Source organism: Pristiophorus japonicus, chromosome 3 (assembly GCF_044704955.1).
Source record: "Pristiophorus japonicus isolate sPriJap1 chromosome 3, sPriJap1.hap1, whole genome shotgun sequence".
Classification (NCBI taxonomy): domain Eukaryota; kingdom Metazoa; phylum Chordata; class Chondrichthyes; family Pristiophoridae; genus Pristiophorus; species Pristiophorus japonicus.
The window spans coordinates 196,084,876-196,156,964 of NC_091979.1; the positions used below are offsets into that span (position 1 = coordinate 196,084,876).

At 47.8% G+C, this 72,089-nt stretch overlaps 1 long non-coding RNA gene across 1 annotated transcript; it reads left to right on the top strand.

The window, feature by feature from the left end:
• Positions 1-26,147: 26,147 nt before the first annotated feature.
• On the top strand, positions 26,148-46,516 carry LOC139259433 (uncharacterized). The gene is made up of 3 exons (XR_011592568.1): positions 26,148-26,441; positions 39,372-39,596; positions 46,438-46,516. It is a non-coding gene; the product is annotated as an uncharacterized lncRNA (long non-coding RNA).
• Positions 46,517-72,089: the final 25,573 nt, after the last annotated feature.

The following is a 72,089-nucleotide window of genomic DNA, read 5'->3' on the forward strand; positions in this document are numbered from 1 at the left end:
GCTTCCTATGCGTAATCGGGTAGTGGTGCCATAAAAGGGCAGGGACACTTTCATTAGTGACCTCCACAGTAGCCACCCAGGCATTGTAATGATGAAAGCGATAGCCAGATCCCACGTGTGGTGGCCCGGTATCGATGCAGACTTAGAGTCCTGCGTGCACAAATGTAACACATGTTCACAGTTAAGCAATGCACCCAGGGAGGCGCCACTAAGCTCATGGTCCTGACCCTCCAAACCATGGTCCATTTCGACTATGCAGGCCCATTCTTGGGAAAACTGTTCCTTGTGGTTGTAGATGCGTACTCCAAATGGATTGAATGTGAGATAATGTCGGCAAGCATGTCCGCTGCTACAATTGAAAGCCTGCAGGCCACGTTTGCCACGCACGGCCTGCCTGATGTCCTGGTGACAATGGGCCGTGCTTCACCAGTGCCGAGTTCAAAGAGTTCATGACCCGCAATCAAACATGTCGCATCTGCCCCGTTTAAACCAGCGTCCAATGGTCAGGCAGAGCGAGCAGTGCAAACAATCAAGCAGAGCTTGAAAAGGGTAATTGAAGGCTCACTGCAGACTCGCCTATCCCGACTCCTCCTTAGTTACCGCACAAGACCCCACTCGCTCACTGGGGTTCCCCCTGCTGAACTGCTCATGAAAAGGGCACTTAAGACAAGGCTCTCGTTAGTCCACCCTGATCTACATGAACAGGTAGAGAGCAGGCGCCTTCAACAGAATCCATATCATGATCGCGCAAATGTGTCACGCGAAATCGAGATTAATGATCCTGTATTTGTGCTGAACTATGGACAAGGTCTCAAGTGGCTTCCCGCCACTGTCATGGCCAAAGAGGGGAGTAGAGTGTTTCTGGTCAAACTTTCAAATGGACCCACCTGCAAAAAATACTTGGACCAAACCAAACTCAGATTCACAGACTATTCAGAACAACCCACAATAGACTCTACCTTTTTCGACCCCCCCCCAACACACACACAAATGGCAACCGACCCAGCATCACCTACAGCAGCCCAGCAGGACTCACCACACCCAGCAGCCCTGCAAGGCCAGCTGCACAGCAGCCCAGCGAGAGCCCAACCAACGACTCACCAAAACCAGCATTTGCACCGAGACAATCAACCAGCGAAAGAAGGCCCCAGATCGACTCACATTGTAAATAGTTACACTATTGACTTTGGGGAGAGGGGGGAGTGTTGTTATATATATAAACCTGTAAATACCTTGTTTAATCACCAGAGGGCTCATCCCCTGGAGTCCCAAGGAATCCCATAATCCCTTGGGAGCACCTGTACATAAGGAGGCCTCAAAGGCTGGAGAGGCACTCTGGAGACCTGTAGTAAAGGACTACAGTCACACATTATTTTAAGCTTACAGTATCTGGTCAGATTCTTTATTCAAGACAATACACTTAGGACCTGGGCACATGAGGTGTCATCGACGGACGAGAGTGCTCAGACGTCGTCCCAGTTCCAGTGTATCTTTCACAGCCAGCTCCTGACGAACAGCGTGGGGCCATCGCCCGGTACCACCCAGAGTGGTAAATCGTACACCGCTCCATCGTAGGAGACCTTTGCGGTAGCACTGCCAATTACGGGAATCAGTTCCTTTGTGTACGTTCTAAGTTTGGTACGAATGGGAGTCAGGACTGGCCTTGAAGCCTTGTTGCACCACAACTTATCGAAAGTCTTTTTACTCATTATGGACTGGCTTGCGCCCGTGTCCAGCTCCATGGACACCGGGAGTGCATTTAATTCAACCTTCAGCATTATCGGGGGACACTTTGTGGTAAATGTGTGCACCCCATATACCTCTGCCTCCTCGGTCTGAGGCTCTGGTTCATCATGATCCACCGTGGATCTGTCCTCCTCTTCAACATGGTAGTTTGCAGGATTGGTAGGGTTTGCAGCTCCCCTGCACATACGTTGGAGGTGTCCCATTGTTCCACAGCTCTTGGAAATGTATCCTTTGAAGCAGCATGAATGGAATTGATGAATATCTCCGCAGCTCCAACAAGGTGTTAATTGCCTTGTATTCACCACCCTTGATGGCGGACTCTGAGTCACCTGCGGACATGTAGCTACAGGCGTGTAAGTCCTGCCGTGTACATTTCGATTCAAAAACAACATTACTTTGTTCACAGTACTTGCAGCAGCGCTCGTGTGCTGGGAAATTTGTTTGGTATTATCACTGGTGGCAATAAACGCCTGGGCTATCGCTATGGCTTTACTCAAGGTTGGGGCCTCTACAGTCAAACGTTTGCGAAGTATCACTTCATGGCCAATGCCAAGTACAAAGAAGTCCCTGAGCATGTGCTCCAAGTGTCCTTCAAATTCGCAATGTCCTGCAAGGTGCCTTAACTCGGCGACGTAGCTCGCCACTTCCTGGCCTTCAGACCTCTTGTACGTGTAGAACCGATACCTCGCCATCAGAACACTTTCCTTCAGGTTTAGATGCTCCCGGACCAGTGTGCACAACTCATCATACGACTTGTCTGTGGTTTTTGCTGGAGCAAGCAGGTTTTTCATGAGGCCATACGTTGGTGCCCCGCAAACGGTGAGGAGGATCGCCCTTCATTTGGCAGCGTTCCCTTCTCCTTCCAGCTCATTGGCCACAAAGTATTGGTCAAGTCACTCCACGAAGGTTTCCCAATCATCTCCCTCTGAAAATTTCCCCAAGATGCCCACAGTTCTCTGCATTGTTGCATTGAGGTATCTCGTCGCCAGTTGTTATGTCTTGGATAAGGAGTCAGACTAGATACTGCAAGCTCAAAGTAAGTGTGACTGTAGTCCTTTATTGCAGATGTCAGAGTGCCTCTCCAGCCTGTGAGGTCTCCTTATATACAGGTGCTCCCAAGGGATTATGGGATCCCTTGGGACTCCAGAGGATAAGCTCTCTGGTGGTTAGACATGGTAATTACAGGTTTAAATACATAACAGGGCGGTAGCATTAAATCTCGCTGACCTTCTGCCATAAAGTGTCACCATATTTAGCAATGACATGGCAACGTTCGATCCCTGCGATTCAGAAGGTCAAGGGTCATCATGACATGCACAGAAGAGGAGACAGAGAGAGAGAGAGAGAGCTGAGTGTGGTGTGGCTGCTTTGGGAGGATGGAGGGAGACTTTAGAGCTTCACAGCAAGTAGGGAAAGAAAAATTAGCTGTTACCAGCCACATATTTGCCCGAATTTGGCCTATAATGGAGGGAGAGGAGGAGGCATCACTGCACGCAGTGGAGACTGACGCTGGAGAGAGTAGTGAGGTGGGAGAAGAGCACATTGGAGGTCGCAAAAGAGCCAGGAGGTTCTCAGACGAGGCAAATGCCTCCCTCCTGCAGGAGGTCGAGTCACGCTGGGGTGATTTGACACAGGAAGGGCGTGGGAAGCCCACCCCAAAGGCCTACCAGAAGATATGGACCGAGATAGCTGTGGTGGTCTCGTCGGCGACCAACAAGGTTCATGAGGGCAACCAATGCTGCAAACGATGGAACGACCTTTTGGGATCTGCAAGAGTAAGTATTACATTTATTTACATGTACTTATGTATTTATATAATTTGATTTGTAACAGTCATGAGTGACTATCAGCAGATGTGAAGTCTTTCACTTTTACCGTGAATGTTTTACTGAAAGCCTGTGGTCACGGTGCGCGACTTTAGGTAAAGAATGATAATTTTCATAATAATCATGATTACATCTGTCGGTTATGTGTTGTATCAGTGTCAGTGACAGTAACTAGCAATGATATCACGCAATGATCTCATGCCATGTCGTCCTGTCACCTTTTACAGAAGAAGCTATCGACATAGACATAGACATAGACATAGAAAATAGGTACAGGAGTAGGCCATTCGGCCCCTCAAGCCTGCACCGCCATTCAATGAGTTAATGGCTGAACATGCGACTTCAGTACCCCATTCCTGCTTTCTCGCCATACCCCTTGATCCCCCTAGTAGTAAGGACTACATCTAACGTGACAGTCATCATCATCGTAGGCAGCCCCTCGGAATTGACGAAGACTTGCTTCCACTCTAAAAGTGAGTTCTCAGGTGACTGAACAGTCCAGTACAGGAATTACAGTCTCTGTCACAGGTGGGACAGACGGTGGTTGAAGGAAAGGGAGGGTGGGGAGTCTGGTTTGCCGCACGCTCCTTCCCCTGCCTGCGCTTGCTTTCTGCATGCCCTCGGCGACGAGACTCTAGGTGCTCAGTGCCCTCCCGGATGCTCTTCCTCCACTTTGGGCTGTCTTTGGGTAGGGACTCCCAGGTACCGGTGAGGATGTTGCACTTTAACAACGAAGCTTTGAGGGTGTCCTTGAAATGTTCCCTCTGCCCAGCTGGGGCTCGCTTGCCGTGTAGGAGTTCCGAGTAGAGCACTTGCTTTAGGGGTCTCGTATCGGGCATGCGGACAATGTGGCCTGCCCACTGAGCTGGTCGAGTGTGGTCAGTGCTTCGATGCTGGCATGAGCGAGAACACAGATGTTGGTGCGTCTGTCCTACCAGGGGATTTGCAGGATCTTGCGACCGAGTACTCACAGTGCATGGTCTGCCCCCAAGGCCTCCATAACCAGCAACTGTGAAGAGATGCTCGGTGACTCAACCAGGAAACACCAAGACAGGTTTGACAAGAACGACCAGGAGATCCAGGAACTAATAAGCCGCAAGTGCAAAGCATTTCTGAACCTGAAGCAGCAACACAATTCAGGAGCAGCAAAGCAGCTCTACAGGCAGCTGAAGGCCAAGGTCCAACAAAAAAACCCGCGACCAAAATAATAGATGGTGGGTGGAGAAAGCACAGGAGTGGGGTGACAGTCGGGGTGCAGCAATTGACCTCTCCGTCCAAGGGCTCTCGTATCCTGGTTCTGATTTTGATCGTGAGTTTGAAAACAATCTGGAAATAAAAATCTGGTACCAGTAACTGTTGGATTGTCTTTAAAAACCCAACTGGTTCACTAATCTCCTTTCGGGAAAGAAACCTGCCGCCCTTACCCGGTCTGGCCTATGCACGACTCCAGTCCCACATCGGCCAGACCTCAACTGCCCTGTGAAATGGCCTTGCTGCATCAAAAGGTTATGGGGAGCAGAGGCAAACAGGTGGGGGGTTATCAGTCCCCAGCGACATCACTGAGATGGAGGAGCGGGTGCTCGCACTTGTGTGGAAGCACCCCGGACAGCCACGGAAGCATCTGCAGACCCTGAAGTGATGCCACATGAGTAAAGCTTACACCATTGCGTAATGTAAAGTCAATAGATGCCACACTCACTCATATCCGAACAATCATATATGATAGATGGTTTCTAAAATTGTCATAGAAATAATGATGGCCTAATGAAAATCATTGGAATGTAAATGTGTTGATGGTCATGAAATGTGATGTCTGTGATGATTTTGAGAGCGGTGGTGCTTTTGTCGTGCATATGCTGAGTGTAGCGCTGGACTCACCTTGTGACCCTAGCACCCCCTTCTCCTCTAATAACCTCATTTGTGTTTTGCAGCTCAGCCAGCAGCACGGTCCCAGGCAAGGCCACCGAGGCCAAAAGGTGGGGGTGCGGGGCCCGACTCTCCAGACGATCCTACATCTGGTGCAGAGGAGCTACAATTCTCGCCCGTCGGTCTGCTGGGTCTGTTCTCTAGGGATGAGAGCACGGTCTTCGAGGAACCCGCATCACCACGCTCCAGAAGCCATTCCACCCCAAGGCCATCTAATGGTCCTCCGGTCATTCACGCCTCCACTCTGGAGGTACCGGCCTCAAGCACCTCGCCACAGGGCACCTCATTTGTCCCCAGGACGGCACTGACCCCGCAGAGGCCTCGTGGACGCGGCAGGTCTGTTCCATAAGTGCGACATGAAAGCGGAGAGATGGTATAGTTGTCCAGGAGGACAGTAGACATTGGTGACCAGCTCATCGAAGCATTGGGGGGCATATCCCGACAGCTGGTCTCCATGACTGATTATGTTCCGCGGATAGCGGAGGCCCTGGATGCGATAGCCAGGAACACTGCTGGCACAGGCCTCCCAGTGGTCCCGGAGCGCGGCACTCCACCCCTCTGTTCCGCATGACCACTGCAAATGACAGATGAGAGCAAGGACCAAGATCCTGCCTCTGCATCAGAGAATGTTGCCCCCTCGGCATCCCCTGCTCCCTTACCCGTGCAACCACCATATCTGCCTTCATCCCCCGCAGTGAGGCACTGCCAGAGGAGCTCCTCGGCCAGGTGCTGTGGAGTGAGGAGGGGAAGGGGTAGAGGTGGGGAGAAGAAGGGGGGGGAGGGGAAGGAAAGTAAGGTGCATGTCCGCAGGTGATGGCTGTGTTATATCTCTATCTGGGTGTATGCAATTTGTTGCAATGTATGGGGGCTGGGGACCACCCTCCTGCTTTGTCTTTGTATTCTGTGTTGCGGGACATGTTGAACATTTGATTGATGTCAATGGTGGAAAAAGTGGTGTGTGGGCGGGGGTTGGGTGTTATTGCCTGTGATACTTATGATTTCAGACCAATGTTGATATAAAACATTTTTTATTGAACATAACCTTGTTGCAGATTGTCTCAGATAGCTGGTCCGTTACACACTGGTGATTCCATAATATGAAAGGGTTAAATAAAACTTAACTTAAATCAACGTAAACTTTAACTGGCACCAAGATGATGGGTACCATTTATGTCTGAGCTGCACACACACAGCAGTGTGTCAGTGTTGTCACTCACATCAATGCTCTTTCAGGCAAATCGTTCGATATCAGCTCTTCATGTAAGAGTCCTGCAGCTATGTAGCCACCACAGTCTGGAGGGGGTCGTGGGCATGGTTGCATAGCCAGCCTGATTGTCTGGCCCTAGGTCAGCATCCAGCCCCTCGTTGTCCTCTTCCTCTCTCCTCTGAGGGACCAAGAATTGCCTTCTGGCAATTCTTGGCCCCTCCTGATAGCCAGGTTGTACAGCATCGAGCACACGACCACAAATTTATCTACTTGCTTGGAGTTGTATTATAGCTCCCCTCCAGAGAGGTCAAGACATCTGAAGCGCTGCTTAAGCACAGTTATTGTTTTCTGCACCACATTGCATGTGTCTCTGTGGCTCCAGTTGCATCGCTTCTCGGCCTCAGTGTAGGTGTCACACAGGGGAGGTGGCTAGGCCATATCGGTTATCACCAAGCATCCAGCATTGTCCTTGTTGCTGACTCTTAAAGATATCAGAGACAATGCTCTCATGCAGAATGCGAGGCTCATCGAAGGTGCCCAGACATTTGGCATTCACTGCCAGTATGATCTGGTTGTGGTCGACAACTAGTTGGACCTTCAGGGAGTTGTTCAGTATGCAATAAAGGTTCAAACTGAGTACTGTTTAACTAAGCAAGGTACAACCTTGGCTCTACTTTATTTAGGCCCAAAGTGCCAGACTCTCAAAATGGCTGGCCTTTTATACCTGAGCAGCACCATGTGCGTGCTGCTTAGTGGCCTCCAACAATGACGCCATCTGGTGGCTACAAACAGAATGTACATACATGACAACACCCCCGTCTGAGATCTTATCACAATCTTTCACAGATTGAGACAGTCCGGTGCTTTGTGCTTTGCGCTCCCGGGTTGACCGTCTCAGTTCGATTCCAGTTTTGGGTGAATGTACGGAGTCTGTTGTGGCTGATGGCTGTATGACTGACTTGTTGGGGGTGGCAGTGGCCATGTCAGGAATTGCAAGTCCATTTTTATTGAACAGGTCCGTGATGGAAATTCCGGGTTTACTGATGATCCTTGAGTCCTCTGAAGACTGCTGGTCGATTGGTCGGTCGTCAATGGTTTCTTCGTCCGACTGTTCTGGCTTGTCTGTGTGCCTCAGCTTTGTCTGATCCATGTGTTTCCTGCAAGTTTGCCCATTCTTGAGCGTAATAACGAATACTCTGTTGCCCTCCTTGGCCATGACCATACCAGCGATCCATTTGGGACCCTGACCATAGTTCAACACATATACAGGATCATTAACAGAAATCTCGAGTGACACAGTTGCGCGATCGTGGTACCCTTGTTGACTTTGTCTTCTGTTTTCAACGTGATTATTTAAATCCGGGTGTACCAGACATAGCTTGGTCTTAAGATCTCTTTTCATCATGAGTTCAGCAGGCGAGACCCCTGTGAGTGTGTGCGGTCTTGTCCTGTAACTCAGCAGTATGCAGGACAAGCAGGTCTGCAGTGACCCTTGGGTTACTCTCCTCATGCTTTGCTTGATAATTTGTACTGCACGTTCAGCTTGCCCGTTGGACACAGGCTTGAACGGTGCTGACCTTACATGTTTTACACCAGTAAGTTTCACAAACTCCTGAAACGCCTGACTGGTGAAGCACGACCCATTATCGCTCACCACTATATCAGGCAAACCATGTGCCGCGAACATGACATTGAGATTATCTATGGTTGCCGTGGACGTGCTGGATGACATGATTATGCATTCTATCCACTTCGAATAAGCATCTACCACTGCTAAAAACATCTTGCCCAGGAAGGGACCTGCAAAATCTACATGGATCCTGGACCAAAGTTTGGATGGCCACGACCACAGACTCAGCGGCGATTCCACTGGTGCTTTGCTGAGCTGCATGCAAGTGTTGCACAGATGCACGCATGCTTCCGGCTCAAAATCAATTCCTGGCCACCATACATAGGACCTGGCAATGGCCTTCATCATCACTATACCAGGATGTGCTGTGTAACTCTCGCACGAACTTCTCTCTCCCTTTCCTGGGCATTACAACACGATTGCTCCACAATACGCAACTTGCTTGAATAGACAGTTTGTACTTGTGACGAATGTAGGGTTGGGCCCCCTCGCACATTAGTTTAGGTATGGCAGACCAATCCCCTTTGAGGATGCAACCCTTTACCACCAATAAAATCGGGCCCTGGCTGGTCCAGGTCTTAACTTGTTGAGCCGTGACAGGGATTCCTTCACTCTCAAAAGCATCCATGATTAACATTAGATCCGCTGGTTGTGGCGTTTCCACCTCCGGTGTGGGCAACGGCAACCGGCTCAAACCATCGGCACAATTCTCTGTGCCAGGTCTGTGGCGAATGACATAATCATAGGCAGATAATGTCAGCGCCCACCTTTGGATGCGGGATGAAACGTTAGTATTGATACCTTTGCTTTCGGAAAGCAATGAAATGAGCGGCTTGTGATCAGTCTCTAATTCGAACCTCAGACCGAACAGATAGTGATGCATCTTTTTAACACCGTACACACACGCTAAAGCTTCTTTTTCGACCATGCTGTAGACAAACTTTTGGATGCATACGTGACAGTTTGAAATTTCCCCGACGCATTGGCTTGTTGGAGTACGCAACCAATTCCATATGACGATGTGTCACAGGCCAAAACTAAACTTTTACATGGGTCATAATGTACCAGCATTTTGTTCGAGCAAAGCAGATTGGTGGCTTTCTCGAAAGCTCTGTCTTGCGATGCGCCCCACACCCAGTTGTCCCATTTTCTCAATAGCATGTGCAGTGATTCGAGTAAGGTGCTCAATTTAGTTAGGAAGTTACCAAAGTAGTTGAGTAGACTCAGGAACGAATGCAGCTCCGTCTCATTCTGCGGTTTGGGTGCATTCTTGATGGCCTTGGTTTTCACGCCAGTGGATCTGATGCCATCAGCGGTGATTTTCCTCCCGAGGAATTTGACCTCCGGTGCCATGAAGACGCACTTCGAGCATTTCAGTCTGAGTGCCACTCTATCCAAACTCAGTAGCACCTCTTTCAGGTTGTTCAGATGTTCCTTGGAGTCACGACCGGTGATCAGGATGTCATCTTGGAACACGACAGTCTGGGAACGGACTTCAATAGGCTTTCCATATTCCTCTGGAATATTGCTGCAGCCGAGCGAATTCCGAAAGGGCACCTGTGGCAGATTAACAGTCCTTTGTGAGTGTTAATGCACGTAAGTCTCTTCGACGTCTCGACCAACTCCTGCGTCATATAAGCCGACATCCCTCTGGCTAGTGTTGCAAACAAGTCACCAGCCTTCGGTAATGGGAACTGATCTTGTTTCGAAACCTTGTTGATCGTAGCCTTGTAGTCACCACAGATCCTGACTGTGCCATCACTTTTCAGCACAGGAACAATGGGGCTGGCCCATTCATTAAATTCAACCGGTGATATGATCCCTTCACGCTGGAGTCCGTCCAGTTCAATTTCGACCTTCTCCCTCATCAAATACGGAACTGCCCGAGCTTTATGATGGACGAGTCTTGCATCTGAGTCCACGTGGATCTGCACCTTGGCTCCCGTGAAGTTGCCGATACCCGGTTTGAACAGCGAGTGGAACTTGCTCAATACTTGGGCACATGTATCTTCCGCCGATGACAATGCCTTTATGTTGTTCCAATCACATCTGATTTTCTACAACCAGCTCCTGCTGAGCAGCATTGGCCCATTGCCTGGAACAATCCACAGCGGTAATTCGTGAACCGCACCATTATATGACCGTTAATTTGTGCACTGCCAATCACCTTTATCAGTTCTTTGGTGTACGTGAGCAGCTTGGCATTAACAGGGCTCAGCCTGGGCCTCACAGTCTTAGTATCCCACAGCTTATTAAATGCCCTCTCGTTCATGATCGATTGACTCGCCCCCGTGTCCAGTTCCATCGATACCGGTATCCCGTTAAACTTCACATTATTAGTTTACTCTTGGTTATGAAGGAGTACAGTTCATACACTTCCTCCTCTGGTATCTCGGATTGCGTATCTGGATCCGCGCTAGTCTGACTCTCATCCTCCACGTGGTGTGTTGCAGCTCGCTTGCTCATCTGCGGACACTTGCGGTGGAGATGCCCCACTCTCAGACAGCATTTGCAACTATATTGCTTAAATCGGCACTGCTGGTGCCGGTGATTTCCCCCACAACACCAACACGGAGAAGTCAGATACATTCCCGCTAGCAGACTTTGGGCAGCCATAGCTTTGGCAAACGCAAGCAGATAGGCCCTGCCATGTGCCGCTCTGCCGAACGCCGAATCAATCGCAGTTACAGTACTTTCCGAGGTTCGGTTTTTCACCGCTATTTGCTTTAGACTAGAGTCCGTCGTCATACATGATTGAGCGATCTGGATGGCCCTTTTTAAATCCAACTCCTCCACTATCAGAAGTTTGCACAGGATCACCTTGTGGTTGATACCGATAACAAAGATGTCCCGCAGTATGTCTGCCAACACTGTCCCGAACTTGCAAGGTCCCGCTAGACATCTCAGGTCGGCAACAAATTCCACCGCGCTCTGGCCCTCCAATTGAACATGTGTATAAAACTTGTATCTCGAGATGATGATGCCGTTGTCTGGCTTTTGTGCTCCCAATGTACACAGCTCCTCGTACATTTTCTCTGTTGGATCACTGGGCATGAGTAGATTCTTTATCAAACCGTAGATCTCTGAACCGCACACCGTGAGGAACACGGCCCGGCGCCGATCTGCATTGTCGACCCCGTTCATTTTGTTGGCCACGAAGTACTGGTTCAAACAGCTCACAAAGTCTGCCCAATCATTGACTTCTATGAATCGCTCAAAAAATCCAATCATGCTCATTTTGCAAACAAAGGTTCTTGTATTCTCGTCACCAAATGTTAAGTATGCAATAAAGGTTCAAACTGAGTACTGTTTAACTAAGCAAGGTATAACTTTGGCTCTGCTTTAGTTAGGCTCAAAGTGCCTGACTCTCAAAATGGCTGGCCTTTTATACCTGAGCAGCACCATGTGCGTGCTGCTCAGTGGCCTCCAACAATGATGCCATCTGGTGGCTACAAACAGAATGTACATACATGACACGAGTGAAATCCTTTTGTGTAACGAAAACGCTCCGGGTCCTGAGAAGATGGCCGCATGACGATGTGAGTGCACTGTATAGGTTCCTGCACCCTGGGGAACTGAGCAATGCGGTAGAATGCTCCAGACTGTCAGTCTGAGCCTCCGTGGTCATGGGGAAGCTGATAAAATCACTCCTTCTCGCGTACAGGGCCTCTGTGACCTATCTAATGCAGCAATGGCTTGCATGGTATGACAAAGGGCAAATCTCGAACGCGGAGGCCCGAAAGGAACTGGACGCGTAGAAAGACAGTGCCACAGTGACCTTGACCTCGACCTACATTGATGTCCTGATGGCAGGCTGCTTATGTGGCCTGATTACATGAGAACATTGTTATGTATGGAGAAAGAGTCAGACTGAACACTGTGAGCTCAAAGTAAAGTGTGACCTTAGTCTTTTATTGCAGGTCTCCAGAGTGCCTCTCCAACCTGTGAGGCTTCCTTAAATACCTGTGTTCCCAGGGATTATGGGATCCCTTGGGACTCCAGGGGATGAGCCCTCTGGTGGCTGTACAGAGTAAATACAAGTTCACATACAGAACAAACATAAGAACATAAGAAATAGGAACAGGAGTAGGCCATGCGGCCCCTCAAGCCTGCTCTGCCAATCAATAAGATCATGGCTGATCTGATCATGGATTCAGGTCCACTTCCCCGCCTGTTCCCCATAATGCCTTTCCCCTTATCGTTTAAGAAACTATTACTGTCTTAAATTTATTCAATGTCCCAGCTTCCACAGCTCTCTGAGACAGCGAATTCCACAGATTTACAACCCTCTGAGAAAAGAAATTCCTCCTCATCTCTGTTCTAAACGGGCGGCCCCTTATTCTAAGATTATGCCCCCTAGTTCTAGTCTCCCCCATCAGTGGAAACATCCTCTCTGCATCCACCTTGTCAAGCCCCCTCATAATCTTATACGTTTCGATAAGTTCACCTCTCATTTTTCTGAAGTCCAATGAGTAGAGGCCCAACCTACTCAACCTTTCCTCATAAGTCAACCCCCTCATTCCCGGAATCAACCTAGTGAACCTTCTCTGAACTGCCTCCAAAGCAAGTATATCCTTTTGTAAATATGGAAACCAAAACTGCATGCAGTATTCCAGGTGTGGCCTCACCGATACCTTGCATAGCTGTAGCAAGACTTTCCTGCTTTTATACTCCATCTCCTTTGCAATAAAGGCCAAGATACCATTGACCTTCCTGTTCACTTGCTGCACCTGCATACCATCCTTTTGTGTTTCATGCACAAATAGCCCAGGTCCCGCTGTACTGCGGCACTTTGCAATCTTTATCCATTTAAATAATAACTTGCTCTTTGATTTTTTTTTTCTGCCAAAGTGCATGGCCTCACACTTTCCAACATTATACTCCATCTGCCAAATTTTTGCCCACTCACTTAGCCTGTCTATGTCCTTTTGCAGATTTTTTGCTCACATATTTCAATTATCACCACCTTGTAGAAGCGCAGTCTCCGAATGCAGGTGTGGTCTGAGACATCGAGATAAGACCTCTTTTCCCTGTACGTACGGGATGTGTATGGTCTGGCCCTCCACCTCATTCTTGCACGTCTTAAATTGGGGACATAATGATGTGCACCACACATTGCACTCTGCAGCATCTGCGAATTAAAGTGGAAGCAGCATTTTGAATGAAGTGACCTGCAATTTAAAAAATGGCAGCATCGCTGGCATTTGTTCAGAACAGTTCCACTTTTTATAGGCGGTTTTCTGGACGATGGATATTGTGGACGATATATGTGCCAGGTGGTGAAAGTGACGGTGGACAATCTCCTGGGCGTTAGTTTTGCCAAATGTGCTCTTTACTACAGGCCCTTGGGTTGTTTTGGGTTCCCTAGTTTTCTGAAGGTCTGCATAATTTCCCTCCATAGTGTAAACATGGGGAAGACAATAGCCCGATAATGGCGATGAGTCAGTCCCACAGTTTTCGAGCAAGTGCTCTCCCATTAGTTTGAAAGCCCCATGCTTCGGGCTGACTCTGTCCCACCATTGGCCCTCCAGTGTCCTCCCCCGTCCAATCACTGCTCTGCCAAGGTCAAACCGTCTCGGTTTCAATTCACATTGCAGCACAGACAGATCCCACAGCCCTTTTCCTTCTCGGCAAAATGAGGGTTTTTTTTGTCCTCCCCTACATAATCCCCCATCTGACACAGTCAGACACCACTTCAGTGTGTCAAAGTTCAGGGTGGTGAGAAAACCCTAGGTCTCCCAAATTGCCCAACATTCCCCAGTTCAACTCTAAACTGATCCCGTCGATATATATCGTAATTCCTTTTAACGTGGTACAAAACACAGAATCCAACAGGTTACAATATACGACAGCATTATACATATATGTACTTAAGGTTACAGCAGTAATTGTACATTGAGTCTCATTTCAATCTTCACCGTAAAACAAAGAAACCTGCCCTGCAAACTTCCCAGGGGCCATGTATGAAAACGCAGTCATCCCTTGGGAATAACAAAACCGCCTAAGAGTCGCGGTCAAGCTTTGTTTGCACGCCTTGAGTGTTTAGCTACGGCTCTCCTGTCTGTATAGTAGCCTGAGGAACTGCTTTCATTTTCTTTTTCTCCTGAGCTTACAGTTTGTAACTAGCAGATATGCTACAATCAGGAGTTGGCCGATTACTAAGGCATGCGATCCCACCTGGGTCAACGCAAGTATGTCTGCCCGTATCCCCAAATCCCACCATGCTGGGGGTTTAATCTGGGCGATCTCCCCTGCTAGAATTTCAGTTTTCTGCTCCAGGGTGTAAAAATATTTTTGAGACAAATCCACTGCCTGGAGGAGAGCTGTAAATTTCTCAGGTAGTGGGGCAATGGGATAGCCAAAATGGACGACATTGTTATAGGTGGCTGAGGTTGTTTTGTACCGTGAGGTGAATCGTGGAAGGTTCAGGCATGGGTGTAACTCTGGTGTGTGCCACTTGAACCTCTGCCCTGGGTATAAAGCCATAGCTGCTTTATGGTATTGGACACCACCTTCCCGGTCTGTGTTCATACCGTTGGGCACTTGTGGTGACACAATATGTCCCACCGCCTACATATGCTACCTGTGGAGGCATGTGGTTAGGGGCCATTACTTCCATTGTGCAATTGATGGGTTCTGCCCCAGCAGTGTTGAACCTGCATTGTGGCCTTGCAAAAGCATTCAAGTGCTGGGGGCACAGGATTACCTGTGCTCCCCTGCTCCGACAACCCGAGAGATCTGTACCTGTCACAGTGTGCTCCCACATTGTGACATAAGGTGGGACCTCTTGGAATCGGACATGCACCCCTCCACGAATGACTCCCACATTCTCCACTCGGTACAGGGGTGCTGGTCGTGGGGACGCCCCCATCACGAGCATCCTGACCACCATACCATGATGGTATGGTTTGACATTCCACAGTCCACCGGGACCAGGTAGGCTTCCGACACTACACGAAGTTGGCAAGGACTCAAAACATTATCATAAGGGTGCAGTGCTGCTAAGTGCTGGTTGCTGATCCAGGAGGGGACCTGTCCCTGTCTCAGATCCTCGAGGTTACTCCGTCCCTCTCCCAGCAACCAGGCCCCATAGAGCACGCACACCTCATTTTGGGCGGCTTGATCGGAGGCGTTTCTATCCTCCCGAATCAAGGCGTTTACAGCCCTGGCCTGCGCCTCCAATTGAGAGATAATCTCCTTTAAGTGAACTGTCATTGCCACCTCTTCGTGGAGCGCGGATCCCACGACGGTATTCTCGTCCCCCAGGATTTTGCGCAGCTGATTCTTTAACCCATTTATCCGGAGGGCCAGCTGCATGTTATCCAAACTGTTTATGGCAGACGCCCCGGTGTTAAACCCCGTGAAAATGTCATTTAAAGTGCCACGCCTCTGCCTGCCCGGTTCGGCCCTATCCCACTGTTTATACAAGTCTGTCACTTTGACATCCCCGAAGTCCAGTTCGTAGAACTGCCGGAACATCTCTCGCAGCAGAGCCTGGTACAACAGCTCGGTTTCCCGGGGACACCACGTAGGTAGGCGGACTTCTGTCAGATTTAGCACCACTGATGCCACCGCGTAGTGTACCCCCTGATAAAGTAGTTTCTCAGTAGGGACCAACACTAAACCATTCCCCGGCCCCCTGGTTGTTGTCGGGCACCCGTGTGGGCCGGTGGGCTTGGCCGTGGGTGGGGGTTTTCTTTCAGTGGCATTTACTGGTACCCGGGGATTGGGGGTCACACACGCCTCCCCGCTGCAATCCCATACCACCCCATTCCCGACATCCTGCCACCACCTATAGAAAGCAATGGAGACCCCCTCTGAACACACGCGAGTGGATCCCCACATACACAAATAAATTCCTTGGTCGTACGCCCACCATTTCTCCCAGCACACCGTTACCCCGCCAGATGACCCCATGATGGTTCGGTAGGTATCATTATCCAGACGTTCCCAGTCCGAGTGTCGGTCTCCCAGGTCCCTCTTGAGCTTTCTGAGCCACCACCACCGTCCCAGAAGTATGTCCCCTTGGCAAGTTAGGCATACCTTCCTGCCTTCTGTCACTCTCACTCTGGAAGTGGCCACAGTGATCTCTGGGCAGGAGATGGAGGCCTCTCCATAGGTAAAGTCCTTATGGTTGGAGTACTTGGTGGAGTTCGATCCCAACCACCCAGGCCATCTCCCCTCGTGGGAGTAGGTGACCCGGCCATCCGCTGCCGGAGTCCCTTCTCCTGTGGTCACTCTCGGCGCTCTGCCCCCGGAGCATCCGAAAACCAGGGAGTCCTCGGTGTCCCCTCGGTTCCTGGTGCAGATCCTTAGTGATACCAGCATCACTAACGTCCAGTAGGGAGGTGTTGACATCTTAAAGGCAAGAAGAACATGGCCTTACCTTGAGAGACCTCTCCAGGCTCGGCCCGCGTAACATGTTCCAAACACAAAAATGATGTACCCAACCGTCACTGCCTTATCTAAACACATATGCACACAACACAAAGTAACAAAACAGGAAGGGAAAATATATTTACCGCCACCCGTCCCCGGGTGGCCAGGCTACATCCTGTCACTGTACAGGCGTCGTCGACCACTTGGCTGACCGTACCCTGGGGACCAGGATGCCCTCCGCTGAGGGGCTCGTATAGTCCCCCTTAATGAGTCTTGTGCTGCCCTCCAAGGCCCTCCCGAGCCCCGGATAATCGGTGGGAGACCCTTGCTAGTGCAACAGAGCACCCTCCCTGTTGTCTTTCGCCTTCTCGGTCTGGGGCGGGGGGCTAAGTAAACAGGGGACCACGGTGCCCTGGGCTGTGGCACTCTGTTACTCCTCCTTACTGTCGGTGCAGAGTCCCACATTATGAGCTGCAATGCTATCTCCTCCACCTCTTGGGCTAGCCCCAGCTGATCCACCATGGGAGGTTCAGCTTCCCCTCGGACCTTGCTAATGGTAGAGGCTTTCTCCCTACTTCTGTTAGTGGGCTGGGAACCTCTACCCAGTGGTGGGATAGCCTTACTGGAGCAGTGAACCATCCCCGGCTGTAGAGCTTCGGGGCCCGCTGCCTCCTCCGGAGCCTCCAAATCCACCGGGGCCTGTTCTTCCCCAGTGCCTGATTCCCTTCCCTTGCTCATCCCCTCTGTTTTTTACCTCTTTTGGGGTCAAACAATTTACACTGATTAATGTGATACCACTTCACCCGGCGAGGCAATCGAACCGCATAGACCATAGTGCTAGCCTTGTCGATGATGCTGTATGGTTCCATATACAGTGGTTCAAATACCCCGACCCGGGCAAAGCTTCTCACCATCACCTGGTCGCCCACCTCCAAATCATGGTGACTACGGGGTTCCAGCAGCAGCCGATTGGCACGGTGCTGTTTACCATGTTGTTGACCACCTGCCAGTGAATCTGTTGAAGCTGTTCAAACAGATTCCTGACGAAGCGGTCCCGGTTCACCTCTCGAAGCTGCCCTTCGGTGAGAACCGGCGCCAACACATGCACTGGGGTTCTCATGATCCGGCCAGTCATCAGCTCATGGGGTGAGTACCCTGTGCTCTTTGACTGACTGGCCCGGATTCCCATGAGGACCAACGGTAAGACCTCCACCCACTTGTTCGGTGAGTCTCCCGTCTCCTTGCGCAGCCTTTCCTTTAGGGTCCGGTTCAGGCGTTCTACGGGGCCTGAGGACTGAGGATTGTAGGCGACATGCCATTTGGCTCTTATCCCCAGCACCTTTAGGGTGGCCTGCATCACCTGGCTGGTGAAGTGGCTTCCCCGGTCGGACTCCACGATTTGGGGTAGACCCCACCGAGAGAACACCTCCCTCACCAGGATGTTTGCAGTCCCCACCGCGGTAGTTGTTTGGCAAGGGAAGGCTTCCACCCACTTGGAAAACACATGCACCAGGACGAGGCAGTATTTATAACCTCCCTAGGCGGCAAGTAGGGGCCCAATGTAGTGGATTTGGATCGACTGCCATAGTCCCTCTACCCGCCTGACTTGTCCCATAGACACCTTCCTTTTCTGAGGGTCTGGGTTGTTTGCAGCGCAAACCAGACAGCCCGCACAGAAGTCGTGGACGTCTTCCCGGAGGCCTAGCCACCACCCTGCCTTTTCTACCCGTTGCCAGGTAGATTCCGGCCCAGGGTGTCCGCACCTGGACCCTCATGGGCCAGCTGAAGGAATTCCCTCTGGTGTTGTGGCGGCACTACCCATTTGTCCCCTTTAAACAACATGCCTTCCCGCACAGCAATATCTGCAGCACTGTATGGGGCCTCCGCCTTTTCCCCCTTTTTGATAGCAGCCAAGGCAGCCTTCAGGACCGGATACTGCATCTAGGCTACTTTAAGGTCCGGGGCCGCAGCCGCCCCTATGCTCCCTTGTGTCCCTGGCTTGCTTCTTGCTGCTGCTATCCTGCCTGCCTCATATGGGTCCCATGGGTGACCTGTACGAGCACCTTCCCTTGCCAGCAGGTCTGCCTGCTGGTTACCTTCCCCCCGTGGCTCAGTTTTGGAGTGGGCCTTTACCTTATGGATATATACATCTCCGGTTTCTCCCACTGCAGCCACGATCCTTTCTTGCAGGGCTTTGGTCACAAGGGGCTTCCCATCCGTAGAGGTGTACCTCCGGCGTGACCAAATCGGCAGATACTCTGTACACGAATTGCAAGTGAACATGCTATCTGAGCAAATCGTGTATGGGGTAGGGAATTCCTCGGGGTGTGTGACCACACACATTACCGCTGAGAGTTCCGCCTGCTGGGCGCTCAGGGTGCTTGGGAGTTTAAGAGCCAAGGCAATCCCTGCCTTGGGATCCCAAACTCCGCAGCCCGTGAGTCTTGTACCCGCGGACACTGAACTGGAGCCATCAACGTAGATCTCGCGGCCTGTGGGGTGTATCCCTGCCCGAAATCCAAAGTTGATGTCCCATACCCCCTCCACAGAGCATCTATGCAGCTGCCCTGGATAGATTAAATTTGCCGCGAGCCTGGGCTCTCAGAGGCCCTTGATCTTTAAAGTCATTTGGGAGAGGAGGAGGGTCCAGCGAGTGATTCTAGCACTGCTCACTGTCCCGTCCTTAATCCTCCCGTCCAACAGCATCTGCGTCAGGGTATGATGGGTGAGGAGTATAATGGGGGATACTCCGGTAAAGATCTGAGCTCTCTTTACTGCCCAGTGGGTGGCAAGCAAGTGCCTCTCACAATTGGAGTATCCCTTTTCTACCTCCGTGAGGACCCTGGAGGAGTACACCACTGGTCTCAGCTGACCGTTTCGCTCCTGGAGCAACACTGCATTTAAGCTGTTGCCACTGGCTGCCACCTCCAGGAAGAATTCCTCCCCCCCATCAATTGCCCCTAGGGCTGGTGCTACCTGCAGGTCTCTTAAGACAAACAAATGCTGCCTCACAGCCCTCGTCCCACTCCCACTCGACCCCCTTGTGTCGGAGTCTGAGCAGAGGGGCGGCAGTGACTGCATAGTCCTCGATGAAGTCCCTACAGTAGCCAGTGATTCCCAGGAAAGACCTTACCCCTGACACATCCCTAGGGACAGTGAGTTCTTGCACTGCCTTTCTTCTAGCTTCATCAATGGCCCTTTCTCCTGCCCTTATCGTCAGGCCCAGGAATTTTACTTCTCCTAGACCTATCTGGGCTTTCTTGGGGTTAACTTTAAAACCCCCTTCCTTCAGTGAGACCAGCAGTTCGGCCAGCAGTGGACCGTGTTCCTCGCTGCTGTCTGTGAACAACAACAGGTCGTCCACATACTGGACCAGTTGGTGTGGTTGGCTGAAGCCTTTTAAGCAGTTCACCATGCATTGGTGAAAGATGCTGGGACTATTATGAAATCCCTGTGGGAGGCAGCTCCATATATACTGCTGTTCCCGGAAGGTGAAGGCAAACTTGTACTGGTCTTCCCTCCGTACAGGGATAGACTAGAACCCGTTGGATATGTCCAACACTGTGAACGTGGTTGCGGATGCAGGGACTTCCCCTATCAGATCCGCAACTGCCGCTACTGTGGGAGCACAAGCTGGGATGTTTTTATTCAGCACCCTATAATCCACCGTAGCCCTCCAAGAATTGTCCGGTTTCCTAACCGGCCAAAGCGGGGAGTTGACATGGGTGGCTATGGGTCTCAAAACACCCTGCTCGACAAGCGAGCTTAAAGCTGTCTCCAAGACTGCTTCTGCCTCTCGGGAAAGCCATACTACTTTTGCGAGAGAGACATGGGATCCCCATCTATTCTAACCTTCACTCCTGTGACTCTCCCACAATCGTGTTTATTGGTGGCAAATGCTGCAAGATTTGCTTGCACATAGGCCCGGTACTCGGTCGGGGTGTTACCGACCAGAACCTCCATGGATTCATTGTACACAGAGTCCCTTTTCCCTGTTTCTTATCAATAACCATGACTTCTCCCTCTGCTCCTGTGCCCACTGTGCCCCATGGACAGTGATTGCTCAAGTCTACTAGGATCTGGCGAGCGATGATGAAATCAGCCCTCTAGATCCCTTTTCCCAACTGCTCCCAGTTCATCAGGACGCACTTCCATTGTGTTTGGAGTGCTCCTAAACGAACTGCGAGCGGGACTGAGGAAAACCCAGCCTTCTCATTTCCTGTGAACCCAACTAGTTGATACGGCACCCCATTTGATAGAGGTGAGGTTGCGGAGTCCTCCGAATGGACTATCGTTCTGGAAGCACCAGTGTCCAAAAGGTAAGTACCCAATACACGTTCAACCTCCATCTTGACCCAGGGTCGTCCCAGGGGTCATATTCTAATGGGCACAGGTATGCAGGCTGGGTCTGGGCTAGTCACGGCCTCTGTACTGGCAGGGTTGCTGGTGCTTCCCTGCCTGTTGCCGTGGCTACCTTCTCAGTCCCCTCCAGTGCTGTCCTCACTGCAGCTACTATCGCGTCAAGGGATGGTGAGGAGCTCCCTCTGCCTCCTCCACTCTGGGCGGCTCCTGAAGGAGTTCCCCCCACCAAATCTCTTTGCTGGGCTCCTGCAATCCCTTTTAAAATGCCCAACTTTCCCGCACCCGTAGCTCACTTGCTCCTTATCAGACGAGCGGCCACCCTCCTGGTGCCATTCCCTTTTGGGCATTGAGTTGGGTTTTACTTCATTTACCCGACCTTTGGAGGTTTTCTCCTCCTCCCCTCCTCCATTCCATTGGACCAATGCCAGTTGCCTGACCACTGCTTCCTCGGTGAGGTTGGGGTCCCGGGAATCGAACCACAGTTCTGCCCTGGCCTTGAGCCGGGGCAAGCAGTTTGCCACCAGCATCCTCAGCCAGCGGCCAGTCTGTACCGCGGAAAGATTTGCCCGGTCGAGGAGCTCCCCATAGGCTGCATGGTATACCACTCACAGCCTGTCCGCAAACGCCTGCGGGGTTTCCCCTGTGAGCTGCCTTGTCCTTTCGACCCGTTCGAAAGGACTGCCGTCATCGAAGCCCCTAGCCTCAAGGACAGCCCTCTGGACCTGAGTAAATGTGCGCTGCCCCCTCCGGCATTCTGCCGGTAAGGCCTGGTACAATTTGCTGTCCAGAGAGAAGAGCAGCAGCTTGGCTGTCTCTTCCTCGTCGCACCCATTAATTTCCCCTGCCTGCATCACCTCCATGAAGTGGATCGATGGGTCCCCGCTGCGAGTGAGTTTGGCCAAATAGGCCACCATGGCCCTGAGTGATTGAACTCCATGGGGAATAATAAAGTCGCTCTCCAGCGCTCCCCGACCTTGGCCACCTCCCTGTGGAGGACCGTACTTGCGCTGCCTGACCGGGCACATCCGCCCTTGTTCAGGATCTTTCTGCGCTGGTCCCTCTACCTCTGGCTGTCCCACCATACCCGGTGCAGCAGACAGTGCCTGGTCGCCTGATCCAGCCCTTAACTGACCCTCGGCGGGAGCCTCACATCCCTGCTGCCAAGCGGGACACCTTGGTCCTGCCCCCAGCCCTGGGTATGCTATTACCTGCGCACCCCGCTCCTCCTGGTACCCCACCGGACAAACCACCAGTGCCTCAGGAGGTGGTCGGGCGTCTCTTGCCTTTGGATTCTCCTCTACCCCCCAATACACTCCTTTGTCCCCTGTGGACCCTCTAGGTCCTCTCAGGGCGACCATCCCCTTTGCCTGGGATAGAGCGTGGGTGAGAGTTTTAATCCTCTCCTGGCAGGGACCGTGATCTGCAAACTCACTGCTGCTGGCCACTTTATAGGCTGCCTGTACGTCTTTTAATTTATTCTCCAGTTCCCAAATTTTCTGGGTGTACCGAGAGTTCTGTTCCCGGAGGGACCCCTCACTACCCTTGGCCTCAGTGACCTGACACTGAAGATAGTCCCGGCTATTTCGGAAGGTCGCCTCCAACTGCCTCTTCCCTTGCTGCTCCTCAGCTAATTCGGCCAGCAGGTTGTCCCCAACCGCAGCCCGGATAGCAGAGAGCTCCTCTGATTTCTGAAGACTCTCTTCCAAGTCCTTTACCCGCTGGTCGAGCTTTCGGACTTAGCGGGTGAAGCAGATAAGCCAGATGGCCTTTTCCACCTGCGGTTGTGGTCCTTCCCTGCTGTCCACTGGGCAGCAGCATCCACTGGGCGCTCTGCCCGTGTGTGGGCTTGCACCCAAGGTTTGGTGAGGTTCACCTTGCCAAAAATGTATGAGGAAATTCTCTCCTCCATTTTAGTTTCCACTCTTATCACCTCATCTGTTATATTAACATCTCCTGTTTGCTTATGTCCTGCTGCGGTCACCATGTTCTGTAAGGGGTTCTCGGGGAGTGTTGTTGTGCCTTGGGTGTCTCTCTCTGGGCTTCTGCCCTCACAGCTTATGCCTGGCCTGTGAGGTACCCTGAGTGCTGCAAGAGCACCCCTGGAGAGACTGTGTCCACAGCTTATGAAGGGGGTTTTGCGACTCGTGTATCCCCACAGTTTATGCCTAGCCTGTGAGGCACCTGTGAGTGTCAAACACTCCTAACCCCTTCTTCCCTAGCCTGTGACACACAGTTGAGCATTTTCGAGGCGCTCCTAGCTTCCCCTACACTGTTCTGACATAAGACTCACGATCAGGAGATGTAATACAATAGAACTGAGACAAGGTGATTCCAAGAGGAACTTAGGCTTCCAATTTATTTGACAAAGTGTATCTCAACAAACATCAATACACCAACAAAACAATCCCCCTAAATCCCACTAAATGGACACAACGAAAATTTTTACACAAGTTTAGCAGTACAATGCCCAACCTTCCACCTTTCCTGGCCTAACTGAGTTGGGAGTTCTGGGGACCAGAGGTTATACTCACCACTGTGCCTTTTGCAGTCTGGTGGTTTGTTTCTTCTATCTTTGGTGGCTTCGGACACTGGTTTTCCTTCAGTGTTGAGAGGCTTGCTGGTTGTTGGATCACGAGAGCAGAACACACACACACTGGGTCAGAAAACCCTTTTTATAGCCAGAAATCCAGTCCACCTCTCGTGCTGAAATCGATCCTTCCCATTGGTGGGCTTTGTGATTTTGAAAAATGCAGCGGTTTTAGATTATTGCAGGTTTTTTTCCACTGATGTTAACCTACTCAAGGTTTGAGTAGGTGTTGATTGCGTTGGCCTCCTGTAGCCATTGTGTAGGCCCTTGGATTGTTTTGCGTTCCCTAGTTTTCTGAAGGTCTGCATAATTTCCCTCCATAGTGTAAACATGGGGAAGACAATAGCCCGATGATGGCGATGACTCAGTCCCACAGTTTTCGAGCAAGTGCTCTCCCATTGGCTTGAAAGCCCCATGCTTCGGGCTGACTCTGTCCCACCATTGGCCCTCCGGTGTCCTCCCCCGTCCAATCACTGCTCTGCCAAGGTCAAACCGTCTCGGTTTCAATTCACATTGCAGCACAGACAGATCCCACAGCTCTTTTCCTTCTGGGAAAAATGAGGGGGTTTTTCGTCCTCCCCTACAGGTATTATTGAATCTCGGCATTAATTCCGTGTAGAAAGTAATGCTGGCCGATATTATGGGCGATGATTTTGCCCATTCTGATGAATCCGCCCCCAAAAAAGTGGGCAGGCGGTAATATTTTTTCCTGGCGTTAACATAGAAACATCGAAACATAGAAAATAGACAATAGACATAGACAATAAGCACAAGGGGAAAGTAAAGCTCAGCGATAAGTTTCCTAAAAATGCCCTTCAGTTTCCATTTTGTGCCAAAATGGGTGCTATATGGGCGTTATACGTCATTTCAGCGGTAAAATGTGCGTTAAGTGAGCATTAAGCATGCAAAAAAAAGTGGAGGTTCTAGCCCCAAATCCCTTAATACCCTGACCCAACAAAAATCTATCAATTTCAGTTTTGAATTTTTCAATTGACCCCCGGCCTCAACAGCTTTTTGTTTGGCGGGGAAAGAGTTTCAGATTTCCACCACTTTGTGTGAGGAAGTGCTTCCTGATATCACCACTGAATGGCCTAGCTCTAGTCTTAAGGTTATACCCCCTTGTTCTGGATTCCATACCAGAGGAAATAGTTTCTCTCTATCTACCCTATCAAATATTTTAATCATCTTAAGCACTTTAATTCAATCTTCTATACTCAACCTGTCCTCATCATTTAACACTTTTAGTCCCAGTATAATTTTGGTGAATCTGCACGGCACCTCTTCCAAGGCCAATATATCCTCCCTGAAGTGTGGTGTCCAGAACCAAACACAGTATTCCAGAGTGGGTCTAACCCGAGCTCTCTGAAACTGTATCAGAATTTCCACCCCTTTGTATTCCAACCCCTTTGAACTAAAGGCTAACATTCCAATAGCCTTTTAAATTATTTTTTGTACCTGTCCACGAGCTTTTAGTTATTTCTGTACTTGCACCCCTAAATCTCTCTGCTCCTCCAAAGTTCCTAGCTTCTCGCCATCTAGAAATGGATGTTTAAGGTGGTGGATGTGCGGTAGATCAAGCGCTCTTAGAACATAAGTACATAAGAACATAAGAATTAGGAACAGGAGGAGGCCATCTAGCCCCTCGAGCCTGCTCCGCCATTCAACAAGATCATGGCTGATCTGGCCGTGGACTCAGCTCCACTTACCCGCCCTCTCCCCGTAACCCTTAATTCCCTTATTGGTTAAAAATCTATCTATCTGTGACTTGAATACATTCAATGAGCTAGCCTCAACTGCTTCCTTGGGCAGAGAATTCCACAGATTCACAACCCTCTGGGAGAAGAAATTCCTTCTCAACTCGGTTTTAAATTTTGAGGCTGTGCCCCCTAGTTCTAGTCTCCCCGACCAGTGGAAACAACCTCTCTGCCTCTATCTTGTCTATCCCTTTATTATTTTCAATGTTCTATAAGATCACCCCTCATCCTTCTGAACTCCAACGAGTAAAGACCCAGTCTACTCAATCTATCATCATAAGGTAACCCCCTCATCTCTGGAATCAGCCTAGTGAATCGTCTCTGTACCCCTTCCAAAGCTAGTATATCCTTCCTTAAGTAAGGTGACCAAAACTGCACGCAGTACTCCAGGTGCGGCCTCACCAATACCCTATACAGTTGCAGCTATACATTTAGCTATATATTTTAGGATAATTTGAAAATGATAACCTTGGCTGTACAAATTATACAATCTAGGAAATGTGCTACCAACTTTATCTTGTATATTTCCATTCACAGCTGTGCCAGGAGACTACGGATGGGGTCTCGCAGCCGGCTGCAAGTTATGGCGCAAAGGACCTACAACCCCTGGGTAGAAGAGGAGTAACCACAGCACAGGAAACATTCAGCAGAACCCCTCCACCAGCAAATTCAGCCGAGCAGCATCCAGGGAGTGAGGTGGTGAAAAGGTCACTTTCAGGGACGGCTATCGTCTCAAATTCGATGACTCCTCCTGTAGCTGCTGGCTTGAAATCCGCTAATGGCTGTGAAGAGAGGTGGGCCGCCGAAGTACTGAGCCGCCACAGAGAAAGAGCGGGACTGGTGGAAGGTGCGGGCTTCAAAAGGACACGACAACAAGGTGCGAGTCAGAGCAAAGGGCAGCAGCCAGTGCGCGCAATGACCAAGGACGGCCAGACTAAGCAACAGGAAACCGCACATGATGAAGAGGAGCTACATCTGCTAGTTCAGAGGCTTAAAGAGTCACTGTCTCTTAAAGTGCAAATTGGTAAGTTGTAGCTAAGTTCAGCTGAAATCCATTTGGTAACTCAGATCTTGACGAGAATCCAGTAAGACCTTGCCTCTTTAAGTTGTTCTGAAAATTATGGTGCCGCCTTGTAGTTAGAGTGAGTAAGCGCAAGAGTCCTGCCCTCAAGGACATGTATTAGTGTCCAAACATTTTGTCTAATTTTAAGGTTATGCCCCCTAGTTCTGCATTCCCCCACCAGAGGAATTAGTTTCTCTCTACCCTATCAACCATTTTGTCTCTCCAGGCAACCATATCAAAATCTTTTTATAAAGAACAGATTATCTGATCATTATCACATTGCTGTTTGTGGGACCTTGCTGTGTGCAAATTGGCTGCTGCATTTCCTGCATTGCAACGGTGATTACTTCATTCAAAAGTACTTCATTGGCTTTAATGTGATTTGGGACATCCTTTGAAGATTAAGTGACCACGTGTATTTAAACTGTCTGGTTCTTTCTTCTCTACTGTTCCTTCTCTGCCTTTTTTCCCCTAAGACAATTCTTCATTTATACCCACGAAGCACCCACATGACGATGACATCACCCATGCTCAGCCAATCATTGGCGCTATAACCTCATTATCCATATATGTACATGCTTTCATTTTGTTTCTGTCTGATTTTCAGCAGACACAATATTAGGCGTGAGTCAGTTTAACATTACAAGTACATCCTTATAAGATAGGTTAATTCGGAAACTAGGGTTCTGAATTTAAGGAAAGGTAACTTCGACTGTATGAGGCTTGAATTGGCTAGAATAGACTGGCAAAGGATAATAAAAGGGTTGACGGTGAATAAGCAGTGGCAAACATTTAAAAATCACATGGATGAACTTCAGCAATTGTTCATCCCTGTCTGGAGTAAAAATAAAACTGGGAAGGTGGTTCAACCATGGCTAACAAAGGAAATTAAGGATAGTGTTAAAGCCAAGGAAGAGGCATATAAATTGGCTAGAAAAAGCAACTAATATGAGGACTGGGAGAAATTTAGAATTCAACAGAGGAGGACTAACGGTTTAATTAGGAGGAGGAAAATAGAGTATGAGAGGAAGCTTGCAGGGAATATAAAAACTGACTGCAAAAGCTTCTATAAATATGTGAAGAGAAAAAGATTAGTAAAGACAAATGGATGTCCCTTACAGTCGAATTCAGGTGAATTTATAATGGGGAACAAAGAATGGCAGACCAATTGAACCAATACTTCGGTTCTGCCTTCACGAAGGAAAATACAAATAACCTTCCGGAAATACTAGGGGACAGTTGGTCTAGTGAGAAGAAGGAACTGAAGGACATCCTTATTAGGTGGAAAATTGATGGGATTGAAGTCTGATAAATCCCCGGGACCTGATAGTCTGCATCCCAGAGTACTCAAGGAAGTGGCTTTAGAAATAGTGGATGCATTGGTGATCATTTTCCAACAGTCTATCGACTCTGGATCAGTTCCTATGGACTGGAGGGTAGCTAATGTAACACCACTTTTTAAAAAAGGAGGGAGAGAGAAAACGGGTAATTATAGAGTGGTTAGCCTGACATCAGTAGTGGGGAAAATGTTGGAATCAATCACTAAGGATGAAATAGCAGCGCATTTGGAAAGCAGTGACAGGATCGGACCAAGTCAGCACGTATTTATGAAAGGGAAATCATGCTTGACGAATCTTCTGGAATTTTTTGAGGATGTAACTAGCAGAGTGGACAAGGGAGAACCAGTGGATGTGGTGTATTTGGACTTTCATAAGGCTTTTGACAAGGTCCCACACAAGAGATTGGTGTGCAAAATCAAAGCACATGGTATTGGGGGTAATATACTAACGTGGATAGGAAACTGGTTGGCAGACAGGAATTAGAGAGTTGGGATAAATGGGTCCTTTTCAGAATGGCAGGCAGTGACTAGCTCAGTGCTGGGACCCCAGCTCTTTACAATGTACATTAACGATTTAGATGAAGGAATAGAGTGTATTATCTCCAAGTTTGCAGATGACACTAAACTGTGTGGCGGTGTGAGCTGTGAGGAGGACGCAAAAAGGCTGCAGGCTGACTTGGACAGGTTAGGTGAGTGGGCAAATACATGGCAGATGCAATATAATATGGATAAATGTGAGGTTATCCATTTTGGGGGCAAAAACACGAAGGCAGAATATTATCTGAATGGCGGCAGACTAGGAAAAGGGGAGGTGCAACGAGACCTGGGTGTCATAGTTCATCAGTCACTGAAAGTGGGCATGCAGGTACAGCAGGCGGTAAAGAAGGCAAATGGTATGTTGGCCTTCATAGCGAGGGGATTTGAATATAGAAGCAGGGAGGTCTTAATAGAAACTTAGAAACAGAGAAAATAGGTGCAGGAGTAGGCCATTCGGCCCTTCAAGCCTGCACCGCCATTCAATGAGTTCATGGCTGAACATGCAACTTCAGTACCCCATTGGGAACATTCTTCCTGCATCTAACCTGTCTAAACCCGTCAGAATTTTAAACGTTTCTATGAGGTCTCCTCTCATTCTTCTGAACACCAGTGAATACAAACCCAGTTGATCCAGTCTTTCTTGATATGTCAGTCCCGCCATCCTGGGAATCAGTCTCGTGAACCTTCGCTGCACCCCCTCAATAACAAGAATGTCCTTCCTCAAGTTAGGAGACCAAAACTGTACACAATACTCCAGGTGTGGCCTCACCAAGACCCTGTACAACTGTAGTAACACCTCCCTGCCCCTGTACTCAAATCCCCTCGCTATGAAGGCCAACATGCCATTTGATTTCTTAACCGCCTGCTGTACCTGCATGCCAACCTTCAATGACTGATGTACCATGACACCCAGGTGTACAGGGCCTTAGTGAGGCCTCACCTGGAATATTGTGTTCAGTTTTGGTCTCCTAGTCTGAGGAAGGACGTTCTTGCTATTGAGGGAGTGCAGCGAAGGTTCACCAGACTGATTCCAGGGATGGCTGGGCTGTCATATGAGGAGAGACTGGATCAACTGGGCCTTTATTCACTGGTGTTTAGAAGGATGAGAGGGGATCTCATAGAAACGTATAAGATTCTGACGGGACTGGACAGGATAGATGCGGGAAGAATGTTTCCGATGTTGGGGAAGTCCAGAACCAGGGGACATAGTCTTAGGATAAGGGGTAGGCCATTTAGGACTGAGATGAAGAGAAACTTCTTCACTCAGAGAGTTGTTAACCTGTGGAATTCCCTGCCACAGAGAGTTTTGATGCCAGTTCACAGGATATATTCAAGAGGGAGTTACGGTTAAGGGGATCAAGGGGTATGGAGAGAAAGCAGGAAAGGGGTACTGAAGGAATGATCAGCCATGATCTTATTGAATGGCGGTGCAGGCTCGAAGGGCCGAATGGTCTACTCCTGCACCTATTTATGATGTTTCTATGTTTCTATCCTACATTGAAACCCAGATTAAGAGCTCCACAGCTCTTTCTCGGGCATCTCACCACCAGGTTCCAATTTATAGCACATCATGGAAGTCCTCATCATCATCATCATAGGTTGTCCCTCAGAATCGAGGAAGACTTGCTTCCACTCTTAAAATGAGTCCTTAGGTGGCTGAACAGTCCAATACGAGAACCACAGTCCTTGCCACAGGTGGGACAGATAGTCGTTGAGGGTAAGGGAGGGTGGGACAGGTTTGCCGCACGCTCTTTCCGCTGCCTGCGTTTGATTTCTGCATGCTCTCGGCTGACACGTCCTTACTACACAGTATAAATGAACACGAGGCCTATGCTTGAGAGAAGGTCAGTCTGTGACCTGTCCTTTATTCCTTAGCACTCAAGTGATGAAGGTGGGTGGAGCTTCCCCTTTTATACCTGAGGGTCCAGGTTAGGAGTGTCTCCCACCTCGTGGTCAGTGTTCTCACGGTTTACAACTTAGGTCAGTTTATACATCGGTTACAATGCTGGTTGAATACATGACATCACCTCCCCCCCCAAAGTCTTATTGGGATCACAGGTTGAGTCTCTCTGGTGGTTTACGCTCCCTTGTAGAGCGCCTGAGTTGGGGCTCCGGTTGTTGGGCGCTGGTCTGAGTGTCTGCTGTTTGCAGTGCCTCAGGCCTGTCTGGACTGCCCACAGTGACTGGGCTCTCCTCCCTTTGGTTCTGGTGTTCGGTCACCTGTGGTGGAGTGAACTCTATATCGTGTTCTTCCTCTGCTTCTTCTATGGGGTTGCTGAACCTCCTTTTTGTTTGATCCACATGTTTGCGGCAGATTTGTCCATTGGTAAGTTTAACTACCAGAATCCTATTTCCCTCTTTGGCAACCACAGTGCCTGCGAGCCATTTGGGCCCTGCAGCGTAGTTGAGGACAAAAACAGTATCATTTACATCAGTACATCGCGCCCTCGCATTCCTGTCATGGTAGTGCTATTGTGACTGGTGCCTGCTCTCGACAATTTCTTTCATGGTGGGGTGTATAAGGAATAATCAGGTTTTGAGCGTCCTTTTCATTAGTAGCTCTGCGGGTGGAACCCCTGTGAGCGAGTGTGGTCGGGATCTATAGGCTAACAGGAGGCGTGATAAGCAGGTTTGTAGGGAACCCCCTTGGAATCTGAGCATCCCCTGTTTGATTATCTGCACTGCTCGTTCTGCCTGGCCGTTTGAGGCCGGCTTGAACGGTGCCGTTCTAACATGGTTAATTCCATTGCCTGCCATGAAGTCCTGGAATTCAGTGCTTGTGAAGCACGGGCCATTATCGCTGACCAAGATGTCCGATAGACCGTAGGCGGCGAACATTGCCCGTAGGCTTTCTACCGTGGTAGAGGATGTGCTTGAATTTAAAATGTCACACTCGATCCATTTGGAGTAGGCGTCTACTACAACCAAAAACATTTTCCCCATGAAAGGACCTGCGTAGTCCACATGGATGCGTGACCAAGGCTTGGCGGGCCATGGCCAGGGGCTAAGGGGGGCTTCCCTGGGCGCATGGCCCAGCTGGGCACACGTGTTGCACCTGCGAACACAAAGTTCCAGATCTGCGTCTATCCCTGGCCACCAAACGTGTGACCTGGCAATTGCCTTCATCGTGACAATGCCCGGGTGCCCATTGTGGAGTTCTCTGATGAACACCTCTCTGCCCATCTGGGGCATGACTATGCGGATTCCCCACAGTAGGCAATCGGCCTGAATCGAGAGTTCATCCTTGCGCCTGTTAAATGGTTTAAATTTCTCAGGGCATGCCCTGTACGTGGCTGCCCAGTCCCCATTCAGGACACATTTCTTGACTAGAGACAATAGCGGGTCTCTATTTGTCCAGAGTTTAATCTGACGGGCTGTCACGGGTGAGCCTTCACTTCCGAAAGCTTCAACAGCCATGACCATCTCAGCACCATTCTCGGTAGCCCCCTCAATGGTGGCTAGTGGGAGCCTGCTGAGTGCATCGGCGCAGTTTTCGGTGCCCGGTCTGTGCCGAATTGTGTAGTCATAGGCAGCTAACGTGAGTGCCCACCTCTGTATGCGGGCCGATGCGTTTGCATTTATGGCCTTGTTGTCGGCCAAAAGGGACATTAGGGGTTTGTGATCTGTCTGCAGCTCAAATTTCCTGCCAAACAGGTACTGGTGCATTTTCTTTACCGCATATACACATGCGAGCGCCTCCTTTTCTACCATCCCGTAGCCCTTTTCTGCCTGGGACAGACTCCTGGAGGCATAAGCTACCGGCTGTAACTGACCCTTGGCATTGACATGCTGCAACACACACCCGACACCATAGGACGACGCATCGCACGTTAACACAAGTTTCTTACATGGGTCATATAGCGTTATCAGATTGTTGGAACATAACAAATTGCGTGCTCTATTAAAAGCCCTTTCCTGGCTGTCTCCCCAGACCCATTCGCAACCTTTGCATAGGAGCACGTGTAGCGGCTCTAGCAGCGGGCTCAATTTGGGAAGAAAGTTACCAAAATAGTTCAGGAGCCCCAGGAACGAACGCAGCTCCGTCGTGTTACGGGGTCTGGGTGCTCTCTGGATCGCTTCCATCTTGGATGCAGTAGGGCTGATCCCGTCTGCTGCTACCCTCATCCCCAGGAATTCTACCTCTGGAGCTAGGACGACGCACTTCGCCTTTTTCAGTCGCAGACCTACCCGGTCCAGTCTGCGTAGCACCTCCTCCAGGTTGTGGAGGTGTTCTTCAGTATCGTAACCCGTAATGAGGATGTTGTCCTGAAAAACCACCGTCCCTGGAATCGACTTGAGGAGGCTTTCCATATTTCATTGGAAGATCGCGACGGCCGAGCGAATCCCGAACGGACATCTGTTGTACTCAAACAACCCCTTGTGTGTCGTGATGGTGGTCAGCTTCTTCGACTCACTCGCCAGCTCCTGGGTCATGTAAGCTGAGGTCAGGTCCAATTTTGAAAAAAGTTTGCCACCGGATATTGTCGCAAAGAGCTCCCCCGCTCTCGGTAGCGGGTACTGGTCTTAGAGTGACACCCAATTGATGGTGGCCTTGTAATCGCCACATATCCTGACCGACCCATCCGCCTTGAGCACCGGCACAATCGGGCTCGCCCAGTCACTGAATTCGACTGGCGAGATGATGCCGTCCCTCAACAGGCGGTCCAATTCGCCTTCTATCTTTTCCCACATCACGTACGGCACCGCTCTGGCCTTGTGGTGTATTGGTCTGGCGTCCAGGTTTATGTGAATCACTACCTTGGCCCCCATGAAAGTGCCAATGCCGGGTTGAAATAATGAGTCAAAATTGTCCAGGACCTGTGAGCATGATACTCGCTCCACAGAGGAAATTGCATTGACATCGCCCCATTTCCAGTTCATGACAGCAAGCCAACTCCTCCCCAGTAGTGCGGGACAGTCCCCTGGGACAATCCAGAGTGGCAACCTGTTCTCCGAATCTTTGTGGGTCACGACTACCGTGGCGCTGCCTAGCACCGGAATGATCTGCTTTGTGTAAGTCCGTAGCTGTGCGTCAATCGCCGATAATTTTGGCCTCCTGGCCTTGGATGCCCACAACTGTTTGATACCCATCAGGGACTGGGTGGCACCCGTGTCTAACTCCATTGATACTGGGATGCCATTGAGGAGCACTTTCATCATTATCGGTGGCGTCCTGGTGTATGAACTGTATACGTGCTCCACATGAACTCGCTGAACTTCAGCTTCCAGCGATTTCCCCCAGTGTCCATTTCTGCAATTTCTGCAGGTATTTTGCTCATCTCTGCAAACTCCGGCTGAATGTATGCCTCCACGCCTCCAGCATGAGTTGCGGTTTGAAACAAAAGGTCCCTTGCCAGTCAATCGTCCCTGACTGCTCCTGTTATTGTCCTTGAGTGCACCATTAACATGTGTTGATGGCCCCATTACTGGCCGCATTGTCCCTTGCAATGGCGTGAATCGCTGTTCAGCTTGCCATTGTCTCTGTCGAACTCCCCCTATGGGTTCGACTGCATGTTGGGGCATGCCTGACTACCCTTGTCTGCCTGGAGAACTGTGTGCTGCTTTAACAATGTGAATCTCTGTCCCAACCATTCCTTAACACAGTACCTCTCGTCTGTTCTGCTAGTGGCTATGCTCGCATAGTTTAAATCCCAGTTTCTTGTCGCCATTGATACGTCCTTACTACACAGTATAAATGCACACGAGGCCCATGCTTGAGAGTAGGTCAGTCTGTGACCTGTCCTTTATTCCTTAGCACTCAAGTGATGAAGGTGGGTGGAGCTTCCCCTTTTATACCTGAAGGTCCATGTTAGGAGTGTCTCCCACCTAGTGGTCATTGTTCTCAGTGTACAACTTAGGTCAGTTTATATATGGGTTACAATGCTGGTTGAATACATGACATCGGCGATGAGACTCGAGGGCTCAGCGCCCTCCCGGATGCACTTCCTCCACTTAGGGCAGTCTTTGGCCAGGAACTCCCAGGTGTCATGGGGATGTTGCAGTTTATCAGGGAGGCTTTGAGGGTGTCCTTGTAACATTTCCTCTGTCCACCTTTGGCTCATTTGCCGTGAATGAATTCCGAGTAGAGCGCTTACTTTGCGAGTCTCGTGTCTGGCATGCGGACAATGTGGCCTGCCCAGCGGAGCCAATCAAGTGTGGTCTGTGCTTCAATGCTGGGGATATTGGCCTGGTCGAGGACATCTGTCCTCCCAGGGGATTTGTAGTATCTTGCAGAGACATCGTTAGTGGTATTTCTTCAGCGACTTGAGGTGTCTACTGTACATGGTCCATGTCTCTGAGCCATACAGGAGGGAGGGTAGCACTGCAGCCCTGTAGACCATGAGCTTGGTGGCAGATTTGAGGGCCTGGTCTTCGAACACTCTTTTCCTCAGGCGGCCAAAGGCTACACTGGCGCACTGGAGGTGGTGTTGAATCTCGTCGTCAATGTCTGCTCTTGTTGATAAGAGGTTCCTGAGGTATGGGAAATGGTCCACATTGTTCAGGGTTGCGCCGTGGATCTTGATGATTGGGGGGCAGTGCTGTGCAGCGAGGACAGCTGGTGGAGGACCTTTGCCTTATGGATGTTTAGTGTAAGGCCCATGCTTATGTACGTTTCAGTAAATACGTCGTCCGTGTACTGTAGCTCGATGACACAGGTTGGGTGGTCTTGGACCTGGCCTGAAGACGGAGAAGGTTGAACAGGTTTCCACTGGTTCTGTAGTTTATTTCCACTCCAGCGGGGAGCTTGTTGACTGTGAGGTGGAGCATGGCATCAAGGAAGATTGAGAAGAGGGTTGGGGAGATGACGCAGCCCTGTTTGACTCCGGTCCGGACGTGGATTGGGTTTGTAATGGATCCACTGGTAAGGATCATGGCCTGCATGTCATCGTGGAGCAGGCGGAGGATGGTGACGAACTTTTGGGGGCATCCGAAACGGAGGAGGACGCTCCATAGACCCTCACAGTTGACAGTGTCAAAGGCCGTTGTAAAGTTGAAGAAGGCCATGTATAAGGGCTGGCGCTGTTCCCTGCATTTTTCCTGCAGCTGTTGCACTGCAAAAATAATATCCGTTGTGCCCCGTAGGGGACGAAATCTGCACTGTGACTCCGGGTGGAGCTCCTCGGCCACAGGGAGAAAATGATTGAGGAGGACTCTAGCGACGACTTTCCCAGTGGCTGATAGCAGGGAGATTCCTTTGTAGTTGCCGCAGTCAGATTTGTCCCCATTTTTAAAGATGGTCACGTTCACTGCATCTCTGAGATCTCCCGGCATGCTCTCCTCCCTCCAGATGAGAGAGATGAGGTCATGTATTCGCGCCAACAGTGCCTCCCCGCCATACATTCAGTGCCTCAGCAGGAATTACATCCGCTCCCGTAACCTTGTTTGAAGTCCTCACACACATACTAAACATTACCGTTTAGATTTACTGTAAATCTTCAAACATGATTCAGTTTCCACATCCTGCAAAAAAAATTCCAAAAGTGTGGGGTACATATTATACATGGATACTAAATTGTGTCTTAAATACTAACATCACCTTATCCTGGATCTTCCTCAAGTAATCTGATCAACTGAGATGGGAGAGCTTCTCGTGTAGTGAACTGCGGCAATGTACAACAACAATAATTAGTATTTATATAGCACCTTTAACATAGTAAAACATCCCAAGGCACTTCCCAGGAGTATTATGAGATAAAAAATTTGACACCGAGCCGCATAAGTAGAAATTAGTGCAGGTGACCAAAAACTTAGTCAAAGAGGTATGTTTTAAGGAGCGTCTTGAAGGAGAAAAGAGAGGTGGAGAGACAGAGAGGTTTAGGCAGGGAGCTCCAGAGCTTGGGGTCAAGGCAACAGAAGGCACGGCCACCAATGGTTGAGCGATTATAATCAGGGATGCTCAAGAGGGCAGAATTAGAGGAGTGTAGATAGTTCTGGGGTTTGTGGGGCTGGAAGAGATGACAGAGATAGGGAGGGGCGAGCCATGGAGGGATTTGAAAATAAGGATGAGAATTTTGAAATCAAGGCGTTGCTCAACCGGAAGCCAACGTAGATCAGCAAGCACAGAGGTGATGGGTGAGCGGGACTTGGTGCGAGTTAGGACACGGGTAGTCGAGTTTTAGATAACCTCTAGTTTACATAGGATAGAATGTGGGAGGCCAGCCAGGAATGTGTTGGAATAGTCTAGAGGTAACAAAGGCATGGATGAGGGCTTCAGCAGCGGATGAGCTGAGGCAAGGGCGGAGACGGGCGATGTTACGGAGGTGGAAATAGGCGGCCTTAGTTAAGTTGCAGAAATGTGGTCGAAAACTCATTTCAGGGTCAAATATGACACCAAGGTTGCAAACAGTCTGGTTCAGCCTCAGACAGAAGTTGGGGAGAGGGATGGTCAGTGGCTAGGGAATGGAGTTTGTGGCGGGGACCGAAAACAATGGCTTTGGTCTTCCCAATATTCAATTGGAGAAAATTTCTGCTCAACCAGAATTGGATGTTGGAAAAGCAGTCTGACAATTTAGAGATAGAAACATAGGAACATAGAAAATAGGTGCAAGAGTAGGCCATTCGGCCCTTTTGAGTCTGCACCACCATTCAATATGATCATGGCTGATCATGCAACTTCAGTACCCCATTCCTACTTTTTCTCCATACCCCTTGATCTCTTTAACCGCAAGGGCCACATCTAACTCCCTTTTGAATATATCTAACGAACTGGCCTCAACAACTTTCTGTGGTAGAGAATTCCACAGGTTCACAATTCTCTGAGTTTCTCCTCATCTTGGTCCTAAATGGCTTACCCCTTATCCTTAGACTGTGACCCCTGGTTCTGGACTTCCCCAACATCAGGAACATTCTTCCTGCATCTAACTTGTCCAAACCCGTCAGAGTTATATATGTTTCTATGAGATCCCCTCTCATTCTTCTAAATTTCAGTGAATATAAACATAGTCGATCCAGTCTTTTGTCATATGTCAATCCTGCCATCCCGGGAATCAGTCTGGTGAACCTTCGCTGCACTCCCTCAATAGCAAGAATGTCCTTCCTCAGATTCGGAGACCAAAATTGCACACGGTATTCAAGGTGTGACCTCACCAAGGCCCTGTACAACTGCAGTAAGATCTGCTCCGATACTCAATTCCTCTTGCTATGAAGGCCAACATGCCATTTGGTGCCTTCACCGCCTGCTGTACCTGCATGAAACTTTCAATGACTAATGTGGAGAGGTCGAGAGAAGTGGTAGTGAGGTAGAACTGGGTGGCATCAGCATACATGTGGAAACTGATGCTGTGTTTTTGGATGATGTTGCCAAGGAACAACATGTAGATGAGAAATAGGAGGGGACCAAGGATAGATCCTTGGGGGACACTAAAGGTAACGATGCAGGGGTGGGAAGAGAAGCCGTTGCAGGTGATTCTCTGACTATGATTAGTTAGATAAGAATGGAATCAGGTGAGTGCAGTCCCACCCAGCTGGACGACGGTGAAGAGGCATTGGAGGAGGATAGAGTGGTCAACCATGTCAAAGGTTGCAGACAAGTCAAGAAGGACAAGGAGGGATAGTTTGCCTTTGTCACAGTCACAAAGGATGTCATTTGTGACTTTGCTGAGAGCAGTTTCGGTACTGTATGGGGCAGAAACTTGGAGAGATTCAAACATGGAATTTTGGGAAAGATGGGCATAGATTTGGGAGGCGACAACGCGTTCAAGGACTTTGGAGAGGAAAGGGAGATTGGAGATGGGGCAGTAGTTTGCAAGGACGGAGGTTTCGGGGGTTGGTTTTTTGAGAAGGGTGATGACGGCAGATTTGAGGGAGAGGGGGACAATACCTGAGGAGAGAGAACCATTAACAATATCAGCATGGGAGTCTAAAAAGGAAGTTGGGTGGTCAGCAGTTTGGTGGGATTAGGGTCAAGGGAGCAGGAAGTGGGTCTCATGGACAGGATGAGCTCGGAAAAATCATGCGAGGAGATCGGAGAGAAATTGAAGAAAGATGTGAGGTCAGAACTAGGGCAGGGAGGATTCTTAGAGGAAATTTGGCCCGGTGGGCTAAGGAAAAGAAGGGAAGAAGCAGAGGCGGCCAAACGGCTGGTCTCAATCTTAGAGACAAAGAGCTCCTCACACATATTGTTGGAGATGAGGGTGGAGAGGGGTTTAAAAAGACGGTTAGCAGTGGAGAATAGAAACCAGGATTTATCTTTTTATTCCAGAATGATTCTGGAATAGTGAGCGATTTTGGCAAATGAGAATGTAAGCCAACATTCCTGCCACTCCATGGTGTTGTAAACCAACACACTACTACACCCAGGTTTGATTCACTCAGCATAAACTTGGAGTCAACAGCATACATTTCTGAAGTCAAGTCAGTTGTAGAATAAATGGATCCCATTTATCTGAGAACACTTGGCTGATTTTTTAAAAATATATCCAGTTTTCACAATCGGGTGTCAGCCTTGGCTCAGTGGGTAGCACTCTCCTCTCTGTCGTGGGTTCGAATCCCATTCCTGAGACTTGAGCACAAAATCCAGGCTAATAGTCCCAGTGCCAGTACTGAGGGAGTGCTGCACTGTCAGAGGTGCCATCTTGCAGGTGAGACGTTAAACCAAGGCCCCGTCAGGCCCTCTGAGCTGGGCATAAAAGATCCCGTGGCACAATTTAGAAGCAGATAGAAGTGTCCTGGCCAATATTTATTCCTCAACCAACATCACCAAAAAAGATTATCTGGTCATTGTCAAGTTACTGTTTGTAAGACCTTGCTGTGCAAAACAATTGGCTGTTGTGTTTCCTACATTACAGCAATGTCTACACTTCAAAAAAATACTTAATTGTCTGTGAAGCACTTTGGGATGTGCTGAGTCAGGAAAGGCATTATATAAATGCAAGTTCATCCATCCCTCTATCCCTCCATCCAATCTCATTGTCTTTCTTTTCTATCCTTTAATGCAAGACAAGTGTTAGTCAGCGTCCATTCCAGACTCTTTTAATCGCAGGCATTCAGCGACTGGCTTTCCTTTTCTCTTGCAGGACACTGCTCCGTTTTAAAGAAGGAGCTGCTCGATGCAGCAGACCACGTGAGTGAGACACTGTCACACCTTGTCAATAGGACAGCGGTGCCGGCCTGTCGGTGAAGGAAGGTTTGGGAGGTCGAGCTGCAATTTACGGTCGATATCGATTCAGAATGTGCGGTGAAGATCGTCCCGCCTCCCGGAGCACTGTTTCAGCAGCAAATGTGAAGTTAACAAATACATGGCGAGTGACTCGAGATTCTTTCCAAGGGCAGCCAACAAAAGAAACAAAAAGCAGAGGGGCAGCATGTTTCAACCTGTACTAATGTGAAGGGTTTCTACATTGAAATATAGGGGGTAATTTTAACCCACAAAACGGGTGGGTTTGGTTCAGGTGGGAGGTTAAAATGTTAAAAATCTGAAACAGGATTCGAATCCACCCACTTCCGGTTTTAACCGTTTGCATGAGGCGGGTCGGTCATTGAAACCTTTTAAAGGGGCTATACGCCTCCATTTTAACAGTGTTTCTATTTTTAATCATTGTCCACCGGGTTCCTCGGTCCTTGCAAAGCCCGGCAGGTGAAAGGAGGTAGGAAGGGCTGGATCCATGAGGTAAGTTCCTTTACAGCACTGCTTCTGGGCCAGGAGGAGCCAGAGTGTTCCCTCCAGGCCCAACAAGCCAACCCTGTGAACCCACCCCACCAATCTATCTGGTCCTTGCCCCCACTACCCCACCCCACCCCACCACCACCTACTCCACTCGACTATTTTCTACACCCCGACTACAATCTCCACATCCCCCATCCCAATCACGCTCTACCATCTCCACTCTCCTGCCCCCACCCCCCCCAATTGGATACCACCACCATCATTTACTCCCCACGGACCATGTTGTACCCCAACCCCCAAACCACCAGCTCCACCCTTCCCCCATTCCCGCGATCTCTCCCCCACTAGAACCCCGACAGCGAGCTCTCCCTACCTGCTGCTCTGCTCTGTCCTTCTGCTGCAGGCTTTCCCGCCCAGCAGACAGCCGGCCTATCAATTTGGCTTCTCAATCAGGCTGTCAATCAGGCTGTCAATCGGCCTGGCTGTGGGGCAGGAAACCTGCAGAAAAACTGTAAAAGTCATTCGGCAGTAACTGCAGGATTTTAGGAAAACCCATACTTTCGAGTACCCCGTCCATAACTCCTCCTCTCCCCCCTCCACTCCACACTCTACCCCTGCTCAGAACGTGTCTCCATCATCATCATCATAGGCAGTCCCTTGGAATCAAGGAAAACTTGCTTCCACTCTTAACATGAGTTCTTAGGTGGCTAAACAGTCCAATACGAGAACCACAGTCTCTGTCACAGGTGGGACAGATAGTCGTTGAGGGAAGGATGGGACAGGTTTGCTGCATGCTCTTTCCACTGCCTGCGCTTGATTTCTGCACGCTCTCGACGATGAGACACGAGGTACTCAGCGGCTCCTCGCTGCCTCCACGATAATATCGAGCCCACAGCAACTGAGAAGAAGAAAGACTTGCATTTCTATATTGCCTTTCACAACCTCAGGACATACCAAAGTGCTTTACAGCCAATAAAGTACTTTTGCAGTGCAGTGGTTGATATAATGTAGGGAATGCGGCAGCCAATTTGTACACAGCAAGCTCTCACAAACAACAATGTGATAATGTGCAGATCATCTTTTTAAAGTGATGTTGGTTGAGGGATAAATATTTGCCTGGACACCAGGGGGAACTCTGCTACTCTACTTCGAATAGTGTAATAGGATCATTTACGTCCACCTGAGAGGGCGGACAGGACCTCGGTTTAACGTTTCATCCGAAAGACGGCACTTCTGGCAGTACAGTACTTCAACAGACACAATTGCACATTGTACCTCGTAAAAGATATCTCCAAGGCCGAAGTATTTTTTGGCCACAGGTGTACCCTTAGCCCAGTAATAATTCAAACCCAGAATTCAGCGTTTGCTTTTATTTTTACTTTTTGCTGTTGTGGGTGCGATCTCCAGTTTAGCAAAGGTGATCACCAGTGCAAAGTATTAGCTCACAACTGTTTCAACTGAAGTGGTTTCATTGCAACCAGTGTTTATAATAAATGGAGTAAATAAGTGAAAAGACGGAGAGAAAGAAAAATAAATATGTATTTATTTCTAAAAACTGTGCAACCTTTGTTCCTGGTCATAAATCAATATGATTGTTCTGCTGAAATGTATATTGAAGTGTTGGAAAAGTGTGTGTAATTCTGTTACATCAGTACATTCTGGGAATAGTTATTGATCTGATTCCTTCAATCCATGCTGTGGTAATTGGTACCAAACACATTGGGTCCTTACTGAGTGTGTGGACATGCACACAAATTGGAAGGTTGCACAATGCCGCATAACCAAATATTTTTACATGAAAATCATTATTAAACATCAGTCAGAAAAGGGAAAGTTTTTATCAGCTAAAAATACCACTTGACCATGGTGCTGGGTGCTGGTATCTGTTATCAATGTTCAATCTCCTTCCTGATTACATTCTTTGATGCTTCGATCCTGCTGCCCATCACGTTGCAGAGGTGCAAACAATAAGCGGACTCTTTAAGGTGTGGGAGGTTTGCTCATTTGGCCATTGGTCTTGCCAACTCTGATTGGAGATAAAAAATGTGACCCCCAAACAGAACTCCCTTGCGCCCGTGATTTCCTCATGGTAAGCTCCCAATCACACCAGGCATTGCATTGTCAGGTTGCATGGGTGACCATGAGCAGAGAGAAAATTAACTCCGCGCTCCTCCAATTCTGGCCTTTTGTGCACCCATGATTTTCACCACGCCACCTTAATGGCCGTGCCTTCAGCTGATATGGTCCTATGCTCTGGAATTTCCTCCCTAAAATCACTCTCTTCCTTTAAGATGCTTGTTAAAACCTACTTCTTTGACCAAGCTGTTGTCATGTGACCTAATAGAAACATAGAAACATAGAAAATAGGTGCAGGAGTAGGCCATTCGGCCCTTCGAGTCTGCACCACCATTCAATATGATCATGGCTGATCATGCAACTTTAGTACCCCATTCCTGCTTTCTCGCCATACCCTTTGATCCCTTTAGCCGTAAGGGCCACATCTAACTCCCTTTTGAATATATCTGATGAACTGGCCTCAACAACTGTCTGTGGTAGAGAATTCCACAGGTTCACAATTCTCTGAATGAAGAAGTTTCTCCTCATCTCAATCCTAAATGGTTTACCCCTTATCCTTAGACAGTGACCCCCTGGTTCTGGACTTCCCAACATCGGGAACATTCTTCCTACATCTAACCTGTCCAATCCCATCAGAATTTTATATGTTTCTATGAGATCCCCTCTCATTCTTCTAAATTCCAGTGAATATAAGCCTAGTCGATCCAGTCTTTCTTCATATGTCAGTCCTGCCATCCCAGCAATCAGTCTGGTGAACCTTCGCTGCATTCCCTCAATAGCAAGTATGTCCTTCCTCAGATTCGGAGACCAAATCTGTACCCCCTTATGTGGCTTGGTGTCAAATTTATGACGGATAATGCTCATGTAAAGTGCTTTGGGACATTTTGCTATGTTAAAGGTGCTATATAAATGCAAGTTGTTGAATTGCTTCCCCAGTGGGAACAAGGAAAACATGGTGAACAAATCACACTCAGAACACGGCGCCAGTGACATTGGTCGAAGGCACCACCAACCGTGCCTATCAAGCTGGATGAGAGGATGATGTTCAAAGGGAAAGAATATGTGGAAAGAAAAAAAACTAAGCAGTATACTTCAATCCTATGGAGAAACTGGGATTGTTCTCCTTAGAGCAGAGGAGATTAAGGAGAGATTTAATAGAGATACTCAAAATGAGGAGTAGATAGGGAGAAAGTATTTCCACTGACAGGCGGGTTGGTAACCAGAGAACACAGATTAAAGATAATGGGCAAAAGAATCAGGGGAGATGAGGAAAATTATTTTTTATGCAGCATGTTATTATGATCTGAAATTCACGGCCTGAAAGGGTGAGGGAAGTAGAATCAATAATAACTTTCAAAAGGGAATTTGATAAATATTTGAAAGTTAAAAATTTGGGAAAGAACAAGGGAGTGGGACTACTTAGATAGCTCTTTCAAAGAATGGCCTCCTTTTGTGCTGTAAAAGTCTATAAAGTTACTGCCTTAAATTAGTTCTGAGGTAACAGTTGATGGGGATCGAATATGCAACCAGTAGAGAAATAACAGTATACTTTCCTACATTATAACAATGACTGCACTTCAAAAAATACTTCATTGGCTGTAAAGCGCTTTGGGATGTCTGGTGGTCATGAAAGGGGCTATATAAACACAAATCTTTCCTTCTTTCTTTTAAACTCAATTCTGCACACTTTCCATTTCAATATTTCAAACGTGTCTAAAATTGAATTTATTTTTGTTGCTGATATGTGTTTATTTTAGTAACACTACAACAGTGACTACACTTCAAAAGTACTTCATTGCCTGTAAAATGCAATGGGATATCTTGAGGTGAAAGGCGCAGTAGAAATGCAAGTTATTTCTTTCAATTCAGACATTGTGAGCGGGAAGGTTCTTCTCAAAGTTGCATGTCCTCTTTTGTTATGACTATATAATCTAACAGGAGATTTTTAAAAATTTGTTCCTGGGATGTGGGTGTCGCTGGTAAGGCCAGCATTTATTGCCCATTCCTAATTGCCCTTGCGAAGGTGGAGGTGAGACGCCTTCTTGAACCACTGCAGTCCATGACATGAAAGTACCCCCACAGTGCTGTTAGGGAGTTCCAGGATTTTGATCCAGCAACAATGAAGGAATGGCAATATATTTCCAAGTCAGGATGGGTGTAACTTGGAGGTGATGGTGTTCCCAGGCACCTGCTGCCCTTGTCCTTCAAAATGGTAGAGGTCACATGTTTGGGAGGTGCTGTCGAAGTTGCTGCAATGCATCTTGTGGATGGTACACACTACAGCTACGGTGCGCCAGTGGTGGAAAAAATGTATGTTTAAGGTGGTGGATGAGGTGCCAATCAAATGGGCTGCTTTGTCCTGGATGGTATCGAGCTTCTTGAATGTTGTTGGAGCTGCACTCATCCAGGCAAGTGGAGAGTATTCCATTGCACTCCTGACTTGTGTCTGTCCTCACCGCACAGCACTCTCCCACAGTCATCAAGATCCACGGCACAGCCCTGGACAATGTGGACCATTTCCCATACCTCAGGAGCCTCTTATCAACAAGAGTAGACATCGACAACGAGATTTAACACCGCCTCCAGTGCGCCAGCGCAACCTTCGGCTGCCTGAGGAAAAGTGTGTTTGATTCCAGGCCCTCAAATCCACCATTAAGCTCATGGTCTACAGGGCTGTAGTAATACTTGCCCTCCTGTATGGCTCAGAGACATGGACCATGTACAGTAGACACCTCAAGTCCCTGGAGAAATACCACCAAGATCCTACAAATCCCCTGGGAGGACAGGTGCACCAACATTAGCACCCTCAACCAGACCAATATCCCCAGCATTGACCACACTTGATCAGCTCCACTGGGCAGGCCACATCGTTCACATGCCAGACACGAGGCTCCCAAAGCAAGCGCTCTACTCAGAACTCCTTCACGGCAAGCGAGCCAAAGGTGGGCAGAGGAAACGTTACAAGGACAGCCTCAAAGCCTCCCTGATAAAGTGCAACATCCCCACCGACACCTGGGAGTCCCTGGCCAAAGTCCGCCCTAAGTGGAGGAAGTGCATTCAGGAGGGTGCTGAGCACCTCGAGTCTCATTGCATGAGAGCATGCAGAAATCAAGCGCAGGCAGCGGAAAGAGCGTGCGGCAAACCTGTCCCACCCACCCTTTCCCTCAACGACTATCTGTCCCACCTGTGACAAGGACTTTGGTTCTCGTATTGTACTGTTCAGCCACCTAAGGACTCATTTTTAGAGTGGAAGCAAGTCTTCCTCGATTCCGAGGGACTGCCTATGATGATGATGAGATGGTGGAAAGGCTTTGGGGAGTCAGGAGGTGAGACGCTCACCGCAGAATACCCAGCCTCTGACCAGCTCTTGTTGCCACAGTATTTATGTGGCTGGTCCAGTTAAGTTTCTGGTCAATGGTGACCCCAAAGGATGTTGGTGGTGGGGAAATCAGGCGACAGTAATGCCGTTGAATGTCAAAGGGTAGTGGTTAGGCTCTCACTTGTTGGAAATGGATGATGTGGGTGATCCTGGGCAGGGAAGGTAAACAAACCATTCATGTGTGTGTGTACTTGAACACGTGTGCATGCATGTGGGCCTGTGCATACATGTGATGGGGGGGAGGGGCATTAAAGTAATACGGTGTCAGCTTAGCTCCGTGGGTAGCATGCTTGCCTCTAAGTCAGAAGGTTCAAGGTTTGAGTCCCACTCCACAAACTTGAGCACAAAATCTAGGCTGACACTCCCAGTGCTGTCTTTCAGATGACACGTTAAACCAAGACCCTCGTCTCCCCTCTCAGGTGGACGTGAATGATCCCCTGGCACTATTTCAAAGAAGAGCAAGGGAGTTCACTGACACAGTCGGTGCCAAGAGTAATATTTATCCCTCAACCAATATCACTAAAAATAGATTATCTGGTCATTATCACATTGCTGTTTGTAGGAGCTTGCTGTGTGCAAATGGCTGCCACGCTTCCCTACATTACAACAGTGACTACAATTCAAAAAAGTACTTCCTTGGCTGTAAAGTGCTTTGGAATGTCTGGTGACTGTGAAAGGCGCTATATAAATACAAGTCTTCCTTTTTTTCTTTCAGTGATTGCACTTCCAAAAAGGTACTTCATTGACTGTAAAACGCTTTGGGATGTCATAAGGACATGAAAGGCACTCTAGTTTGGGTACCCCTGCTCTCATACACGGGACCACTAGAAAGAAAGACTCGCATTTATAACCCCAGCCCACCCAATCTTTGCTCATAGCTAAAATTCTCCAGTCCTGGCAACATCCTCGTAAATCTCCTTTGTACCATCTCTCGTGCAATCACATCTTTCCTGTAATGTGGTGATTAGAAGTGTATGCAGTACTCTAGCTGTGGTCTAACTATTGTTTTATTCTTCAATAGCGTCATTGGATCTTTTACGTCCACCTAAAAGGGAAGTCAGGGCCTCGATTTAACAGTTCATCAGAAAGACAACACCACCAACAGTGCAGCACTCCCGCAATGCTGTACTGGAGTATTGCTCTTAAACCCACAACCTTCTGACTAAGAAGTGAGAGTTCTACCACTGAGCCACAGCTTCCTCATTTTATTTAATGTTGGATAACCATAAAGCAGTGTTATCTTAACCATTGGTACACATGGATAGCTTTGATTTAATAAAAATCTATCTTCCTCCACCTCCTTAAAATGACAGCAGTCATAGAAAATTGGATTTAAGTAAGGACTTAAATGCAGCATTGTTACAATTTATTTATGTACAAAATAAAATCAGTATCACATCACAGTTCGAAGACTTTTTTCAAATAATAGGTTGCCGTTCCGTGAGTCACGGATGTAAATGAAAACCAATTGAATTTTTGGGGGGTTAAGGGGACAATTCAACACAGATATTTCAATTGTCATGTTTATTATTAAATTAAAAAAAGCAAAGGTACAAAAAGACACTGTGCAGAGGAACATTTATGTGGTGGAGGCTCTTTTGAGCCCCATGTTTTTTGCTATCCTGCTCTGCATGATGCCAGGACCACTTCTGTACACTTGGATGCCAACCCAGTCTTGGACAAATTCTTTTTCTTTGGGATTGTTCACCCTTTGACCCTCTACGAAGGACCCTGAGAAGAAAGCAAAAATCCCACCATTATTAGCACACGTGCAAAGGCCCGTTACCACGCGTTACATATTCCAGCACACATCAGGTGTAGGGTTGTCAACCCTCCAGGATTGTCCTGGTGTCTCCAGGAATGAAAGATTAATCTCTCAGGACACAGCTGCGAGCAACCCAATAGAAAAGTAATTGGAAAAATAAGTAATTTCTTTGAACACTTTTGTTGATTAGCCTACTCCTGTTCTTATGTTCCTAACACGCACATGATACATTACAAATTCAGAAGCCAGTTCCTCCCTAGAATGGGAGCCACTTCAACAAGGCACAAAGCCAGTTTGGAGACCTGACCCATTCTCAGCTGATGATGAACGTGAGACTGGGGCTGGAGGAGATAGTGGGGCTGAATTTGCGGCCCCTACGGGGGCATACGAGGTGCACAAGTTCCGGGTTTAGGCATGCACTGCGCATGCGCCGAAACCCGAAACTTGCGATCTGTTCAAAATTCTCTTGAAAGATCGAACGAATCTGTCAGAAATGGCCATTCACAGGCAGTACGTTGGGCTATTTGCCCAATTTCTGCCCAGCGAATGTCCTTGAAATTCTTACACCTGGTAAAAGCAGGTGTAAAGGTTTCTTTTACCAGTCTATGAGTTTAAAAAAAAAAGAAAAATATTTTTATTTCATTCATTTATATATTAAAATATATTATCCATTAAGGTAAGTTTACTTTTAGCCTGGTTAAAACATTTTTTTTAATTCAAAAAAATTATTATATATTTTTTTAAATTAAATGTCATTTTGATTAATTTTAAATATGTAATGTGTTTTCTTAATTTATTTAATGTGTTTGTATATTTTTGGGGTATTCCCATTCATACTTATGGAAGCTCCATACAAATGGAACTCACCATTAAGTATGAATGGTTGGGCCGGCCCACGTGATCCCAGAGGCGCTTGCGAAACTCATGAGCCCCTGGGATACGTGGACCTCTACACAGGCCTACGTGTAAAGGCCCCGGACTGCAAATCGCCGAACCTCCTGGACCACCAGGTAAGTTCATAGATTTTTTGCAGGTCGGAAGCATCCACCCGCGGGAAACCTGCGACCGCAAATTCTACCCCATAATCTATGCTGGAGGTGGGCAAGTGGTGTTAATTGTGGCTGAGAAGTTGGAGGCCAGAATGGAACTTCAAAGCTGAAAGTTTAGACTTGAAGCCTTGAAAATAAACTGAGCATTGGAGATTCAGTCACAACCCCTTCCATATACTCAAGAAAGCCCAACTAAAGGAATGGGTGATACAATGCCACCCGATCTCAAAAGGGACACGGGAATGGTAATTTAGTGACAGGAGGCCACAGCCAGACTCATAGGAACGCCCCCGGCAATCAGTGGGAATAGGGGTCTGGAGACGATTGAGGGAAGGGGGTCTTCTCACTGTGCTTGGGGGGGAGGCTGGGGCTGGGGAGGCTCAAGGCCTCCTTGCAGGGCCTGGGGGCAGAGCACTCCTGCTCCTCCTGACCCACGAAGAGTTGTGACAGAAGTACTTTTTTGAAACTTGACCTGGCTTCTTCTAACCAGTTGACTCCTCCCACCTTGGGTCTGCAGGACTCCCCCGCCCCCCCCATTGAAATCATGTTGTGGCACCAATGAGGTCACCAGTCTGCGACTTTGGAATGTAAGGTAGCCTTCAGTGAAAGCCTTGGCCAACTTGAAAGCCGATAAAGATAAGCTGGTGCCAGGCGGGAACAGAATGGCCTTAGGCTGGTAAATCAACCGGGCCTAATTAAACCCCTCCCATGCACCATTATTGCCGGATGAGGGGGGTTAAAATCCCAACCAGTGAGTTACAACAGATTCCTTTTAACTGGCGATCCAGGTATTAATTCAATGGGATATTTTCTGAATTATATTGTTTACATAAATTCCTCTGTGTGCTATTTTTTAGAAAAATTTGAACCTGTTTAAAATAAATCCCTGCTTTGACATAACCTGTAGAGGACAAATATGTTGAACATTTACAGATAAAGCCTTGCTGATCAGAAAGTATATGGATTGCCTTTGATGAATGTATCCTCTCTGTGCTGGCTTTAAGTATTCTGCAGAAAATGAGTTTGCTCAGTCTAAACCCAATTCCTAATCAACACAGAACCACCTCAAAATACCACCTACAATTGAGCACTAATTGCCACTCTTACACTGGTTACGAGATGATGTGTAGAAGGTGGAAATGTCTCATTGACACTGCACAACAGCAACTTGCATTTAGACAATGCCTGTAACGTAAAGAACTCTCCCAAAGGGATTCACAAATAGGTATAAGGAATTGGAAGCTGAGCCAAGAAGCGAGAAAAAAATTGGATTTATAAAGCACCTTTCATAACCTCAGGACGTCCCAACGCGCTTTATAGCCAATGAAGTACTTTTGAACTATATCACTGTTGTAATGTCGGAAACACGGCAGACAATTTGCACACAGCAAGGTCCCACAAACAGCAATGAGATAATGACAAGATCATCTGTTTTAGTAATGTTGGTTGAGGGATAAATATTGACTAGGACACTAGGGAGAACTCCCCTGTTCTTCTTCGACTAGCACTCTCTCAGTCCTGCACAGGAGTTTCAGCCTAGGTTTTGGGCTCAAGTCCCTGGAGTGGAACTTGCACCCAAACCATTGTGACTCAGTTGAGAGTGCTACCACTGAACCACAGCTGACACGGAGCAATTAGAAAGAGCGACCAGAAGCTTGGTCAAAAGGGTGGGCCTTAAGAAGGTTTTTAATAGGTGGAGAGATTTAGGTAGGGAGTTTCAGAAAGTAAGACTGGGATGATTGAAAGTTCTGCCACCAATGTTGGGCTGAAGGAAGAGGAAGTGGGGGAATGTACAGGCGGCTGGAGCCAGAGGGTCAGAGCATTCAGGAGGGTATATAATGCCAGAGGAGATTGCAGAGCTAGGGTGGGGCAAGACTTGGAAGGGTTTCTAGATAAGGACATTGATTTTAAATGTGATATGTTGGGGGATGGAGAGCCAGAGTGGGTCAGAGATGATGGGCAAGTGAAACTTAGTGTGGGACAGTACTATAAAGAAACAAAGACTTGGATTTATATAGCGCCTTTCATGACCATCGGATATCCCAAAGTGCTTTACAGCCAATGAAGTAGTCACTATTGTAATGTAGGAAACAGCGCACAGCAAGCTCCCATAACAGCAATGTGATAATGACCAGATAATCTGTTTTTGTTATGTTGATTGAGAGATAAATATTGGCCAGGACAATGAGTTTTGACACATTGGATTTTATTGCACCTGGGAGACCAACAAGGAGAGCATTAGGGTTGTGGAATCTGGAGTTGACAAAGCCTGTATAAGGGTTTGAGTAGGAGTTTGGGTTGGGGTGGGGAAGGGGAGCTAATGGTGCTCTCTCAGTTTGGGGCTACATGTGTGCTGGGGCAGATTATATCTAGCGCAAAGTGGGCCATATCAAATCAGCAGCCTGTTGACTAATGGAAATGAATACCGGGCAGAGACTAAAATGGGCGGCTGATTCGCTGTCGCCTGTTATATGATACTGCCCAAGACCAATTTATACCGCCCCTCCCTCATTGGAGCTGACACATACTTCAGATCTGACACTGGTGGCCAAAAATAGAAAAGAATCTATTGCCCCTGACATTTACATCCTTTACCTTGATGAGCTCAAGTCTGATGTAGAGCGAACTCATCAATCATAGCCAACTTAGTCTTTGCCTCTCATCCCCATCATCACAACTACTAGTCCCTAGTCCTTAATGAGATCAGTCTGTACTAGCAGATAGACATTTCAGTCATACACTCATTCTGGAAAAAATAACAATGAATCAATGGTTAGTATAACAAATTAGAGAGTCTTGGGTATATTTATTTCCATCTAATGCTTGATCTTTATCTCAAATGGAAAAGCAAATAACAAATTCTGATATATGCCACGTCTGCACTGCCCAACAGGAAGAAAAAAGATTTGTCTTTATATAGTGCCTTTCACAACCTCAGGAAGTCATAAAGCGCTTTACAGTTAATGAAATACTTTTGAAGTGTAATTACTGTTGTAATGTAGGAAACGCAGCAGTCAATTTGTACACAGCAAGGTCCCGCAAACAACAGTGCTTTTTGTGATGTTGGTTGAGGGATAAATATTGACCTGGACACCCAAGGAAAATTCTTTGAATAGTGCCATGGGATCTTTTATGTTTACCTGAGAGGGCAGATGGAGCCTTGGTTTAACGTCTCATCTGAAAAATGGCACCTCCCTCAGTACGGCACTGAAATGTCAGTTTAGAATGTAACTTGAGAGAAGGAATGTGTGACCTCTATTAATGTTCAGCTACAGTAAACATTTTACAAATTAAAATTCCCAACAGGTGCAAAATAAGCAGAGCCTGTATTTCGTAATGAACCTTATAAGAGTGTTCAGCCTGGAGTACTAATATATAAAACAGCCATCTATATTACAGATTATAAGGAAATATGTAGCACCAATAAAAGATAATGACAGCCTGAAGGTCAGTTAAAATGTACTTATAGCACTCATTAACAGAACGAATGAGAATGGATCAAGAAGCATACAATTATACTAAGCTCGCAAATTCAAGTAAAGGTAGGTTAATGCTTCGGATACAGAGACCTTCATCAGAGCTGAATCGGGAAGGCGGCTGAGTCCCTTTATGGGACTCAACTGTGTCAGTGGTCAGCTGTGGATCAGTGGTAGCACTTTTGACTCTGAGTCAGAAGGTTGTGGGTTAAAGTCCCACAGAGAATTGAGCACCAAAAAAATCTAGGCTGACACTCCAGTATAGTACAGAGGGAGCGCTCCATTGTCAGAGCTGCCATCTTTCAGATGAGGCATTAAACCAAGGCTCTGTCTACCCCCTCATGTGGACATAAAAGAAACCATGACACTATTTTAAGGAAGAGCTGGACAGTTCTCCCTGGTAAGGTTAATCCCTCAACCAACATGAGTAAAACAGATTATCTGGTCATTAACTGATTGCTGTTTGTGGGAGCCTGCAAATTTGCTGCTGCACTTCCATTACAACAGTGACTACACTTCAAAAATAAGTACTTTATTTGTTATAAAATGTTTTATAACATGGATATCTTTAGGTCATGAAAAGCACCTCAAACAGTGCAGTGCTCCTTCAGTATTGCACTGGAGTGTGAGCCAGGATTCTGTGCTCTAATCCGCAGACCACAGATCTTCATACTTGAAAATAAAATCTAAGTTTGCACCTGATCCTCTTGATTTAACGATTCCAATCTATTAACAGCAGGAATGGAACCAAAAGCTTTGTGTAAGATACCCTATTCTTATATACATATATACATAGAATGAGATTTGATTTTGTCACGTATGTACTTATGGGATCACTAGCCACTAGATGGCATCACTGTTGCAGGCCATTGTGTGTGCAGCCCAAGTATAAAAGGCCAGCCATTTTGTATATTAGTCACTTGCGGCCTTAATAAAGCTGAGCCAAGGTCATACCTCTTGGAGTTAAACAGTACTCAGTCTAACAGTTATTGCATAGACAACAGATTTAAACTCACATGATTATGGTGTAGTGTATGGAGAAAGAGTCAGTCTGAACACTGTGAGCTCAAAGTAAAGTGTGACCTTAGTCTTTTATTGCAGGTCTCCAGAGTTCCTCTCCAACCTGTGAAGCCTTCTTAAATACCTGTACTCCCAAGGGATTATGGAATCCCTTGGGACTCCGGGGAATGAGCCCTCTGGTGGCTGTACAGAGTAAATACAAGTCCACATATACAACAACATTCCCCCACCAAAGTCAATAGTATAACTATTTACAAGCTGAGTCGATCTGGGGCCCTTCTTGCCCTGGTTGATCGTCTCGGTGTGAAAACTGGTGTTGTTGAATCATTTGTTGGGCCCTCGCTGGGTTGCTTGGTGTGTTGGGCCCTGCTGGGCTGCTGTGGATGATGGGTTCTGCTTCGTGGTCAACCGTGGTGTCGGTTGCCACTGGTGTGTGTGTGTTGGGGAATCAAAAAAGGTAGGGTCCAAGGTGGGTTGCTTAGGATAGTCCATGAATCTGAGTTTGATTTGGTCCAAGTGTTTCCAGTGAATGAGGCCATTTGAAAGTTTGACCCGAAACACCCTGCTTCCCTCTTTGGCCACGACAGTGCTAGGAAGCCACTTGGGACCTTGTCCATAATTTAATACAAATACAGGATCATTGATTACAATCTCGCGTGACACATTTGCGCTATCATGGTATGCACTTTGTTGAAGCCGCCTGCTCTCTACCTGTTCATGTAGATCAGGGTGAACTAACAAGAGCCTTGTCTTAAGTGCCCTTTTCACGAGCAGTTCAGCAGGTGGGATCCCAGTGAGTGAGTGGGGTCTCATGCGGTAGCTAAGCAGGACTCGGGATATGCGAGTCTGCAGTAAGCATTCAGTTACCCTCCTCAAGCCTTGCTTGGTGGTTTGCACTGCTCTCTCTGCCTGACCATTGGACGCTGGTTTCAACGGGGCAGATGTGACATGTTTGATCCCGTTACAGATCATGAATTCTTTGAACTCAGCACTGGTAAAACATGGCCCGTGGTCGCTCACCAGGACATTGTGTAAGCCGTGTGTGGCAAACATGGCCCGCAGGCTTTCAGTGGTGGCAGCGGACATGAAAGCCGGCATTATCTCACATTCAATCCACTTGGAGTACGCGTCTACAACCACAAGGAACATTTTACCCAAGAACGGGCCTGCATAGTGGATGTGTACCCTAGGCCATGGTTTGTAGGGCCAAGACCATAAACTTAGCGGCGCCTCCCTGGGTAAGCGAGCATGTATTACATCTGTGAATCCAGGACTCTAAGTCCGCATCGATACCAGGCCACCACACGTGGGATCTGGCTATCGCTTTTATCTTTACGATGCCTGGGTGGGTACTGTGGAGGTCATTGATGAAGGTGTCTCTGCCCTTCTTGGGGACCACTACTCGATTGCCCCACAAAAGGCAGTCTGCCTGTATAGACATTTCATCTTTGCGCCGCTGGAATGGCTTTATCTCTCCCTGCATTTCCACTGGGACGCTGGACCAGCTCCCATGAAGCACACAGCTTTTGACTAGAGATAATAAGGGGTCCTGACTTGTCCTGGTTTTGATCTACCGGGCAGTGACAGGTGATTGCTCACTCTCAAATGCTTCCATAGCCATGGCTAGATCTGCGGGCTGCACAATTTTCACCCCCATGGTGGGCAATGGCAGCCTACTGAGAGCATCGGCGCAGTTTTCTGTGCCTGGCCTGTGGCGGATGGTGTAATTGTATGCGGACAATGTGAGCGCACATCTCTGGATGTGGGCCGATGCGTTGGTATTTATCCCTTTACTCTCGGAAAACAGGGATATAAGTGGCTAATTGTCAGTTTACAATTCGAATTTTAGCCCAAACAGGTATTGATGCATTTTCTTTACCCCATAGACACACGCTAACGTTTCTTTTTCAATCATGCTGTAGGCTCTCTCAGCCTTAGACAGACTCCTGGATGCATAAGCAACCGGTTGCAGTTTACCGAAATCATTAGCTTGTTGCAATACACACCTGACGCCATATGACGACGCATCACATGTTAGTACCAAACGCTTACATGGATCATGCAACACAAGCAATTTGCTTGAGCATAACAATTTTCTCGGTTTTACAAAGGTATTTTCTTGGCTTTTGCCCTAAACCCATTCGCCCCCTTTTCGTAGTAAGACATGTAGTGGTTCTAGCATAGTGCTGAGACCTGGTAAGAAGTTACCAAAGTAGTTCAAGAATCCCAGAAATGACCGCAGCTCCATCACATTCTGTGGCCTTGGTGCATTCTCGATTGCCTCCGTCTTTGCGTTGGTGGGCCTGATGCCGTCCGGCACAATCCACCGTCCCTGGAACTCCACTTCAGGCGCCAGGAGCATTTTAACCTGAGCCCCACGTGATTGAGTTGACTAAGAACCCCCTCCAGTTTCTGCAGGTGCTCGACTGTGTTCCGACCTGTGACCAAGATGTCATCCTGCAAGACCACGGTGTGCGGGACTGACTTCAGTAAACCTTCTATATTTCTCTGGAACATAACTACCGCTGATCAGATGTCAAATGGGCATCTGTTATAAACAGAAAGACCTTTGTGTGTGTTGATGCAGGTGAGGGCCTTCGATGATTCCTCCAGTTCCTGCGTCATGTAGGCGGAAGTCAAATCCAGCTTCGTGAACGTCTTTCCTCCCGCCAGCATTGCAAAGAGGTCGTCGGCTTTTGGTAGTGGGTATTGGTCCTGCAGGGAGAAACGATTGATAGTTACTTTGTAATCGCTATAGATTCTGACGGTGTCGGCTCCCTTGAGGACTGGGACAATAGGACTGGCCCACTCGCTGAACTCGATCGGGAAAATGATGCCCTCTCATTGCAGCGGTCTAGCTCGATCTCTACCTTTTCTCTCATCATGTACGGTATTGCTCTTGTCTTGTGATGCATGGGTCGCACCACCGGAATTAGGTGGATCTGCACTTTTGCTCCTTGGAATTTCCCGGTGCCTGGTTCGAACAGCGAAGGAAATTTGTTTAAGACCTGGGCACACGAAGTGCCGTCAGTGGGCGATAGCGCTCGGACGTTGTCCCAGTTCCAGGTTATCGTTCCCAGCCATACCAGCCAGCTCCTGCCGAGCAGCATGGGGCCATCGCCCGGTCCCACCCAGAGTGGTAGCTTGTGCACCACTCCATCGCAGGAGACCTTTACGGTAGCACTGCCGATTACAGGAATCAGTTCTTTCATGTAAGTTCTTAGTTTCGTGCGAACTGGAGTTAAGACTGGCCTTGAGGCCTTGTTGCACCACAACCTTTTGAATGTCTTTTTGCCCATGATGGACTGGCTCGCACCCATGTCCAGCTCCATTGACACCGGGTGTCCATTAAGTTCAACATTCAGCATTATCGGGGGACAATTCAAGGTGAATGTGTACACCCCATGTACCTCTGCCTCCTCTATCTGAGGCTCTGGTTCATAGTGATCCTCCGTGGATCTGTCTTCCTCTGCAACGTGGTGGTTTGCAGGTTTAACAGGCTTAACAGCTTGCCTGCACACTCATTGGAGGTGTCCCATTGTTCCACAGCCCTTGCAAACGTATCCTTTGAATCGACATGAATGGGAACGATGATCACCCCTGCAACGCCAACAAAGTGTTAATGGCCTTGCATTCATCACCCTTGATGGTGGACTCTGAAACATCTGCAGATGTGTAGCTGCAGGTATGTATGACCTGCCCTGTACGTTACAATTCAAAAACAACATCACTTTGTTCATAGTACTTGTAGCAGCACTTGTGTGCTGAGAGATTTGCTTCGTATTGTCACTGATGGCAATGAACGCTATCGCTATGGCCTTACTCAAGGTTGGGGTCTCTACAGTGAAACGCTTAAAAAGTATGGTTTCATGGCCAATGCCATGTACAAAAAAGTCTCTTGAGTGTGTGTTCCAAATGCCCTTCAAATTCGCAATGTCCTGCAAGGCGTCTCAGCTCGGCGACATAACTCGCCACTTCCTGGGCTTCAGACTTTTGTAGGTGTAGAACTGGTACCTCGCCATCAGAACGTTTTCCTTCAGGTTCAAATGCTCTCGCACCAGTGTTCACAAATCGTCGTATGATTTCTCTTTGGGTTTCACTGGAGTGAGCAGATTCTTCATGAAGCCATACGTTGGTGCCTGTTAGATCTCTTAATTTCCAATGAAATACGAACTCCGATTGTAGTTTTAACTGCTTTATTTTTGGCAGACAGCAGTAAAAAGTTCTTGGCTTTAAGCCAGGTCTTTGTCCTTCTGAGACCACATGGTCAAAATGGCTGTACTTATACCTGGATCAATTTACAGAAAAGAACTCGCCTTCTTTGACCTTATTGGCTCAATTAATAGTCTTTTAACCTTTTAATTGGCTCGCTACCCAAGGGTCCTAAAATGTCAAGGTGATTGATGCCTTAATGCAACATGCTGAACTGCATGTAGCAGCCTTGACTTGGGGGTCTGTGAATTTTCACAGTCTGTCTAAATGCAGCCTGTTTGAATTCTCTATCAATCCCCCCTTTGATTCTTTCACAAACTGAATCATACAACATCAGGTATCACTGGTTAAACATTCTACAAAATAATTTCATACATGTTAATAGAGTTTCCTTCTAAAATTTGTTGATGTGTTTCGCCACATGTCCGGACTAGTAGCTTCCACACAAATTTACACCGACCCGAGTTCCATCGTGGCCACAATGGAAGTCTGGTTTTAGTAGGTTAATTAACCTTATTCCAATTTAATCCAAATCAATATCTTAGTTCAACCAGTAAACAACCTTCCCTTAAGCATAACATACTCCTGTGCCACGTACAGGCGGTCTGCTGGAACCTGCAAGGTGTCTCACCTGCAGGACAGCAGCTACAGCCGCCTGGTCACAACAACATTTAATCAACATAAACAAACAATATAATAGTAAAACAATTACAACAAATAGAATTAAACCTTCCACCAATGAAGTTCCTATTGAACCTAGCCATTCAGTGGCTCCACTCCACAAAGTGAATGATGGGGGTTGCTTAAGTTTTTCTACCTCCTTTTGGATATGCTCCGCTAAGTGGGTAATTTCTTCGGAGCTATCTGGGATATATGTGCAACACTCAGTTCCGAGTAGGGCGCAAGTACCTCCCTTTTCAGCCAGGATGTAATCAAGGGCCAGTCTATTCTGTAGGGCTACTGTGCGGATTGCTACCATTTCTGCATTGATTTTAACTAGGGCCTCTGAGGTATCATTGGCTACTCGTTCCACAACGGATGCCATGTTAATGGATTCCCTTGCCAGTTTGGCGGTCCCATACCCAGGGATCAGAATGGCAAAGAACCTCTCTGTTTCTGTGATAGCTCTCTTAGGACGGTGTAAATGTTCCGACAGTGACTTTATATGATACATATAAGGCACAATGTAGGCTAAATAGCAGGATCCCATCCAATTCTGGGGCAGCCAAAGGTAGGCCTTGTGGCCACACACCCAATAGGGGCCATTATATGCAATGAAGGTTAGCTGTTTCTTTGTCAGCAACACTCCGGGGCCTGTCCAGGCTTTTCCATCTGTTTTATTCAGAATCCCCGTTCTGTTAAAAATTCCCACATCGGCCCAGTTTGGACGGTTCCGTGGCTTGATTATATTATAATTCAGGGAGCAGTTACTATACCCCGTATTTTGGCCTCCTTTGATGTTTCTAATCAGACAGACCGATTCCCCCGGTCTTCCTATTCCCGTTGTATTAGTGATAACAAAAAATGGGGGCCGTTTGGAATTATTGTAGCACGGTTGGTATCCCCCTTCAAAGGTAGTCAGATTGTAACCTGCTGACTTCCATTTACGTGCCCAGTTTTCCGTATCCTGAAACGCATTGCCTGTTTTGTTATGATTAATTATCCACTCAGCCATTTCCGAGATATTCAAGGGAACTGGCCTCAAGGGAATCCCTCCCTTTGAGTGAATAGGAATATGCGCACATACCCAACATCTAGAAATGTTACCTTGTTTGGCATAAATGTATGACATATATAAAAAGGTATTTACATGTAATTCCCTTGCTACCCTACTATTTCCCTTTGGTGCAGAGGGTCGGCTAGTAAGAAGTAGGCCTATACCTAGAATACCTACAATCAATAATACAGTAAATTTTTACATTTTCGCAAAAAGTAATTGTCCTTATTAGATTTCAGCTTCAGTTACGGGTGCTCGTTTAACGTGTGAAGCGTGAATCCAGGCTTTCTTTCCTTGGACTTTAACAGCTGCCTGGGTGGTCAATAACACTTGATAAGGTCCCTCCCACTTGGCACCCAAAGGTTCTTTATGCAACTTTTTCACATACATTCAGACTCCCAGGATGATGTCATGTCTTCCTTCGGGTGGATTACCCCAAGCTGCCGATACCTGTCGGGAAACAGAACTAATAGCATTGGTTAAGTTCTGACAGTATGATAACAAAGTGTCACTCATTAAGTGAACATCAGCTTTCCGTAAATCGATAGTTCCTGGCAGCGACATGGGTCTTCCTGTTATAATTTCAAATGGGCTTAGACCTGTAGTTCTGTTCGGGGTTGCCCTAATGCTACATAGCACTATTGGTAGTGCCTGGGGCCATGGTGTTCCTTCTTGGTGATATTTGGCAAGCCGTTGTTTCAAAGTTCGATTCATTCGTTCTACTTGTCCTGATGATTGTGGATGATAAGGACAGTGTAAATCCCACGTAATGTTCAGTAACCTACAGACTTCTTGGCAGACAGCACCTGTGATCTGAGTCAATGCTACTCGGGACTCCCCATCGGGGAATGTAATCCTTACACAAGACCTTAGCAGTGTGATTGGCTGTGGCTCTTTTAGTTGGGACAGCTTCTACCCATCTAGAGAATCTGTCGACCATGACAAGAATGTTAGTGTATCCTTGGCATGAAGGAAGAGATATATAATCAACCTGCAGAAGCTGGAATGGTCCGACAGGGGCAGGGGGTCTCAGTTGGGGCATTACCGTGATGGGTCCAGAATTATTTTTCTGGCAGACCACACAGCGGTCTGTTACCAGCTGGGCATGTTTTTTAAATCCCCGACCCCACCAGCTTTTCTGGAACCGTGCCGTCATCTGTTGTGAGGCCAAGTGTCCCCACGAGTGGATCTGTTGGGCTAAAAAAGGCATAAGCGCTTGTGGCGCGACTGGCTTGTCGGTAACTCTTTGTCTCCAGACACCATCTTCGCATAGCTTAATTCCTGCCTCAATCCATGTCCATTTTTCCTCTCGGGAGCACTCACCTTGCATTGTTTGAAGGTCTCGTGTCAGAGTCCTGAGTGCTTTCAATCTGCACATCTGTGTTGGTTCTTCTGGAGGAACGCCCTGTGAGGCGGCATCTTTAGCTGCCTGGTCGGCTAGTGCATTTCCCTGTGCTTCTGTGGTATTTTCCTTGGTATGGGCCTTACACTTTAGGATGGACACTTCCTGAGGTAATTGTATGGCCTCTAGTAAGTCTCGGACTTCTTTTCCATTTCGGATAGGTGTACCAGCAGCAGTGAGGAATTCTCTTTTCTGCCATAACATACCAAAGTTGTGAGCGACTCCAAAAGCATAACGCGAATCTTTGTAGACATTAGCTATCTGTCCTTCTGCTATTCGACATGCTTCTGACTGGGCCCGTAACTCGGCCTGTTGTGCTGACGTTCCTGAAGGTAAACATCCTTTTGCCACTACCTCATATAAGGTTGTAACTACCCATCCTGCTTTTCTGGTACCATTGTCAACAAAGGAAGAACCATCTGTAAACAGGATGAGGTCTGGGTTGTGCAGAGGCTCCTCTGCTGCTAAGGCTGCTTCTTCTGTTTCTTTTAAAATCTCCACGCAGTCATGCTCTTCACATTCTCCCCGCTCTTGCTCCCTCGATTCTGACATCGGGAGCATAGTTGCGGGATTAACCGGGCTGGCCCGGACAATATGGAGATTAGGAGCTTCCAAAACTGCTGTCCAGCGGGTCCATCTTGCTGCCGTCACCTGAGACATTCTATTCATAGACAGCAAAGCATGTACGGTGTGGGGATACTTGACAATCAGCTTTTGGTCGAGAACTAGACCCGCAGTGATCATTACCACTCGACATGTAGCTTCCATGGCCCTTAGGCAACTTCCCCATCCGAGGGCTACTGCGTCCAGTTTTGCCGAATAATAGCCAATAGGTCTTTGCCGATCCCCATGTTCTTGTGTCAGTATAGCTGTCATATATCCTTCTTTCTCATGGACAAACAGGGTAAATGGCTTACCACTGTCGGGGATTCCCAGAGCCGGTGCCGAACACAAAGCCTTTTTCAAACTCAGGAAGGCCTCTTGCTGTTCTTTTGTGAGGGTGATGGCTTCTTTAGAGGCACCTTTCCCCTTTAAAATATCATTCAATGAATGAGCAAGCTGTGTGAAGGAGTCAATCCAATTTCTGTTAAAGTTACACAATCCCAAAAAGACCTTAGTTCCTGAATAGTGGTGGGTTTTTTAGCAGCCCGAATGGCTGCAGTTCTATCCTGGGTAAGTTCTCTCTTTCCTTGTGAAATCTTTTGTCCCAGGTATACAACCTCTTCTTGGGATATTTGTGCTTTGTCGATGCTGGCTTTATGTCCTTTCAGCCGAAGGTGATCCAGCAAAGCTCGTAAATCTTGTTCATGCTGTTCTTCTGTGTTTGAAGCTAGCAGGATATCGTCTACATATTGGATGACTGTGGATGACAGGGGAGGTAATTCTCCCAAATGGCTTTGTAAAGCCATGTGGAATACCGTAGGGCTGTTGTGGAAACCCTGCGGTAACTGGGTCCAAGTATACTGTTGTCCTTGGACCGTGAAAGCAAACCACTGTCGAACCTCCGGTGCCAGAGGCACCGACCAAAATCCGTTGGCCATATCTATAACCGAGAAATAGTTATGTTCCGGTTTGAGGGCATTAAAAATGTTGGAGGGATCTGCGACCAAAGGATCTTTTTGATCAATACACTGGTTAGCTTTCCTATAATTGACAGTCAAACGCCAAGTCTCATTAGATTTCTGTACCGGCCACACGGGGCTATTGGAGGAGCTATGCGTTTTAATAAGACCCCTTGTTTCTCCAATTGCTGAATAACCGGTAAGATTCCTGCGATGGCAGTTGGACTGATGGGATACTGTTTAGTGCATGGAGGCTCGGTCCCGGTAAATGACGCAGGCTCCATCTGGAGTAGGCCACAATCGTTCTTATCTTTAGCCCATATCGGGTGTTCCTTCAATTCTTCTTTCTTCAAAGTTCTAATTGACCATGTCACCCGACCATCCTCGAAATGCAACGATGAATCTACTTGGATTAGAACGTTCATTCCCAAAAGGGGTTGATCTACTGGACCTATTCAGACTGGCGTGGTTAGTTCATGTGGACCCAGCCCTATAAGTACCGGTGTTGTCCTTTTAATTTCTATTTTATGGCCCCCAACTCCATAGGCTGTACGTGCCCTACCATCCAACGGCAAAAAGTCTCCATATTGTAGGGGTAAGCATGTTAATTCCGCCCCTGTGTCTAAAAGACAGTCCACATCCTTATCGCCCACCTTCACAGTTATATATAGCCCATCTCCCCTCTGTTGTATTAGTGCGAGGAGGGGGGCCAGGGTGGGCTCTAATCGTTTTTTGCTATCCCAAGTAACTCCTTCTGTTGTTGTATTGTCAGTCGCTTAAATGCTTCTATGAGGTCATTATCTTGTGACAAGCCTGGTTTGTGGCTGAATTGTATCCCTGGCTGCGTCCTCTTCCCCAGCCACGACCTTTCTGTTTTGCCCTGCACGTCTTGGCCCAGTGACCTTCTTTCCCACAATAATGACATTTTCCGGGTAATTTTCCTAATGACTGTTTATCGGAATCCTGGGATTTCCATTCCATAGCCTGTACAGCTCGGACTTTAGCTCCCATATCCCGATCTAATTGGTTACATCGATCCACCAATGCTGCAAAGGTAGTTCCTCTACCTTCCCAGTCTGGTAACACTACCTTAAGCATTTTGGACAGTTCTGGCTTTAGACCTGCCACGAAAGCTGCTTTCAGGGGTCCAAACACTTGTTCATCCATTTCCTCATCTGTATTATTCATACCCGAATGTTCTAGCCACGTGCATCTAAACCGCTCGTCATACTCCAGGACCTCCTCTGTTCCTTTCTGTTGGCAGGCTGCAATTTTTCCCCAGTCTGTCTTAGTTGGACTGAAGGCTTGCAGCCAGTGTTTAATCGCCTCCCATCCTGCGTTTAATTCTTGCTCATCCTGCCCCAAAGCTTCATCTACCTTGTCGTGCAATTTTCTTCCCTGTGTTTTTGGCACCATTATGGTCAAAATTTGCACTCCGTCCCAGGGATGAAGTTGATATATATTTCTTTGGTCCCACGTTTTTACTCCCCATTTCTTTGGATTGGGCAATTCCTTGGACCATTTATCAATTTTCTCTGGGTCTGCCGGATCATGAACTAAGTATTTTTCATACAGCCTTTTCTTCGTTTTTTTGGTTCCGCCCTCATCCGCAGTCTCTTCTGATTTGACTACAACTCGTCTTTTTTTAAATGGGGCAAAGCGCACCCCTAATTCTTCATCCTCCGACCCTGTATTGTCGGAGGATTCAGAATCCGTATCTATTCCTCAGTCGTGTCTTTGGGTTTGCGCTTTTAATTTATCCAAACATGGGTACCCTGGGAATTGATCAATACATTTTCCTTTTCCTATTACTGTCTCTTGACCTAATGATTTTTTCCATTCTTTAATTTCACCTTTAAGATCTTTAACTTCCGCTTCCAGCTTTTCAAGTTCAAGCTTTTTCTGTCACAGCTGCGCACAAACTGCTTGCAATTGATCCTTTGTACTGGTCAGTTCTCGATCATGTTGGGAATGCATTATAATTTCATTCCGCTTTCGAATCTGGCCCATAACCGCTAGGGACCATCTAGTTTGCTCTTTATTTTTCATGCGGGTCGTTTTTCCCCAGACCCTTTTAATCTCGTCCAAGGACCATTGTCCTTTGGAGGTTCCGTACTTTTGTTCGATCTTAATACAGGTTTTAGATAAGTTGAATTGTTGCTCTATGTATTCTTTCAACTGTTCGAGAATTAAATCTATCGAAACTTCAGGTGGTGCCTGCCCACCTTTAACAGTTGTAGGCAATTCTTTGCTCTTATCTCCTGCTGCCATAATACTGAGTTCTTTACCGGGGTCTCGAGTCGTAGGCTTTCTAGCCGATCAATTGGTCGGTGATTAATTAACTAACACACTGCTGAAGTTTAGACATCTATGGGACTTCGAGCCGACTACCAACCGGAGGGTTCGCAAACCGGAGGCTTTCGGAATCGGGTAGGAGAGGCGAATTTAGACTTTTGACCGAGGACTTTTTTTTAAAAAAGAGGTGTCCTTACCTCAGTATGTAGGTCCGATGTCCAAAATTCAGTTTCTTTCCTCAGCGATCCTGTTCGTGAGGCCAAAATTGTTAGATCTCTTAATTTCCAATGAAATACGAACTCCGATTGTAGTTTTAACTGCTTTATTTTTGGCAGACAGCAGTAAAAAGTTCTTGGCTTTAAGCCAGGTCTTTGTCCTTCTGAGACCACATGGTCAAAATGGCTGAAGATATACCTGGATCAATTTACAGAAAAGAACTCGCCTTCTTTGACCTTATTGGCTCAATTAATAGTCTTTTAACCTTTTAATTGGCTCGCTACCCAAGGGTCCTAAAATGTCCAGGTGATTGATGCCTTAATGCAACATGCTGAACTGCATGTAGCAGCCTTGACTTGGGGGTCTGTGAATTTTCACAGTCTGTCTAAATGCAGCCTGTTTGAATTCTCTATCAGTGCCCCATAGATGGTGAGGAGGATCGCTCTACATTTGGCAGCGCTCTCTTCCCCATCTAACTCGTTGACCACAAAGTATTGGTTGAGTCGCTCCACAAAGGTTTCCCAATCATCTCCCTCCGAAAATTTCTCCAGGATGCCCACTCTGCATCTTTGGGTTCGCTATCTGTATCTCGTCGACAGTTGTAGTGTATGGAGAAAGAGTCAGACTGAACACTGTGAGCTCAAAGTAAAGTGTGAACTTAATCTTTTATTGCAGGTCTCCAGAGTTCCTCTCCAACCTGTGAAGCCTTCTTAAATATCTGTGCTCCCAAGGGATTATGGGATCCCTTGGGACTCCAGGGAATGAGCCCTCTGGTGGCTGTACAGAGTAAATACAAGTCCACATATATAATATACGGTTTTTGTTTTTTAATTTATAAATGTCTTGTAGACTTATACTGTAGCTAGAAAAAAATAAAATAATGTATCAGTGCATCTTCATCATAGGCAGTCCCTCAAAATCGAGGAAGACTTGCTTCCACTCTAAAAGTGAGTTCTTAGGTGACTGAATAGTCCAATACAGGAATTACAGTCTCTGTCGCAGGTGGGACAGACCGTCGTTGAAGGAAAGGGTGGTGGGGAGTCTGGTTTCCCGCACGCTCCTTCCGCTGCCTGCACTTGTTTTCTGCATGCTCTCGGCGATGAGACTCGAGGTGCTCAGCATCCTCCAGGATGCTCTTCCTCCACTTAGGGCGGTCTTTGGCCAGGGACTCCCAGGTGTTGGTGGGGATGTTGCATTTTATCAAGGAGGGTTTGAGGGTGTCCTTAAAACGTTTCCTCTGCCCACCTGGGGCTCGCTTGCTGTGTAGGAGTTCTCCTCAATCGAGACTCTGCCTTTGACTCGAGTGTTCTCGACTCCATCCCGCAGCATGCTACCCACCACCACCTCAGTAAAACGGCAACACTACACGAGGTAGAAAACGCTATAAGACAGCTTAAAAATAACAAGGCTATGGGAGCGGATGGAATCCCTGCTGAGACACTAAAGTATGGTGGAGAGGCACTGTTGGCGTGAATACATGGCCTCATCTCTCTAATCTGGAGGGAGAAGAGCATGCCTGGAGATCTCAGAGATGCAGTGATCATTTTAAAAGAGGGACAAGTCTGACTGTGGCAACTACAGAGGTATCTCCCTACTATCAGCCACTGGGAAAGTCGTCGCTAGAGTCCTCCTGAACCGTCTGCTCCCTGTGGCCGAGGAACTACTCCCGGAGTCGCAATGCGGATTTCGTCCCCTACGGGGCACAATGGACATGATTTTTTCAGTGTGACAGCTGCAGGAAAAATGCAGTGAACAGCACCAGCCCTTATACATGGCCTTCTTCGAACTTACAAAGGCCTTTGACACTGTCAACCGCGAGGGTCTATGAAGCGTCCTCTGTTTCGGATGCCTCCAAAAGTTCGTCACCATCCTCCGCCTGCTCCATGATGACATACAGGCCGTGATCCTTACCAACGGATCCATTACAGATCCAATCCACATTTGGACCGGGGTCAAATAGGGCCACGTCATCGCCCCAACACTCTTCTCAATCTTCCTTGCTGCAATGCTCCACCTCACAATCAACAAGCTTCCCGCTGGAGTGGAACTAAACTACAGAACCAGTGGGAACCTGTTCAACCTTCGCCGTCTCCAGGCCAGGTCCAAGACCAACCCAACCTCTGTCGTCGAGCTACAGTACCTGGACAACGTAGTCATGCACATACAGAGGCTGAACTGCAGGACATAGACGGCTTATTTATTGAGGTGTATGAAAGCATGGGCCTTACGTTAACATCCAGAAGACATAGGTCCTCCACCAGCCTGTCCTCACCGCACAGCACTGCCCCCCAGTCATCAAGATCCACAGCGCGACCCTGGACAATGTGGACCATCTCCCATACCTCGGGAGCCTCTTATTAAAAAGAGCAGGCATTGACGACGAGATCCAACACCGCCTCCAGTGCGCCAGCTCAGCCTTCGGCTACCTGAGGAAAAGAGTGTTTGAAGACCAGGCCCTCAAAACTGCCACCAAGCTCATGGTCTACAGGGCTGTAGTAATACCCGCCCTCCTGTATGGCTCAGGGACATGGGCCATGTACAGTAGACACCGCAAGTCGCTGGAGAAATACCACCAACGATGTCTCCGCAAGATCCTACAAATCCCCTGGGAGGACAGACGCACCAGCGTTAGCTTCCTCGACCGGGGCAACATCCCCAGGATTGAAGCACTGACCACACTTGATCAGTTCTACTGGGCAGGTCACATTGTCCTCATACCAGACACGAGACTCCCAAAGCAAGCGCTCTACTTGGAACTCCTTCACAGCAAAAGAACCAAAGGTGGGCAGAGGAAATGTTACAAGGACACCCTCAAAGCCTCCCTGATAAACTGCCGCATTCCTGCTGACACCTGGGAGTCCCTGGCCAAAGACCTCTCTAAGTGGAGGAAGTGTATCCTGGAGGGCACTGAGCACCTCGAATCTCATTGCTTAGAGCATGCAGAAATCAAGCGCAGGCAGCGGAAGGAGCGTGCGGCAAACCAGTCCCACCCATCCCTTCCCTCAACGACCTGTGACAGAGACTGTGGTTCTCATATTGGACTGCTCAGCCACCTAAGAACTCATTTTAAGAGTGGAAGCATGTCTTCCTCGATTCCAAGGGTCTGCCTATGATGATGAGGAGTTTCGAGTAGAGCGCTTGCTTTGGGAGTCTTGTGTCAGGCATGCGAACAATGTGGCCTGTTCAATGGAGCTGGTCGAGCATGGTCAGTGCTTCAATGCTGGGGATGTGTGTGGCGGGGTCAGGTTGGTGGAGAACCTTTGCTTATGGATGTTTAGTGTAAGGCCCATGCTTTCGCATGCCTCAGTGAAGATGTTGACTATGCGCAGACGCAAGCGTCGTCCAGGTACTGTAGTTCGACGACAGAGGATGGACGGTCTTGGATCTGGCCTGGAGACGACGAAGGTTGAACAGGTTCCCACTGGTTCTGTAGTTTAGTTCCACTCCAGAGGGGAGCTTGTTGAGTGTGAGGTGAAGCATTGCAGTGAGGAAGATCGAGAAGAGGGTTGGTGTGATGATACAGCCTTGCTTGACCCCGGTCCGGACGTGGATTGGGTCTGTGGTGGATCCGTTGGTCAGGATCACGGCCTGCATGTCGTTGTGGAGCAGGCGGAGGATGGCGACAAACTTTTGGGGGAAGCCGAAACGGAGGAGGATACTCCATAGTCCCTCGCGGTTCACAGTGTCAAAGACCTTTGTAAGGTCAAAGAAGGTCATGTAAAAGGGTTGGTGTTGTTCCCTGTATTTCTCTTGCAGTTGTCGCGCAGTAAAGATCATGTCCATTGTGCCCCATAGTGGACGGAATCTACACTGTGACTCTGGGAGGAGCTCCTTAGCCACTGGGAGAAGACAGTTGAGGAGGATTCTAGCGATGACCTTCCCAGTGGCTGATAACAGGGAGATTCCTCTGTGGTTCCTGCAGTCGGACTTGTCCCCTTTTTTAATGATGGTCACGATTACTGCATCTCTGAGATCAGCCGGCATGCTCTCCTCCTTCCAGATAAGAGAGATGAGGTCATGCATTTGTGCCAATAGTGCCTCTCTGCCATACTTTAGTGCTGGTATCTTGGCCTTTATTACAAAGGGAATGGAGTTTAAAAGCAGGGAAGTCTTGCTACCACTATATAAGGTATTGGTGAGGCCACACCTGGACTACTGAGTGCAGTTTTGAAAGGATATACTTGCTTTGGAGGCAGTTCAGAGAAGGTTCACTAGGTTGATTCCAGGGATGAGGGGGTTGACTTATGAGGAAAGGTTGAGTAGGTTGGGCCTCTACTCATTGGAATTCAGAAGAATGAGAGGTGATCTTATCAAAACATATAGGATTATGAGGGAGCTTGACAAGGTGGATGCAGAGAGGATGTTTCCACTGATGGGGGAGACTAGAACTAGAGGGTAAGATCTTAGAATAAGGGACCGCCCATTTAAAACAGAGATGAGGAGAAATTTATTCTCTCAAAGGGTTGCAAATCTGTGGAATTCGTTGTCTCAGAGAGCTGTGGAAGCTGGGACATTGAATAAATTTAATACAGAACTAGACAGTTTCTTAAACGATAAGGGGTTATGGGGAGCAGGCGAGGAAGTGGAGCTGAGTCATTGATCAGATCAGCCATGATCTTATTAAATGGCGGAGCAGGCTCGAGGGGCCGTATGGCCTACTCCTGCCCCTATTTCTTATGTTCTTATGTTCTTATGTTCTCAGCGGGGATTCCATCCGCTCCCGTTGCCTTGGTGTTCTTGAGCTGACGAATGGCCCGTTCTACCCCATGCAGGGTGGGGTCTTGGGTGCTTGGGCCGTAGGTGGACTTGACTGCGGTGAAGAATCCTCGCACATCATGGCTGTCGGCCAGCTGCTGAATCTACTGTGCTTTCTCCACCCACCATCTATTCTTTAGGTCGTGGTTTTTTTTATTGAACCTCGGCCTTAAGCCGTCTGTAAAGCTGCTTTGCTGCTCCTGAGTTGGGTCGTTGATTTAGGTTCAGAAATGCCCTGCGCTTGCGATTTATTTATCAGTGCACAGTTTAGATGACTGCTGTTTATTTTCTGCGTGACTAGAGGCCTATAAAGATCTTGATCTTCACAATTTATAGAGAGAGACAAGAACTAAAGGATCAATGATGGGTACGAATTTCTACCCAGATGAAAAGCAGCGTAATATTATTTATTTTTCTGTATGACTACTGCTTAGACATTGAGTGTGTCAAGACTTGGTTGAACACAATAAATGATTTAGTTGCAACCAGATTGAGTGTTAGATTTGAATTCTCTTTCATTTGATATAACATAGCAAATCAGGGGTGGCTGGTATATATCACAACGACAACTGATATTTATAATATTTACTGACATTTATAATATAACTGACATTTAATGTAGTAAAACATCCTAAGGAGCTTCATAGGAGCGTTATCAGACAAAATTTGACACTAAGCCATATAAGGAGATATTAGGACAGATGATCAAAAGCTTGGTCAAAGACGTAGGTTTTAAGGAGCATCTTGTAGGAGAAGGGAGAGGTTTAGGGAAGGAATTCCAGAGCTTAGGGTTAGGCAGATGAAGGTAACGCTGCTAATGGTAGAGCGATTAAAATAGGGGATGCGCAAGGGACCAGAATTGGAGGAACACAGAGATCTGAGGGTTGTAGGGCTGGAGGAGGCTACAGAAGTAAAGAGAGGCAAGGGCCATGGACTGCCCCATCCTCATTTAAACAAAATTTGTCTGACTTCTGAAGGGAAAACAGCCTGGTACCTAGATGGCTACTTACAACCTGCGACTAATAAGATGGGTGATTAATCCAACCCATAATACTTCAGTTTCCAATTGTAAAGATCTGAAAATTAACCCCCTCCTATCCCGGGGCACTGGTATATTCTGAACATAACCATCAACACTAATATTGCATGCTATTGCAAGTCTATTGCTAGGCTAGGCTACTATTATACACCATCATATGGAAGCCAACAGCCACAGGCCAGAGTCCTAAATCCTGCTGATAAAAAGTTGAAATGAAAATCTAGCATCGACTCTGGTATCTTTTCTGCTGGTTTGCCTAGTCTTTCTGCTATTCCAGCCTTTTGTAAACCCCTACTGCTTGTGTCTTGTAATCTGGCGGCGTGAATCGCCCTGCCTGTTGTAGAACAGGCCTGATTTTCATTCTGCAATGGAAAAAAATTTGGACGGTATCTACAAATCAGGCAGGCTTTGCCAAATTATCACCCAGTGAGTGAAGATGAAAACTCAATCATCTGGCTGGGATTAACCAACTCAAGATCAGGGATTTGTTCAACTCCAACTGGGGATCACACCTGAGATTTGACTGGCCTGAAAGGTCCAATAACAACACCCATCGCCTTCATCCGCTGAGGAAAACAGGGAAATACCTATTCAAGTTAAGCAGAGACCTGGTTCCCGGTGGCCTAGCGGGTGATACCAACACCCAGAAGCTCCCGAATTTGATTGTAAATCTGTGCTAAGTTCGCTGTTCAGTCAGAGCAGCGACCGCTTGCTGCAATTGGTCTCAGAAAAGAGAAAAATTAAAAACATTTCCTGCCGCCAATCAGTATCCAACTATCCTTGTTGAAACATTCAGGTATGCTTGGCTGCAGTGGCCTCCATACTCAATTAGTCTGCTAATAATTACTGTCTATGGCTTAGCCCATCCTATCTCCAAGAACTCTGTGTTCCTTCAGCTCTGGCCTCTTGTGCATCCCCCACTCCCTTTGCCCCATCATTGGTGGCTGTGCCTTCAGCCATTTTGGCCCTAAGCTCTGGAATTCCCTTCCTAAACCTCTCCGACTCTCTACCTCTTTCTCCTCCTTTAAGCCTCTGCTTAAAACATACCTCTTTGACTGAGCTTTTGGTCACCTGTCCTAATGTCTCCTTCTTTGGCTCAGTGTCAATGTTTCTCTGATTACGCTCCTGTAAAGCACCTTGGGATGTTTTGTTACGTTAAAGATGCTATATAAATGCAAGCTGATGTTGTTGTCAAGGCTCACCCACAAGAATGACCACTTGAGCAAAGTGTTAGAAGGCTGCCAGTTGCCCCTGCAACTGTTCCTCATAAAACTAACACCTGCAGGAGGAGATGGGGGGAGGAGGGTTAATAGAATGAGAGGACTGATGGATGAATGGACAGCAAGAGCGTGTGTAAATGATGACTGGAGACATACTGCCTGAGATCTGGGCGTGTAGAGCGGTTAGTTCCTTTTCATCTTCAATGAATCGTCTTCGTCCCAACCCGTGGGTTCGAGATATCATACAGTCCACATAGATGTCCCAGAAGAGCTGTGCCAGGACCCAGAAGAGGGCAACATGTTTGGATTCATCCGAAGACTTAAGGTAGATCATGAAGTCCCAGAAGCCGCTGAAAGTGTCCGCTATTCTGGGTTTCCTCATTTCAAGGAGAAGCGCGGAGGAGGATTCCCAACATTGAGGGTCTGCCCGACCCAGAGCTAGGGGATCAATCTGTCCATGATAGGAATGTAGGGGTGGAAACAGCAAACCCACTAGAAACAGTGTACCCATCAAACTGTGGTTCCAGACCAGCCTCCTTATACTTGTGGGGCCCATCTTACTTGTTCTGTAAAAGAAACAGGGATATAAGAGCTTAATTAAAGGGGTATGTGCAAATATATCAACATTTATTATCTATTGGTTGTAGCCAACTGACATTACACCTTTTATACTGTGAATATTACCCACTGATGAAGATTTCTTTCCTTAATGAATATTATTTTCGAGATCTCTGCGCTTCTCCAATTCTGGTCTCATGCACATCTCCGGTTTCCTTCACTCTGTGCCTTCTGCTGCCTGGGCTCTAAGCTCTGGAAATCCCTCTCTAAATGCCTCTAACTCTCTCTCCTCCTTTAAGTCGCTCCATGAAACCTTCCTCTTTAACCAAGCTTTTAGTTATCTGTCCTAATATAGCTCGGTGTCAACTTTTGTTTGCTAACGCTGCT